The sequence below is a fragment of the Diplotaxodon limnothrissa genome, linkage group LG2, assembly GCF_057381915.1.
Source record: "Diplotaxodon limnothrissa isolate DT_005_m linkage group LG2, D_limnothrissa_male_GT1.1, whole genome shotgun sequence".
In the NCBI taxonomy this organism is placed as follows: domain Eukaryota; kingdom Metazoa; phylum Chordata; class Actinopteri; order Cichliformes; family Cichlidae; genus Diplotaxodon; species Diplotaxodon limnothrissa.
In genome coordinates, this window is record NC_140597.1 from 27,221,068 (window position 1) to 27,283,633 (window position 62,566).

General features: G+C 41.5%; 2 protein-coding genes across 4 annotated transcripts; both read right to left on the minus strand.

Moving 5' to 3' along the window:
• Window positions 1–7,185: 7,185 nt before the first annotated feature.
• Window positions 7,186–28,447, minus strand: tspan17 (tetraspanin 17). Its single transcript, XM_085361792.1, has 8 exons — window positions 27,843–28,447; window positions 18,565–18,615; window positions 15,515–15,661; window positions 14,638–14,808; window positions 14,027–14,152; window positions 13,766–13,813; window positions 12,105–12,221; window positions 7,186–11,870 (listed from the first exon to the last, which is right to left on the minus strand). The coding sequence occupies exons 1-8, from the start codon at window positions 27,927–27,929 to the stop codon at window positions 11,805–11,807; spliced, it is 813 nt and encodes a 270-aa protein (XP_085217918.1). The 5' UTR covers window positions 27,930–28,447; the 3' UTR covers window positions 7,186–11,804.
• Window positions 28,448–30,628: 2,181 nt separating this feature from the next.
• Window positions 30,629–42,466, minus strand: synpo (synaptopodin). 3 transcript variants are annotated; one of them, XM_085361801.1, is made up of 3 exons: window positions 41,454–42,466; window positions 35,355–37,423; window positions 30,629–33,475 (listed from the first exon to the last, which is right to left on the minus strand). In XM_085361801.1, exons 1-3 carry the CDS (start codon window positions 41,620–41,622, stop codon window positions 32,204–32,206), a joined length of 3,510 nt encoding a protein of 1,169 aa, XP_085217927.1. In that variant the 5' UTR covers window positions 41,623–42,466; the 3' UTR covers window positions 30,629–32,203. The 3 variants fall into 3 exon arrangements, 1 of the variants encoding a protein (XP_085217927.1); XR_014906485.1 differs by lacking the exons at window positions 30,629–33,475; window positions 41,454–42,466 and adding an exon at window positions 39,729–39,788 and having other exon boundaries at window positions 37,361–37,423; XR_014906484.1 differs by lacking the exons at window positions 30,629–33,475; window positions 41,454–42,466 and adding an exon at window positions 39,067–39,439 and having other exon boundaries at window positions 37,362–37,423.
• Between the last annotated feature and the right edge of the window lie 20,100 nt (window positions 42,467–62,566).

Here is a 62,566-nt window from a genome sequence, read left to right on the forward strand (position 1 = left end):
TGAGCGACCATCTTTGAACAGAGGCGGTGGTTTACGACTCCAACTGTCTGCCATCTATAATCCAGTTTTGAGATCCCTCCCCAGACGCCTTAACGCCCACTCACATCCTGGGCCATCTGACCTCAGGAATTCGCATGATAAGGTGGGGCCAGGTTTCACAATGAACTCACCCGAAACTCTGGCTGATTGGGACCCACACCCAGTTTCACACCTTGGCTCAGGGGATTAGAGGATCATCAGGGGGTCCTTTTGTCCCTCTGCGGGGGGATACTCCCACTAGGTTTAAATCTGGGACTCCCCACCATTTGACCTTAGAACTGAAGAAGCTTCTCGGATGAGAGGTGAAACATCTTAAAGCAACTTAAAGAAGTCCAGACGTTTTTCTTTGCAAGCTCCTTTGACTACGATGACCTGGATGACTGAGAACCTTCACAGACAAAGTACTGAATGCCAGTTTGATACATCAGCCTCTTTGCTAAGGCTGGTTCCTTTAGTTATTTTGAAACCAACAGATAGACTTTTTGGTGTGGTACTTGCTTTTTCTGAGTTAGATGAGCTCACTGATGACATCAATGTGTTGTCCTAAAACAAAGTCTGAGAGCCTGCCAGGACAGAAGGCACAGTTTGAACAAAATGCTAATGTTAGCATGCTAAACAGTGCTAGCATGCTAATGTCTACTAGGTAAGCAGTACTGTGTGGTATATTCAAAATACAGAGGTATTTCATAAAGACACTTACCAGCCACTTTATTAGGTACACCTGTTCAACTGTTTCACAATCACAAGACGCATCTAAGCATGAAGACATGGTCAAGAAGAGCTGCTAACGTTTGGACTTAGCATGAAAATGAGGAAGAAAGGTGCTTGAGGAACATGTGGCTGTTGGTGTCAGATGGGCTGGTCAGAGTATTTCGTAAGCTGCTGATCTGCTGCTGGGATTTTCCAAACAGCCATCTGTATGGTTCAAAGAGGATGCTATGAAAAAGAGAAAGTGTCCAGTGAATGGCAATTATCTGGGCAAAAATGCCTTGGTGACATCAGGGATTCTTTGAGTTGATAGGCAGGCAACGGTAACTTAAATAACCACTCGCTGTAAGCAAGGTATGCAGAAGAGCATATCTGAATACACAACACATCGAATCTTCTATCAGATGGGCTGCAGCAGCAGAAGACCAAACTGAGTGCCACTCCTCTCAGCTAAGAACAGGAAAAAAAGAGTCTCCAGTCCACACAGCCTCCCACAAATCAGACAACCTTTAGTTTGAAAAACGTTGCCTGGTCTGATGAGTCTCGATTTTTGCTGCAACGTTCAGATGGTAGGTCAGAATTTAGTGTAAACAACCTGAAAGCCTGGATCCACCCCGTTGTTGTATAAATTTATGGTGGGTATTTTATTAGCACACTTTGAGTCGCTTAGAATCAACTGAGCATGTTTACACTCCGCAGCCTGCCTAAGTATTGTTGGTTACGATATCCATGTCTTTCAGCCCGCAGTTTACCCATCTTCTGATGGCTGCTTCCAAGAGGATAACTCACTATGTCACAAATCTTAAATCATCTCAAACTGCTTTCATGGACATGACAGTGAGTTCACTGTACTCAAATGGCCTCTACATTCACCAGATCCCAATCCAATAGATCATTTTGGGATATGGTTAGACTTGGAGATTTTAAAGGCTGACAATAACCATAATGCCATTTTCTTGCTTTAATAAAAACAAAAAACAGTTTAACAGTAATAATGTTAGTAAGATACAACTTCAGTTAACAATTTGTATATTTTTGTACACAAAAGAAGATCTTAAAAAGACATGTTTTGTTTTTAACAAACAGTTTAAAAATCAATTAAGCTGACTGGCAGAAGATTAATTGCAGACTATTTTGTTAATCAATTTAAGTCACTCTGTTTGAAAGTATTTCCTGGCTGCAGCTTCACAAAATGATATTTCTCTTTTTCCTCTTATTTATTTAATAACTTTAATATATATATATAATTTTGATAATGTTAACAATTAACAGCGGGTAACTGTATTGCTTTTTTCAACATACTGTACCCACTAATGCTAGTTTATGTATTTACTATTTTTAATTTTAGTATTTTGAGTTCATTTTTGTAAAGTAAATGCAGAACATTTGCTTTTAACAGAGCATTTCTACAGCACAGTATTAATACTATTGCTTCATTAAAGGAGCTGAATGCTGGCAGTGGTAAAAATACATCGGCACAAGTGGTCTTTTTCATAGACACACACGCACATCCTGCTCTTCTTTTCGAGCACCTTGAAGCACTATCAATATATATAGCTCAGATAAATATTCTGGCTAAAAATGGGTGACATGCAATTAGCTCTTGTGGGATTCTGCCTTTAAAGTAGAGCCACTTGGGTGACTTATGGTTGGCCTGAGAAGCTCTCTCCTTCAACTTAACCCTACGGCACATTCCTCAGACTGAGGAGGCAGCAGCTAAAGAGCAATTCTGCGATTTTGCTGCTTGGGCCATTGTAATCCCTCTTGCCGTTACTTCAACTGGCCCCTGCTTCAATCTCAGTTTGTGTGGTAATAAGAGAAACATACTCATTCAATTACAACCAATCAGATCTGTTAGATCACAACAAAGGGCAGACATCATGACATCATTTGATGTCTGTGTTTGTCTCGACTAAGTGGAGGCCATTGCTGTATAATAATGCGGAGTTTCTGATTATAGGATAAAAGATAAAATAATGATGTTCATTTTCCTCACACGCACTAGATAAGAAAACAAATCAAAAGCAGCATGTTTCATTTAATCCCAAAAGAAAAAAAATAAAAGCTTTTACTTGAAAACTTCAAAGATTTTTTATTTAACTGCAGTATGTGTCAATGACTCCCTTGTCCCCCCTCCATGAAGATACCACATGAAAAAGCGAGAGTGCTGTCATGTGATGTCTGTTTCTCTAAGTTAGCTTACGCACATTTGACGTCACCGGCTATTTAATGGGCGCCTTTGACAGTTTGGTGGGGAAAGCTTTTTTCTATAGAACACATCAATGAAATCAAGTTCTGTCCATGCCAGAGGCAATATCATCTCTTTCTGCAGGCTGACATGATCCCTCCCCTTGTGGAGAACCGCAAGGAGGTTTCCCACTGCCTCGTAATGATATTGTTGTTCCTCGATGCTTGTTCAGATCAATCAGAGTGGATGCAGGGGGCTTAAACTTTTACACCTTTCACTGGAAAGTTATGCCTTTCATTCCCATGTGAACCATAGGAAGGAAATGCTGTGCTAGGCCAAGACTGTGAAACCTCTGTGTTTTTCATTCGTCTGTGCTAGGAGCTTAGTTGCTGCTCATGAGTTTTTGACTCATCCAATTTCAGATAGAAGAAATCCAGGCTGGGCTATAGGGTGTCACGCCTTCAGGAACAAGATGCTTTTGTTCTTGAGTGTCACATCGGGGCCATTCGGCTTCTTTAAGATGGTAAACAGAGGCCCCACCGTGCCATTTAATTAGCTAATTACTAACTGTGTGCATCCAATTTAGCTGCTTAACTGCATATTTAGACAACCTGAACACAAATGTATGTTGTTGTTGTTGATGATGTTTTTTAGGGGGCTATGGTGTGAGTCAGGCTGCAGTGAGGGAAATCTTACTGCACTGCACTTTATGAAATAACTCAGCACAACTTTTTGCAAGCCTAAACACAAACAACAAGAGTGTCTAATCAGATTTAACTGCCCTGTAGTTTTATGTAAATAAGATCCAACTGCAGTATTCAGCAACAGGTTATCATTACATATGTTTATGAATTCAGACAAAAACTTTTTTTAGATTTCAAGCTTCTCATGGATCTGAGCAGTGACCAGCTACTAAAAGCTACAGTGTGCCACCTACAGGTAAAGCTAATAGTTTTTAAAACTATTGTGCCACCTGAAGGCAATGAGTGGTACTGCTGCTGGTTTTAATAGCTACCGCTTTTATTCTCCTATAGTTCTAAAAAAGAAAGCAGCAAAAAAAAGTCAAACGTATACTTAGTAATACAGTTTTTTTTAAACTTTTTTAACTTTAACATAAAAAGCTAGATTTATAGAGAAAACAAAAAGAAGCCAAAAACAGAATAAAGTTTCCATTTTTCCCAGTGCTCAGCAGAATAACTGTACCAGCTACTTAAAAGTTATTTTGATAGTTTAACCCCATAACTTCCGTGCTACTCTTTAACCTTCCAGGGCCCACCCGTGGGCTATAATAGCTATAATGACTTTAATGACTAGAGTTATTACCCTTTTAGATGCAACACTGGCTGTGTTGAACTGACAAATCTTATATATGACCAACAAGTGGGTAACAATTAGTAATGAAAAAAGATTAAATTCCTAGCTAGCAGCTGGGGGGGAAAATGAAGCAAGAAGTAAAGTTATCTCTGCTGAGAATCTATATCTCCCACGGAGTGCCAGAGGGTTTAGAAAGTCTCAGAAACCTAGAAAACCACTTACTCGCCATGCTCCGTGCTGAGGTCTGCGGGACAAATGGTGGTACTCTTTTCATAAGAAAAAAGTGCTTCTGAGCATAAGAGCGCTGTTACCCATGCTGCAAACCCTAGCGGGGATGCACCCCAGTAAAAAGTGAGCTACCTTTACAATACAGAAAAAGGCAAGGCAAGTTTATTTATATAGCACAATTCACCAGCGAGGTCATTCAAAGTGCGTTACAGAGACACTAAAAAACAAAAGCAAATAAAAAGCATGATTTAAAATGGGAAAAAAGAAAGAAACAATAGATAAAATCAGTAGTTAAAATGTAAGTTTTGAAATTTAAGCTTAAAAGTAAAACAGTGTGGATTTGGTGCTTTATTCAAATGCAGCTGAGAACAGGTGAGTCTTCAACCTGGATTTAAATAAACAGTGTTTCAGCGGATCTGGGGCTTTCTGGGAGTTTGTTCCAGATATATGGAGCATAAAAGCTGAATGCAGCTTCTCCGTGTCTGGTTCTGGGAACTGATAAAAAACCGGATCCAGATGACCTGAGGGATGTGGAAGGTTCATACTGGGTCAGGAGGTCACTGATGTATTTTGGTCCTAAACCATTCAGAGCTTTCATTCAAAAGCTGCAGTTAACCCACTAACCCAAACCCTGCTTTGTTGTACAGCCCTCTGGAGAAGCTCTGTTCATGTTACGTGGATACAGAGATGTCCTCTCCCAAAAAGAGACCTTATAGGTCTGTCAGGCTGTTATCAGTTTAATGTATGTGTCTGAAGAAGTGTATGTACGATGGGTGTTGGTGCTGGCATCTTTAGATTTGGAATTGGCACTGTGCAAGAACATGAAATAGAGCTTTCTAAAAATGCTTCAGATGACCGGAAACTCCTATTATTCCTACAGCGTAACCTTCCATGCTTTTTAAGTCGTTGTGGTATGCATCAGCCCGACATGTAGCTAGATTTCTCGGGAGGTGCACGTCAGGTTAAGTAGGAGGTTGCGGTCCAGGGTTAAAATTGGGTTGCAGTTATGGCGTGAGTTACGACGTAGATCTGACTCAGCAGTATGATTCACATGTAGCATGAATCTCAGACCATGATCTTTTCCAGACTTCAAGCAGGCAGCTTTCAGTGAGTTGATGTGAGACCAAAAAAAAAGGGTGGGTTCAGATCAATACTACTAGTATTATAAAGCTGGTAGTCCTGGTCACTTTTCACACTGCAGCTTTGCTTTATTTCTATTATTGAAAAATCTGATTGTCATTTATTGTTTAACCTTTATTGTTGAGTTATTTTGCCAGAGACTAAATGCTCAATATCTGTTCATTTTATCACGGGAATTGAAGGAAAGGTTTGATGTAGTGAGCGCTGTTATTGGACAAGGGGGATAAGGATATAACAAGAGGCTTTACTTATGCAAGTTATTAAATCTATCCCTATTGTTCTGTTATCACGCCCATCCCGTACTTTTTCCACTGAACTTGGGGGGAAAATAATATCAAAACAAATTTAAAAGATTACAAGCATAACACTTGTGATTAATATTATTTAAGGTGAGAAGGTCAGGCGCTCTGCTTTCCTCTCAAAGATGAAAGGCAGTAACAATAGGGACTGCAGAAGCAGCAGAGTCTGATGTAGCCTTCCAGATGTGAGATACAATCTGGAGATTAAATCTTTAAACGTCTCTCATAAAGGAAATGGAGCATGCATCGAGCAGTGATCTCTCTGAACTGTGTCTTTTAAATGATATCAATTGGTCTGGTTTTCAGTGATGAACTACAGTATGGTATGAAAGCGAATTGTTGGTGCCTAAGATGCTTCCTGCGCCTATAAAAACACAAGGTCAGTCAAATCTATTGGACAGATGATGGTAGCAGCTGCTCTAAATCAAATCAGAAAAGAGGGAGCTGTACTGGCTGGTCTGTCCATGAAGCTGCATGCTTTTTTTTTTTTGGTAATAAGTTAAGACTTTCGGTGTATTCGTTTTCCCCCGTGGCCAGAAACGGTAACAAAGATGGAAAAGACCAGTGACATTTGTCTGTTAAGTTATTTGTTTACTGCCAGGGAAAGAACAGCAGTGCGTGCATAACTATGAAGTGTTTCATCTCTGAGATGCGTAAGAAAATGTCTCTGAAGTTCACGGATTAAACTAGTTGATTAATTTTTCTCTTTGATCTTGTTATCATAAGGCAGAGCTGCAACAGCAGGTCGACGGGATGGGTTTGTATAGATCTGAGCTGTTCTACAAAAGCTAATAACATCAAGAATACAATACAGAAACGCACAGCTTTTTGCACGGCGTTTTCTCTGACTTTCAGGATTAGCAGAGGAGGTCACAGCAGCACTGTGTCAGCATCTGAGCTCTGAATCACTATTTGTCTCCCTCTATTGGCTAAATTTATCCAAATATGATGAATTAAAAGGACTTTGTAAACATAGGAGACATTAACAACACCCCCAGAGTAAGTAAATGAGTAGGTTTAGCATTCATCTTTTGCCCTTTAGGTAGGCCTGCTTCCCCATAAACAATATTCTGTAACATTAGACTTCATGTACAAGTAGAAATAACTTAATCTCAAATACGGGTCAGGATTGCTGAAAGACCTATTACATAAAAAAAAAAGAAAAGAAAGAAAGAAAGAAAAAAAATGTTATTATTGCTACTTAGGCTTCATCATAAGGCCACGTATTCATGTACTGGCCATTCATTCCTTTTTCATGTGTCATTAATGATGAATAAGGATTTCGGACAAAAGAAATAAATACATAAGGCCCAGCGTTCATGATTATTTTCATAAACCACAAAGGAAAAAAAGAACACTTTTATCAATAATCCTTTAATATATGAAAGAGGCATGTATTAACAGAATATACAGTGTAAAAGACCAAGTCCCACAGTTTTCATTTACAACACTTCTTCACGAGGTTACCCCTCGGAGTAGGCAGATCGGAAAAATACGGCCGATTGTGGTATTATTCTGCTGTTATCCACAAAGCTTTAAACATAAAAAACAAACAAACAAAGAAAACAGAGGATCTTCAGAAATTTTTGTGGTGGTTTATATCAGACTGACAAACAAGTTGTCTTCATAAATGTCATCTCTGTAAAACCCGCCAAATCAACACAAATGCGTTTTCATACCAGCTCAAACCACAAATGTGTTCGATTTGGGAACGTCGGTACTAACACGTGTGGTATTGCTGTTCATATGCTAGCAAACGAGCCAGTTAAGCTGCATTCTGTGTGACATGAGCACGTGCACACGATGAGGTAAGACGTACAAATGTCTGATGTGCTGCTCATTTCTGTTAAACATGCTCGCAGGACATGTCATCCGACGCACTTGGCAGCCACTCTGAATTATACCTGTAAAGCAATTTTTAAAAGGCTCATTCAGATAATTCAATCAGTACAAATGAATAATCGATAATGGTTTATTCCAACCTGAACAGACAAGTTTGTGTATTTAAAGAAAAAGATCCACATATTCAGCTACACAGAGAAACCAGGACGATGTTAACTGGTTGTATCTGCTAATTAAAAAGGTTTTGTGATTGCATATAAATGTAGGTCTGCGCACACACACACACACACACACACACACACACACACACACACGGAGACTGAGGAAAAGGAATGCTCATCCGCTTTCATGCTCGCTACAACATATTTAAAAATGTAGAAATCTTCAAGAAAAGAACATTAAAACATCTCCGCATACTCTTGATTCACATTCCTTATCTCGATTCATGTTATGCATTGCACTGCATCAGGATAAAGGGAAGTTCAAACTGAATGTGGAGCAGTAGGTCCACGCTGATAACAGACTTGTACATTCATGGTATGTATAAGGCTCCTTCTCGGGAATGATTTAAGCACCCACAGGGGGGAAGCAGAGAAAATTAAGAAGGTGTTTCTTGATGCAAGGCCATTATGATAAAGGACAAAGCGTAATTAGCATCGTTCTCTCCCTCCTGCTTTACCCTGCATTACAGGAATACAAAAGCAGAATTAGCCAAAGCCGTTAAAAACAAACATACTCGAGCAAGTTCACCTCTGTGGAGTCTGCATATTTAAATCCTGCCAGGCGGCTACTGCGAATTATTATGGCATCATTATCCTTATTACCAAGGTGACTGTCTTGGCACATCCATTCAAGCATGATGTTGGCTGCAGAGCGGTTTTTATTTAAGAGCTGCAGAACTGTAGTCCAGGAGAATTGACACTCATGGCCTCCGCCTGCGTTCAGCCAGATCCTCAGCATAACTCAAACGGCTGCAGCTCTTCACTTCATCAAACATAACACAGGATCTCATCCTATGCAAATGCACTCTTCTGTTATTTCTCTTTGGTCTTTGGAGGGAACGGTGTGTTAAAGACCCTGAGCAAAGACTTTCCAATTAAGATTTTTAGAAGAGAGAAAAAAAACCCAAAAAAAAAACATGAAAATGCTTCACAGATTTGTTAAACTTTCTCATTTGTTAATTAGTGGCACACATTCGTTTCAACCCACAGATGTATGGAGGGAAGAGAAAAAAGAAAACAACAAAACACACACACACACACACACACACACACACACACACACACACACACACACACACGTTTCATCCAGATTCATCTAACAGACTGAACAGTAAGTGAAATCAAAGAAGCCCACACACAAAGCATGACAAACAACTTTCGCGGCACGTCACGAAAATATAACTCCAGGTGAGAATTAACTGCAAGTACATCCTGTAAAACGACTCCATATTTATTCTAAATGAAATCTGTTTTTGGAGATTACTGGAAGCTGTTACTCACTGATTAGACCTAAAGTGCTGATATAAAAGAGCCTCTCCTATACACACGCATCTACCTGAACCGGGGAGAAGTCATTAAGGCTCTGTTGCTCTTGTGCAGATGCATTGTTCTCCGCTGGCGATATTTCTACTTGTGCATTCGCGGCGCCTAAACTCAAATGACTCCCACTTTGTTGTGTGTTCCTCTTTTGTCAAAAGAGCCCGATGTTTAAAAATACATCAGAATGGTAGAGGCTCTGAAACAGGTGCACTATGATCAGGTAGATTTTTGATTTTTCTTCTTCTTTTTTCTTCTTTTTTTTTTCAAAAGGGAGGGGGCGTGGGTGAAAAGCAACATGTGACATGTGCACACGACAGACGATCTTAAGGTGGCGTCGCTGAAAGAACTCCTATGTATATGTATTCTGCAGACCGACTCTGAGAGAGAAGCAGGGAAAGTTTTCCTGCACTGTTCACAGAATATTAATGCTACTCATCTTTCAGCTAGTCTGCATTGCAATTCCAAACATGTTTTCTCATTTTTGAGAGTGTGTGTGTATATATCTAAAGTGTGTATATATGGACCTGTGTGTGCAGTCAAGTAAATCCGTTCCTAATCTAGCTTGTGCAATGTATCCGAATGACATTGTGACAGCCAGAAACAGCTGTTGTGGTTAAATGCTTTGAATAATATACAGAATTACTGAGTGAAGCCAGTTATAGCAGAACTGAACTCACTCCAAGAGTGTTCTGAATGACTGAATAAATGGGGGGGGGACCCCATAATAATTAAAAAGGCGGTGACGTATAATGTGTAAACTTTAACATGAAAAACAATGTGACTATTTCCTCAGATGGAAACCGTAGCGGCCAGACCGTTTTCTACAAATGCCGCCACGTGAGATAGATTGTTAGCTCGACTATTGTAATACACCATCAATAATCTAGTCAAAGTTAAAAGCAGCATTCATGTTATATTGAGACTGTCGCTAATATTAAAATGGTACGGCGTGTATTTGCTATTCTATTTAAAAAAAAAAAAAACAATCCAAAAGGAAAAAAAAAAGACAACACTGAATTAAAAGATAAAAGCGTTACTGTAACATTGTTTAACTGTCATTTGATTTCTAGGTTCAACTGGCACTTCCCACATGGAGGGACAATGAATTCACATTTTGGCCGTGGAAATGCCATTTGTTATCGTTTGGCATTCCTAATAACAACAGAATTGTGGCCAGACAAAACCTTGGCAGTTAGCTAATGATATTATTTGGTCTCCATTAGGACCGCTAACATTCACAATACGAAGCTAATTTGCAGCTGACTGATGAGCTGGAAGTAAAACAGGTGCCTGTAAAGCTTAACAATGAACCCGAGAACAGATTTATCTATAAATGACAGGAAATGAATGAAGAATTAAAAGAACATCTTTAACAACAGACATATGTTCTTTTGCAAAGACAAAAATATAAGACAAATATGGTACACAGAAGTCAAGTAAAAAGAAAAAAGAAGATAAAAAGGCCCCAAACTAGCAATCCCATGTGCTTGAGGGATGCTCGGAGATAAACAACAACCTCTATCATTAAACCCTCTTTCTCTGTATAGCACACACTTACAATCCTTACTATTTCATGTCATACAATACACTCAAACAGATGATGCAATCACCATAGGGCGAATGGGGTAACTTTTGGCGTTGATCTAAATTCAACAGACACGGATGGAAAAATAAGATATGCTTTTAACTGGCGGAAGGAAACACATTTTTAGCCAGGCCCTGAGGTATAAGGGAAGGGGGCGGTCGAGGTGCACAAGTTCCATGTACAGAACAGGAAGGACACAAAACTGGAAATTAATGGCACTTTTTACATTTGAACTTGAACAGAAAACTCTTGAAGTGACTTAAATTTGCAGATATGACCGACCAGTGTTCAGTTCAGTCTCTCTTTTGTTTGTTTTTTTAGTGGTCATAAAAAAGGTCACAAAGGAGAAAAATGACACGCAGACGAATCCATGCGGCCAGCCAGTCATCGTCCTCTGGAGGAGAAGGAAGTGTGGGTGTGGGTGCGAGCTGACTTTAAGGGAAGATCTTCAGCCCCCTTGCGGAGCAGGACAAAGGCTCTGTGACAACATGTTGCTTGAGTTTTTTTTTCTTTTTTTTGGAAAAAAGACGTTTTTCCTCATTTTGTTTTGTTTTTTTGCTGTTGTTGTCTTTTATCCATGGCTTCTGATCTCCGAGTTTTCTGGTGTCCTTGTGCAACTGCGTGCCTTAAATAAATTTCTCGAAAGAAAAAAAATAATAGAGGGGGAAAAAAAGTAGGCAGGACTCTCTTCTGTATATTTGGGTTAAAATCCCAGCTGAGTGGTAAACAAAGTTCTGACTGTTTGGTTTGTCTGTGAAATATATTTTCTTTTTCGAGCGTCACTCACACACATATCAGTGTGTGAGAGCATGTGTGTGTGTGTTGCTTAGCTCAGTGGCAAAAGTTGCCGGCTGTCCGCCTCAGCCGGACGGTGTGCTATGCGAGTTTGGTGCTGGGGCCGCCCCACCTCAATTCTCCTGTCACCAGTTGGCTTTGACAGCTCTGATGTCACTCACGAGGTTTTGAGCAAGGCAGATACCAAAAATCTAGAAGAAAATAAAAACATTTTTTAAAAAGGCCACACAGGATTTTAAGTCACCGGATTAAGGCAAAAAACAAACAAACAAAAAAACCAAACTACAGTTACATGTTCTCAACACTAGATGGAAGCGAAGACATAAAATCAAAAAACTAGAACTATTGTTAGTTTTAATTAAAGGCCTCATTTGCAATACAGCAGGTTTCTTAGTGTGAGAAATCTCCAAACAACAGCTCATTACCTGTAAAAGTGCAATTCCAACAAAGACGCCGGCTACAATAATCAGGTTGTCTTGAAGCCACTTCTCAAACTGTCCCACGCAGCCCTTCGTATAGATAAACTTCTGCCGGTCCAACTCCTTTTTCACAAACATGAGCATAATTCAAGTGCATTAAAGTTTTGAGCGAGAAAACGTGTTTAATTTACAGCATATTGAATGATCTGCTCTCTGAGAGGAAGCTGGCATTGCTCATTATTTAAACAAAAACTGGTACTCTGCCCTATGACTAATGCTGGACACAAACACAAGATAGTGTTTTGCCCACTGACTCCATCACAGTTGATGAGGGCGTGAAGACCTCACGATAAGCTGAGTCACAGCCTAAGATTGCAACATGTCAGTGTTCTCAATTACGCTGACTATCAATGCAGTGTATTCTTTTCCACCAAGGACACTGGTGGACTGAACAGACAAAAGCTGTTTCCTGTTGCCTGACAGATGGCCATTTCTGCTTTTGGATCCAGCTGATGATGTACGTGCTTTACTCAGACACGAACATTTTTACAAAAAAAACAAAAACAGGTTTAATTAACGCTGCAACGAAACTAAAAAGGGGATAAGAATCGGTACCGCTGTACAATTCATTCTTTGTTATCCTTCAGACAAGTCAACCAGGAAAATCTTTTGTTCTCTCCCAGAACTTGAAATCTAGTTTTAGACCAATGAGGTAGAGAGAGCCACTTTGCAGCCAAAAAAAATAGCAGGAAATGCAATGTTGTTATAGCTGTGGACTTCCTCTAAAGCTATTTCAGCCCTTTGCCTTTGTTGTGCTCCTGTCCTTGCCATACTTCCTGCTCTTCCTCTTTCCCACCCTGCTCCCCGCTCAGGTGCTGCACAGGAACTCTCTGCACATCCCTGATAGTTTCAGCAAAATGTCAATGGCCAGGGCGTTAGCGCACAGAAAATGAATTCATAGCAACTCAATGGCAGGTGGTTCACTGTACTGCAGCTCGCCTAGCAACAGCAATCTTTCTGACTGCAGTGCAGTGAGTTGTAACCACCACACCCACACACACACACACACAGAGGAAAAGGGAACGGACTGGCATAACCCACTGAGTCGCCAATTACAGAGTGTAGTAAGGCTGCTCTTGAGGCTATAACTGGAGCCTAATTATCCCTGTTAGAAGAACAATCTGTTATTAAGGCAAGAAGCATACAGACTAGTCTGTGTAAGCTACTTAACCCACTATGTTCTCTATATCTAACACCAGCCATCTGGTTTTACCTATAGTAGTTTTAAAGAGAGAATGCAGAGAATGCCATAAAATCTCACATTTAATTGGTTTTCCTTTGCATTTCAAACACAAATTTACTTTTTGATCGACTGACAATCAAGTCCAATACAAATGAACCCAACTGTCACTCTGCGTTCGACAACTTAGACCGTTTCAGTCAAACGGGTTTGCAGGCTGTCAGTCAATTCGCCCTCGGGAGTATTTCTCTCCAGCAGCATTGCATCATTTTAACCAAGATTTCTTTCTTCCTGCAGAACTCCACATTTGCAGCTGACTCTATCGCATGAGAACTGGTTAAGCGTTGCAATTTGTTGGGACTCTAAATTACAGATTTCCTTGATTTCCTTGTCTAAAGAGATCTACAGAAATAGAAGAGATACCAACCATTTGCTGCCGAACATCATAACCACACTGTGTGTTGATGACATCCTCCTGCAAAAAAACCAAACCAAATGGAGATTAAAATGGGATCCTCGACCACATTCATCCGTTACAATTTTACCTAAGGTCAGAAGGTTTGAAATAATGACTCTTTGCATGAGAGAAACTTCTTATGTTGACACACATGATGCATGGCTACAGAGTATTACACGAAACAAAAAGCTGATTATGGACAGTTGTTTGTGCTGCTGAAACGCGACTCACTGCAGGGTCTTTGATGCAGCATGAAAAGGGAACGCCACAGCGCTCCCTACTGGGATTCCTGTCAGTGCAGTTGAAGTAGATGTTCATGTTCCAGTCGTCAGGCCCGTGCGCTCCACAGCATGACCACTGGGACAAACAACAACAACAAGCAGAGATTAAACAGCTAACTCTAGTAAACACACAGATGTACCTTCTTTGATCTTGCCATCTGAGCCCTTAACAGGCTGGCTCAGGTCAGCCTAGGTTGTTAGCTTACTATGGCAGGTAATGACTACAAACAGTGAGATTCAAGTATGAACACAAAAGCCAATCTAATCGCCTTTAGGGTGCCTCATGACAGAACCTAGCGTTTACACACAGGAGCAAATGATCTCAACTGCTTCCTCCACATAATTGGATAGCCATTTGACCGAAATACAATCACATTAATCAGAAAAACCACTCCACATTTGCAGCAGCAGAGTCTCTTCATTCTTACCATAACAAGGCTGACTCATCATTTTCTGAGCTCACATGTATAGCCGCATTTCTAAGAAAGGGAGTAACTTCTTCCAGCAAAGAGACATGAACGATTTTAAGATAAGAGATACCATCGGTGGGGGTGAACTCACATATTCCTGGGCAAAGTCGATGAGATTCTGCAAGTCGATGTCATCGCGGTATGCCTTGACATTATTGTTGATGAAAAAGTTAAGCTGGTCTTTGATCCAGTCCTTAAAGACGAAGGCAAGGATCCCTGCAGTCAGCTCCAGGAAGAAGATCAAACCCAGGAACACAGAAAACTGAAAAGTACAAGTAAACACATGCAAACAGAAAACAATACACCTGTCACTTCAAGCAGGGAACAAGGAACACCAAAGAAAATCCTGTGCCTTTCCCTGCTTCTGCTTAAAAATGAGTGTAAGAACAACTTTAATGTAATGTTCCTGTGCAGGTCAGTTTGTAGGGCCTGTCCTGATTTGCTAAGTGAGAGTGTGGCAATAAAAACTGCACTCCCACAGGTCCTATTGAATAATCCCTTTACAGTAAATGTAGGAGAAGATGCTGATGATAAATGCACAAAAGCCGCATTAGCTCCTCACGCTGATGCCTGATTTACTGCTGCTAATGGACATCTGCTGGAGTTAATAGCTACTCAGAATCGCAGGCAGCAACAAGGCGAGTTTGTCTCTGTCAGTCACAGGTTTTTATCAATAAAGCTGAACCCAAATAAATCCTGGTGGTGTTGTGGCTGAAGAAAGAACTGCCTAACACGCATACAAAAAAAAATAGGCTTCAGTGGATCAGTATACCTTTCTGATCATTAAACAGGATTTGGTTTACTGATGAGGTATGATGTGCCACACCATCATTCATAGCATTTGGCTCAGACGAGTCAAAGTGACACCTGCTACACAGATACCTTCAGCCCTGGTGTGAAGTGCAGATCTAAGGGGTGTGAAATAATTAAAACAGTGTCTGTGCACATAAAGCCTAGAGGTGGCTTACAAATTTAAGCAGTAAGGTGTTCTCTCTGAGCGCTCCGATACATCCAGCAAAGCCCAGAATGAACATGACCCCTCCGACAACGATGAAGAGCCATACAGGGTCAAAGCCCCCTAAATCTGTGATGGATGACAGATTGGACAGCACGCCCTGAGGGGGAAGACAAAAGAGTGGTTAAAATTCAGACCATAATATTTCCAAAATCAATCCTTACCATCCCCATGACAAGGTCTCAGTAAAAATTCTCCTTTTACAAAAACACAGTTAACCTTGAGAAGAGCCTGTGATGTCAAAGAGAAAAAGTGAGATTTAACTAATGTCACAGCCTGCTGGGCCCCGTTCACAGATGCAGACTTCTAGCAGGGAAATTTAATAAACTGAAATACTGTTATTCCATTACATTCTTATATATCAATGTGATGTTTTCAAAATAAAATAAAGAACCTCGCTGAGGTTTTGTTATCAGTTTAAATGCAACATGCACTCACTCTATGGCATTTTTGTGACAAAATTATAAAACAAGTAACTTCTCACAAGAGGCAAACTTCAAAGCCTCCTGAAAATACAGAGACATTTGCCCTTCCACTCTCCTCTCTGAAAGCCACAGTGTGACCACCATCTTATTTTGTCAGCCTCTGCGTTCTTAGAATTATTTACAACAAGACAGACTTCACATGTAATCATTCCCAATTCTTAACTATATTGTATATTGCAACTTTGATGCAATAAATTTGATCTTAGGCTGAATTTTCCAAAATTTTCAATTAAATGATTAGTGTCTAATCTTTATGATAGTTTCATTTTAATGGAGGTAGATAGAATATTATCCAAAATTCGAGAAAAAACACATTACATAAAGTTTGCATTACATATGAAATTATTCATGTCATTGAGCGAAACAAGTATTTCATCCTCTGCAAACCAGCCAGAATTCTGGCTCCCACGAGTGTGTGTTGGCACAGAGCCAATCAATCAATCAGTCAAGGATAGTCCTGATCTCAGCCTATTAAGCGTAAAAAGCGTACAAAGCACACCTGCCAAGCCTCTCCACCACCAAGGGCGAGACCAAAGAGCTGTCAAAGTCTGTCAGGGACAAAGTGTAGACCTGCACAAGGCTGGAATGGGCTACGACACCATCACCAAGAAACTTGGTGAGAATGTAACAACTGTTGGTGCGATTATTCCGAAATGAAAGAAATAGAAAATGAACATAAATCACCCTCAGTCTGGGGCTCAGTGCAATGAGAAAAATCTTACCACTGTGCTTGCCAACTGAGGTTTCTCCACCAAGTACTATGTCATGTTTTGCTTGGAGATCAAATACCTATCTCACTCAAAGCCTTGCAAATCAATTTATAACTGTAAATGTGGGTTTTTTCCCCTACATTTTTGGTTTATATTCTGGCTGTCTTTATTAAAATCGATCGTGGCTCAAGAGTTGGGTGTTCGTCTTGTAATCGGAAGGTTGCCGGTTCAAGCCCAGTCTCGGTAGCTGTGTCCTTGGGCAAGACACTTCACCTACCGCCTACTGGTGTTGGCCAGAGGGGCCGATGGCGCGATATGGCAGCCTCGCCTCTGTCAGTCTGCCCCAGGGCTGCTGTGGCTACAACTGTAGCTTGCCTTCACCAGTGTATGAATGTGAGAGTGAACGAATAGTGGTATTGTAAAGCGCTTTGAGGGGTCCGGAAAAGCGCTATATAAATGCAATCCATTATTATTATTATTATTAAAATGAAAAATAGAGACAGTTTATTTCTTTGGAAGTGAGCAAACATCACACAAATCCAGCAGGAAATGAAATTAGTATTTCTTCCGCAGTAACAGTGGGCGTCGTTATTGTTTCTGGATAGCACACTAAAGAAGGTACTTTGCGAAAGCTCCATAAAAACGAGTTCAAGCTTGTTTTATTAACACATTTTTGTACAACCCTGATCCCTGCTATATTTTTCAGTTATTTTGAAAAAGGAAACCACTATGCGTATCCACTCTCAGTCTGACATCCTGTTTGCTTGTCATATATTGTAGTGAACATGCCCAACACTTGCAGCTAAAGTCGAGACAGCTCTCGTACTGAGTTAATCTCCCTCTGCATTGAGCAAGGACAAAACTGTAGGATGAAGGCAATGCTGGATGCTCATGTTTTTATGGCACTGCTGCAGAATAAACTGCACGCATTTAAATTTTAGCAGGAGGCCCTGAAACAATAATGTAGTCTGGCTGTGCACAGCAGGCTTGAAACTAATCATCTTAGTCACTGAGACCCAAACTCACCATTACGACTTTCCAGCAACCACTATTCATCATTCACCCTAATCCCTTTAAATTATTCACGCTGCTCCACAAAGGTACTCCAGCGCAGGCCGATTTGCACAGAGTTCATGACCAGACGTTACTAATCAGTACATGGTTCCACGCTTGTGCAGCGATTTCTTGCTAATTAATGAACAAATTGACTGGTAACTCCTCTGAAAGAAGTTTTGAACGTAGCCATGACTCACTGCACATGAGAGGTTAATGGCAACACCTGATCTTTGTAGCCTGTCCAGCGTTGACAATAAACAGCGAACCAGTTTCTGCGCAAATATACGATCCAATTTATCGTGCAACAGGCTTTCATACGAGACGAAGCACAAGGCATTCAAATCCTGGTAGCTGTAAGTCAAATGAGTGTGTCATTTGGACCCTATGGCTCCTTATTTGCAGCCACAGCCATTTAAAGCTCCAATCACCGGAAAAACAATTTAACCATTAGCTCGATATTGGTTCAACAAAACTTAGTTACACATCACACTGGAGCTGCAGCAGTGAGCATAATTCATATCCTGAGACGTGTTTACCAGGAACATTATGAGGTTATATGCCTTTAAGTGCTACAAAGTGTTACAGGAATAGAGCTTCTATTTTCCACGCCACTCTTCTCAAAAGCTCTGTTTACATCCAAACTCCATCCGATGAATTATACTTCCAGCTTATTACAGCTAGGATATCTGGAAGAATTTTAGCTATGTGGTAACCCGTAGCCAGCGTGTTTGTGTGCATGTGTTTATACATACCTTCTCCGCCCATGCCCACAAGCCTATACCCAAGAATGCAGCTCCTAGTAACTGTAAAACAAAGCACAGAGATGCGGCAGTGAGACGGGAGGCAACTGATACAAACTGAAGCAGTTTATTACAGATGATACGGTTGTTATTGTAGCAAGACCGGGAATGGTTTGGGAGTGGTGTGGATTACACTGGTGTCCCCCTGGCAACATATGTAAACAGCAGAACTGCTTGAGTTTTACTGTGGTAATTAAAAATCTAGTTCATCTTTTGTCATCCACTGCATCCTTTCTAACAATATTCACATAAGAACAAAGGGATCTCTCATTTTTAATTATCAGTGCACTTAAAAAAAACAGAGAGAATCACATAGGAAAGAGACCAATAAAAGAAAAACTGATTTTAGGAGCTTTTAAATAAAGTGAATTCTTCAAAGATTAAATCACAGAGATATTACACTGAGCTGCTGTAAGGGTTAAAGAAAATCCGTCCAATATTAGTCAATATTAGGACGAGTTTAAGGCTCACTGCTTCAACTTGACTGAAAGCCAAGTGGCTGTGTTACTAGCCCACGGTGTCTAAAGATGTAAAAATGACACAAAAACAACAGAATAGCAACAGGATGAGAAAAATCACCGGTTTCTGGTGTTTACACGTAGAAATGTTACTGTCTAATCAGCTGCTTAGCTGCTACAAAATGGCATTCATAAGAGTTTTAGGATGTCGATGGAGAGAGCTGGGGGCAAACTCTAATGGTAATGCCTGAAATATAATAGCTTCATTGAAATTGTGTTAAATCATTTGTTGGGAAGCTGATTAAATCGCGAGAAGCAGGTAAACTAATGGCAGCCCATTAGCACACACCTAACAAGATCAACGTGACAGTCTTGCAAACAACAACAGCAGTCAGCAGTTGGATTGGGGGGGCTGCCTTGACCTGGTAGTTATATAAGCGTCTGTAGCGAAGGGTGTGGTAGATTCAACTGGAAAGTGACAAGCAGGAAGAGTCAGTGTATGCAGGCAGACATCAGAAGAGATTAGACTGACAGAGTGGGAGTATTACAGCACTTAGCCTTTGACTTCAAGTTTTTCATGCAGATTAAAGAAGCTGAAAACCGTGACAAAGGAAACCACTTGCGTCTTGCGGCATGAAATGCACAGCAACACAATGCATCAGAGTCGCCAGACAACATGGATAACTACTAGTTCACTTATTCAAAATAAGGACATTTGTACAAGGCTGCTTTCATTTTTCTATATTTGAATGTTAATAACCAATTTGGGGCACTGAACTACTTAAGCAGCTTTGTCAAGCTTGGCTTCAACCCTAAAATGGAATCTATGGAAGCTTTCATTCATTTTGCTTCTCTACTTCAATGCTGATCAATATTTTTAGGCAAAAAAGAAGACATTTTAGCATCAATACAACAGTTTTATTATCCGAGTCTGAACAGCATATAGGACCAGAGCAGAAAAAGGCAAGCATATGACTCAGGTGTGCAAAAATTCCAATCAGTTTCACATCATTGTTTTGCAAAGTGCAACCTTAGCACGCTTTGACGCACTGATGAAAGAAACTGAAAAGCTTGGAGGCAAAGCAATTCAATAGACTGGACATTTTGGAGCCTGCTCTCAGTTTCCACCTCTAGTGACTACACCCAGAAGAAGCCTTGCTCATAAGTGCTCTGTTTTCCAGTTCTTTTCCATGGTTCAGGAGTTTATTTTAAAAAAAATAACCTTTTCTTGGATATGATAATGGTTCCTGTAGGTCCCTACACTACACCGCTTTACCACAGTTGTACACCAACACAAAAAGAGCAGTACACAATCTATCCAGGAATCTCATCAGTAGTAGCTTGTTTGCCTGTCCTCCCAACAGAATAGTGAACTTGTAGTCAGCCTCAAAAGCCAGGGCAGGAAAAGGAAAAGAAAAAACCCCCAAAAAAAACCATACTGTTTTTGCCAATTTTCAATGAACCCATCGCCATGTTTTTAGAAATCTAAATAAAGTTAGGAGTCAGAAAATTTACCTAATCTTTGGCACGCAGCTTTAAACCACACCAAAATCATTGTAATTCAATTATGCAGTAAGAAACAAGCTGAATGGTAAGCTGTGGCATTTTTCCAGTTCTGCTAATGGAAACATTTTTATCTGAGAGGGTCAAGCGGGACATGCTCAGTCCAGCTACTGCTTTCGCAATATTCCGCTTAATCAGGAAGAGTTCATGCCAGTAAACACACAAAACCAGATATTTTCACGGAAATGCATTTAGTTGGCTCATCAGACCTTGGAAACCACAACACATTCTGAGTAACAGTGAAAAACATTACTTGTTTACAAGAGAACTCCATATCACTTTTAGGCTGCATTTGGTAACAGTACCAGTACCCAGAGTTACACACCACAAACATTTATCTACACACAGAGAGGTACACCACACAGGCTTTTAAAATAACTAAATGTCCAAAACCCGATACAGACACCAACATTTTTCGCCCCTTTCAATCGAAGTGTTTGTTGTTATTTCACTAGGGATGTCACTCTGCCTCCTCACTGGATAATATCAAATAACTTGCCAAGCATCCTGGTATTATTTTGGTGAGCATAGTATTAAAATTTTCAATCTTGCATCTTTAAGCTCATCCAGTCTTTTTGATTTCACCTAAGAAATCTAACAAACCAACCCCATCAGTCGATACCAAGGAAGCCTTTAGTACATAATCAAAACATCTCCCATCTAGATTCTGCAAGTCATTTTTAACCTCCTAGGACCTGGCGTTCACATACGTGGACAATCACATTTTGGGTTGTCTGGACCTAAAAACACTAAATTTTTCTCTACAAGGGCCTGATATCCACTTACGAGGACATTCTACTGCCACTGTTTTATCAAAATTTAAAACGAATGTCCTTATATGTGGATCTTATACTTGTCAGAAACAAAAATCAGGTAAAAAAAATAAAATAAAATCTGTCAATTCTTTGTTTTTACATTCATGAGGTCCTAATATGCCCAAATATCAAAGAGATATTAAAAATGCATGCCATGGAAGAGCTCGGGTTTTAGGAGGTTAAACGCACCCCACTCGTTCTTGCAGTCCTCTGCAACCAGCCTAGCTTCTGCTCGTCTAGGCAGTAGAAGCTAGGCATTTAAGAAAAACTAACAGGTGATCACATTCATCCTTATTCTTGCTTCGCTGCATTGTCTTCAACTGGATTTTAAAATTCCGTTGAAGACTATTTTAAATGTTTAGTGACATACAAAGCCTTGCTGAGACCTTATTCCATCAGTCAACTTCTCTGACCATATTTTGATTTATTTATTTGACATGTTTTTTAATTCATTACATCACTGAAATGTGAAAGAAAAGAAAAAAACTGATGTGGCAAATACATGATGCAAAATCTGTTCCACTACCAAAACGTCTGGCTACGACTGTGTATGTGTGTGTATTAGGGCTGCCACGATTAGTCGACTATTAAAATCGTCGACGACTAATTTAATAGTCGACGCGTCGTTTGAAGCTTTGTAAGATCCCAAAAGATGCAGGAACACCATGCAGACACCACAAAAGTATTTTGTGATGTCTGGATGGTGTTTGGTTATAGAACCAATTTTATTATTATTTTTATTTCCGTTCAAGAAATAAATCATTGTTTCCCACATCAGGTTGTATTTCCTCCTGCCACAGCTTGAAGTGGCACTGAAGACAGTGTTAAAGAGACATCTATGCCTGGTACTAATTTATTCTTGGGGGCGCGGGGGGGGGGGGGGGGGGGGGGGGGGGTGTCTGTGAACTGTTATTTTATACTTTATAAAGTTAATGTAAGTTTCAGACGGGATGGATTCCTGAAATTTCTAATTTCTACTGAATGTGTTGTTTTGTTTGTTTTTTAATCTATTGCAGAGATTTGACAGGACAGATCAACTAAACAGTATTGTGAAATATTTACCGTGATAACTGGCAGTATGTGTTTGTGCTCTGTGCTTTTTGGAACCTTATCTGTAAATCAAACTTCCCTTTAAAGACCAGTACATTTTAGACTGAACTTACTGAAAGAATACACAACACAAAAAGAACAAACTGTCTTTGTATAGTGCTTGCGTAACATCCTTATTTTGACTAACTTTTCTCACAACCTGAATCTAATTCAGGTGAGCTTGTGGCAATAGAATTAGATATGTGAGACAAATCTCTAAATACCACTCTCTGTGGCAAAACGTCCTTCACCTTATTAAGAAACTCCTTAAGCAAGACAGCTGGCTTTGGGACTTTGTTGATCAGGTGCTTTGATGAAGGAAACCTGCTACCTTTTCCCCAGTAAAGGTTTTAACAGAGAGGACAGGAACAGCGCTGCAGTTCTGGACGGTAGAAACATGTTTTCTTTCACTCAACCTGAGCTCACCATCTGCTGTTGTTGTGTTATCAGTGTTTTTGTTTAAAGTCTGTTTTTAGTCGCAAATGTGGGTTAAACCCTTGCGTCTGTCTGTCCATGGTGACAGTAGTGTGCTACAGAGCCGTGTGCTAAATGAAACGCCGACGCAAAGAATTTCTGTCGAAAACTTTTCTTTTACAATCGAATTATTTGAAATACTCAATAAATCGTTACAGCACTAATCTCTTTGTACAACACAACAATGTACGAGTCACCACCTTTGGTTTTTTAACAATATGTTATTAAAACACTCAGGATCTGTTCATTTAAATCTCACCCGCATGGATAATGCATTTCTTTTGCTTTGATTAATTTGATCATTCTGTCAAACCTATGTATTTTACCAGAAACTAATTAAATAAAGTCTGAATCTAGATGTCTCTTTATTTGCATTATTATTCAAATCAAGGTTCCTTCGGTGTCAAGTGCTGCTTGTAAAATATGTCCTTCCCAGAGCGAGGGTTTTCTCTCCATGTGGACTAAGAGATTATCAACACTTGAAAAGATGCCTCCCTAAGCCAGCTGATCCCATTAACCTCTACTAACTGTCACACAAATCAAGCTCCCCACTCCTGCACACGCATGCACACATACACACACAGGATATAGTGTGAATCCCCTTTCCATGACTCCCTAAAAAAATGAATATTTAATGAGGGGGATAGTGTGACACCGTGATTCTCAATCTCAGCAGCAATGTCAACAGGGTGAGCAAATTGTTAAGCTCCTTACATTCCACAACATATATCTTTACTACTAATACTTTCATTTTGCATCACATGGCTACAAAATATATATACTATTTTTGCAGTTTAATTCTTTACATCAAAACTTAATTCGAACGTCCAAAGAAAATAAACATTAAAGATTCAACACCAGATTCTGAGACAGAATGAATGAATAGAAAAAAGGAAGAAATATCACTAAGCGCACTCTGACACCATGTGTTGGTAGAAGTAGAAAATAGGAAATGTAGCACAAACGACAAAACAGGAGGACGGCAGAAAATGGAAACAGACATTTAAAAAAAATATGATAGCATTTCACAGAAAACAAACCTAAATGTAGACTATGCAAAGCGGCGCTTTCCTTTCACGAACGTACCCCGAGCTGTGATGTCAACTCTGAACGGGTCAATTTTAGAGAGTTAAGTTTATGTTAATAATGTTTATGTTAGATGACCTCTCAGAAACTCCTCAGGATGATACTTGCTAAAGAAACACCATTTCAGTTTTGTTAGCTAATGAGTGAAATGTGATAGTAACCCATTAAACAGGAGTAGCTACACTGTCTCCTAGTCTTTTATTTTTTCCTCACTCTAATATTAGCATTTATTCTACTAAACCTCTTCCACCTTACATTAGGTAGTTATTCTTTGGGTTATAAAGTTTCATTTGCATTGAACACTACACTGTCTGAGAAACTTTGATATACAACTACAGTGATTGGTAACTGTCTTTTCTAATTTTGTTTTGTTCTGTTTTACTAGTATTAAGCACAGGCGTATAGATGAGTTGGTTTTAAAAGGGGGCTCTTGCACCTCTCAAATGGCTGAAGTCATGACAGAGAGGATGTCTAGTTATCAGCAGCTGGGAACATCATCTCAAAGACAAGAGCAAGCCTCATTCCAGAGCACATCCACTGCAATCATGAAGTCATAAACTGAATCATCTGTAAACTTTGCAAACTTATTATTTTGGACTGGAAAAGAAAATCTTTTTGATTTCTTTTAAATATTTATTTGAGTTTGTGGGCAGAAGCCATTTTTAGTTTTCTATTAGCACGTCTTTTGTTTAAATACTGCTGGCACTTTTATTTCGTATTACATAACATTTTTATTTTTTTCATTTTTATTCTGACGGTCCTGTTGAGTAGTGTTAAGAACAGTGTTGGTCAAGTTACTTGGGGAAGTAATCAGTAACTAATTACTGATTACTTCCCCAAAAAAGTAATCCCGTTACTTTACTGATTATTCATTTTCAAAAGTAATTAATTACTTAGTTACTTTTTAAAAACACGATTTACAACCTGAAGAGGTGATAAAGCGATAGATCTTTCAGCCCAATTCTACTTTTTCTACATAATCCATCATACAAAATGTAATCAAATGGAAAATTATCTTTTTTTTAACTTGTTTTATCAGTTTTAATCTTTTAACTTTATGCATCAAGCAGAAATTTAATTATATGCAACATTCTCTGACTGGAATAAATTAGTTTAACATTTAAACCTATTTTCTGCACATTCCAGCACATAAAATAAAATATTTTTTGTGTTTACACTCAGTCTTTCAAATAGATGCAAGTAAAACACAGCAGAAAATAAATAAAGTCAAAGACTCAGCGGTCCTTTTGCTCTATTTTCACCTGTAAAGCAGGAGTAGAGTAGGCGGAGGTTTACGCTGGTGCAGGTGTGCTGCGGTCAGTTGAAGAATCCGCGAGTTTCTCTGTGAATTTCCCATTACGTCGTTGCGCACTCGGTGCTTGTTTAGGGGTTTTGTTCGCTGTAAAAAGAAGTTTTCTTCCCACGCACAACGGACACTAATGTAATTGCAAAGCTGTCTGACAAATTTATTTACATATTGTGTTCAGTGATTAAGGCTACATATCAATTCAAAATGATCAATAAGAGATAAAGGCAGAAGTGGCATAATATATCATATAACTGATCAGCTGCCATGTCGCCATTTTAAGGTAGAGTCACTGAAACGGCCTGATATGAGAAATGCTGAAAATAAGGTAGCTTATCAACATTTATTCCTTCATTTCATAAATACTGAGAAAATCTGACTGTCCTCTGTGCCAAAGGTAAGGCAATAAAAAGTCTTGCTCTCCTTAAATGCTATCAGTAATGCAATCAACATTGCAATAACTAGACAAGTTTATCCATGACTAAGTCACAGAGCATGTCTCCGAATAGCGTCACACCTGGTTGTTTACAGGTATGCTCCAGAGCTGTAATCATGCAGCTTGCCTTTTGGTGCCAAATTTGAAAAGACAGAGCTGTAGCTGGCTAATAACACTCTCCCTTGCATTCAACCAACTCAGCAACTTGGTTACAGCTTAACAAGCTCTTAATTACAGCGTGCAGAGCTCCCAAACATTTCAGCAGCTCAGGCAGAAAACGTGATTAATTAATTGGATGTGGGGAATGTGTCTATTCTAAGGATGAGAGAAGGTGTGTTGTTCTTGGGTGAGAATGCCTGGCTGTCAACAGCAAGCCTGGGTACTGCGAAACCTCACACCAAAAGCAAGTATTGTTCCATTTTGTTCACAATATTTATGGCCTTACAAGCATTTTGTCTCAATTTAGGCAGCCCTTTCAAGCCTGACAAGATCACTAGAGGGAAGACAAATGGGTTGATTTGTGGAGTATAAACCCCATCTCTTTCTATTTCAGCAATGCACTGGCTTGTCTGTCAAATCCAGTTCTGCAGCACACAGACAAGAGTAGAACATCTTCTAGTGATTATTAACGGAAACAGCCAGCGAGCTGGAACTTGTTCCACTGTTTTACAGAGAATTCAGACACATGACTGTTAGCTTGGCCTAACTGTCAAACACTGCAAAAGAACACAATGAGTCAGATACAATGCTGAAAGCCCATGACTCAATATTTCCTTGTTGATTGCTCATTCAGATGAAACTACAATAAACTCTGTATTTATGTCGATAATAGTAGCCTCTGTATCTACAAATATCATGTTCATGGAAATATGTGGCAGGTATGGTGCACTCATATTTGTTTTTGAAGGAAAAGTGTTGCGGAATGAGGAAGCGATAAGGAAAGTTTGAGCAATGCCAGAAAAGGCAGATATACATGAAGTCCGTGTTCCTTGTGAGTCTGATAGAGCAACCGTATGATGGGAGAAAACACAGACTTACAAGCCCCCCTCCCAGCCTTTGTTCTCACCATTACTCTTTGTGCATTTGTGGGTGTGTGAGCGAAGACAAACAATGCTGTCCCGCACAGTCTGGGTGCTATAGTATAGAGTGAAAGAAAGCATGGAAAGGGGAGGGTTGGGTGGTATTCAGACTGTATGGCCTTTTCCTTTAAACTGTGTGTGGGAAGACCTCCTGGGGCAGACAGACACGCCATTCCTTCACCCACAGACATTATATTATACCAGCCCACAGAGGCGATGCAGATGAGTGAGGAGGGAGGTGTGGGCAAGACTGAACAGAGAAACTTTTCAGAGACGGGATAAAGATGGAGGGAGGGGTATTGTAAAGTAGACGTGCAACCACTTGCCACTGCCCCATCAGTTCTGGTGAGAATTATGCTATTGCTCAGCTCAACTAGGAGCAGAAACTATTATGAAAGAAAATTGCTCCTTTATTTTTCTTTACTAAACTTTACATTTAAATTGAGAAGTTACATTTATAAGTAATCTGTCTCTGATGGCCAAAAGTTTCTAAATGGAAAACTGTAAAGTTTACAAGTAATAAGCAGAGGCACGCAAAAAAAAAAAAAAAAAAAAAATCTAAATCCTAAATAAATGGAGTGTGTAGCTGACATTTTAGGGCATGAACACTGTCCTACATTAAACAAATAATTTCCTCCTCATTTACAACAATCTACTTCTGTGCATGACAACACACTTAAACATCAACAACACCGCATAGATGGATGGGGAAAAAACGTGACTTTCATTAAAATCAAGTGACTCAGGAAAAAACAAACAAAAAAATATATACTAGATGGAGCTCAGCGATCAACTTCCATTGGCCAACTGCAACGGTGCTAACGTTCCCGACGTTTACACGAATGTGCACTTCAAGTTATCACTAGTTACGTGAAATTTCTAATAAAAACAAAAGGAATGAGTAACAACATTGTGTTTACTTACCCAGAATACAATGTTGAATCCAAATAAAACGTATTTCACACAGCAGCTGACTTCGGCTCCTTTAAAATGACGGTGTTTTCTACTCATTCTTCCACGGAAAGTGGTGGCTAACTGACGAGCTAGGCAACTACTATGACTGATAATCAACCAAAGCTACAGTTCTTAAACAACTGAATACAAGGTTAGCTGGCTCCATCAGCTAAGCAAACCCCGCGTTAAGTCTTCCGGGTTGGTTAAAACTCAGACATATGTGGCTAAACTGTCTTTAACTCGCTTTGACTATTAGCTTGCTAGGCCAGCTAGCTCGCAACTTCTATAGTTAGCATTGGCTGCTAACAACAACAAATCCAGGAGCACTTCAACTAAGGCACACAGATGCGGCTCTGCAGCTCCGTCGACATTCAAGTTGCCTGGTGTTTACGTCGCTTCGCTTGCCGGATGATCGAGATGGCGGTACTTCAGCTACACTTCCCTAATGTTATCTGTGTCGCTGCATCGCCGCTTGTGAGTCTTCATCCTTGTTGTTTTGTGCTGTAAAACAAGCCCCTGCTGTCAAACGGGAAAACCACTGCGCTGGCTTTCGCCCTTTTCACTTCAAGAGCGGCCTCTTGTGTCTCAGCCTAGCTTGACCACACAGAGAATAAGCACTGTATGTACGAGGTTGCTTCATTAAAAGCTGCAATAGGAAGTGGCCAGGTTTATAGTGTGAGTTCAAATTGAAGGAGTGCACAGTAATTAAAAAAAACAAAAAACTGGACAGGACAGTATGAGTAATGATATTAACAATCATGTATAATGATTAATAATTAGCTAGATTCTAGCTCATTATTTACACCTTTGCCTACACCTGCCACGACGCATTAAAATATCTGCAGTGAGAAAGGTCGATTAAGAATGACACTCTAATAAACTGGGGTACTCAAGCGCAATTCATAATTTCAGCCATAATGTTCTGGCATGACAGGCTGAGTAATTTCACTCCTTTAAGTAAGTCAGTGAAGGAGAATTATAGATAACTGCAGAATATTGTGAAAATGTTGTGAAACGTGATCAAATGAAAAAGGAAGTGAACAATCTGTTCTGAACAACTTTGCCTCATTTGAACTTCTGTCTGGAGTCCTACAGATGGCAGTCTATGATCCTGCGATAAATGCATTTCCTTTTCACCTCTGGGTGCTCCACTCTGGGGCATGCCAACCTTCTAACTATTGCCAGAAATGTGTATTATGTTGTACTGACAGTAAACACAGCATAAAACTGTAAAACCAAACAGTATTAGCCTGCATTAGCTATTAGCTACATGTAATATTTTCATCCGGTACTCTACTTTTTCTCAATATGGCATAAACCCGCACCTAATAACAAGACAAAGACAAATTATGAAATTACAAATACACTGTCCACGTTGTCATATAATTTTAAAGGAGCAGCTGTTAAAGGGCCTTAATGTTGTAGTGATACATTTAATAGTACATTTATTGGCTGATAAAGTTTTATTGATTATAGAATAAAAACACTAACTTAACATTGTAAATGCGGATATGTTACTACTTATCTTCCGTGACCAGCTTCACATTTTATTTAGATACATCATAGCTAGGGAAATGTTATGCCACTGATGAACAATGGCTGTAAGGTCAGTTTCTTGATCATTAATATGTAAATTGTCATTGATCAATGACCATTGATCAATGTACCATTCACAGAGAGTTGGGAAATGGCTGCAATCATGAAAGATGTACCCTTAGGCCCCTTTCTTGATCTAGCTCTTTCCCTTTTCACATAAATGGAATCCTTGACTACCCGTTCAAACCAGCGTTCCTTCCTGTCCAGGATGTGAGCATTCTCTTCATTGAAAAAGTTGGCACTGGCCCGTAGGTGTGAATAGACTGCAGAGTCCTGGCCTGACGACGTAGCTCTTCTGTGTAGTGCCATCCGCTTAGCCAGAGGTTTTTTGATTTCCCCGATGTAAAAATCGTGGCAATCCTCCTGGATCTTAACAGCGTACACTATGTTACTCTGTGCCGGGGGACCGGATTCTTGGGGTGGACCAATTTTGAGGCAGTGTGTTTCGGGATTTAAAAGCGACAGAGGGGGGGTGTTGAGAAAAAATGCATCTCAACTGTTCTGACACATAAGGGATCACTAAATTTAAAGGATGCCGAGAGCATCCTTTAAATTTGCTCAAGGCCTTCTTGATGTGATGTTTTTCTGCTTCCCTGGCTGCTGTACCTGTGGGGATGGTGTTCGTCATGTGTTGTAGCGTCCTGATGTCACCCAGTTTGTGTTCCAGTGGTTGATGATGCGTAGGTTTACAGTACACATCAACTTTTAAATATCCCCATTACTCATGGAAATCTCACAGTCTTTAGACTCAAGTTCACATCAAGTTTGCCAGTTCTGTAAACTTGTTGTGTTGGTCCACCGAGTTTATGTGATCAGTGAATTGTGTTATGTCCTGAGATTTGATTTTCACCCAGGTGTCATCCACATACCTGAACCAATGACTTGGTGGTGTTCCAGGGTAGAATAACGGGCCCTCTTTTTTCAATTATATTCCTCATTAGGGTGATGGTTTTATAAAAGACAATAGCAAAGACAAACTGAAAATATTTAATCTAGTGTGGCATTTTTTTTATTCTGCATAAAATCATTCAAAGATCATACAGTTATGCAGCATGGGTTATAAAATGCAGGCATGCAATCAGCCCCCCCCCCCCCAAAGCACTCCAAAAAAAACCTGCTTTCAAATTCAAAACTATAACAATTCTTGTTAAAGTCTGAGAACTTCTGCAGTCCACCTAGTGGTGACCCAGGTTGAACTCAAGCCGTGACAGTGATAGGCCTAATCCTGCTGAAGGAGCCGGGTCACTGTGTAGCAGGAGTCCCCGTCACTCAAAAGACAAACAGGGTAAATATTTAGAAATGTGCTGATGCTTTTGGCCTGAGTGTCAGGGAATGAAGGAATGATCTGTTGTGCTAGCAAACGACTTGAGAAGGTGGTGTAATATGGCTCCACACTTGAAACATAACATCGTTCTGGCAGCAGTTATGTTTGCGGCTAAGTGCCACCATCATCATGTCAGCATATTGCATTCTCCAGCTGTGGGCTTTTATTTTTTTACAGTATAGAAGTGTTTGAAGGTAACATTTTGAGTGACACTTCTCAAAGCAATCAAGTTTTTGAACAACCCCTTCTTAGCTGATGAAATGGAATGAAAAGAAGTGCAAATCAAGTATGAAGAGAAACAATAAAAATGAACGAGAACATACATTTGATTTTTTATATGCATTTCAAATACATACTGGTCCTCCAATCATCTTCTGACAATCACTTTACAACGTACAACATTCTTCAAAATCTTTTCTCCCTCCTCTCCATAAAAGCACACACTTGTGTGACATCCACTTTTACTTCTGAACTCCTCTCGAACAGGCTCTCAGTGAAATATATAAATTTTAATCCATTCCTTGTCTCAAACCTTAATCAACCGTTTTTCTGTCGACAACAGCAAAAGAAACAAAAAATACAACAATTTTGACATCTTTCTTGGAACTCGGAAACAGTGTTTGATTGAACAGTTGTATCAATGCCCTGTCTTACCTCCACATAAGTCTCTGTATTTAACATTCCCTTTTTTTCTGTCATTCTTCGTCAGTCTGTCTATAAAGCTTACATTCATTTCAGCAAATCAGAGCAACATCTATACGCTTTGCTAAACTCATTATTGCACTGTGATATTTATGCATTTTACTTACTTTGCAGTGGTTACAGCTGGTAATAAATGAGTGTGTGCTACCTAAATACTGCTGTGTTTTTGTACTATGAGAATGCCTCATCCAAAGCAGTTTAAACTCACTTGAGGGGTATATTTACATGTTACTCATTTTCTTCAACATTTTTAGGTCTCAACCCCAATTTTCTACTTGCATCATAACAATAGTTCATTAATGATGTTTAAAACTGATACTTTTTCTTCAAACGCTTTTCAAACACAGTATCGACAGTGAAGATTCTGTATGTTTGTTGTGAAAGTATAATATGTATTGAAAAATCTTTGGTTATTTTGAGTCTTTTGCACTTTTTTTGGCATGTAAGAAGCATACAAGCCACAGCAACTGTGTTGTGTAAAAAGCTTGTTCTTGTCAGGCCATACTACGAATGTGAGCCATATGAAATACTATAAACTACCTCGATACAACATATACCATTATAGGATTTGCAATCAAAGTTACTTATGTAGTACTTATCTAACATTAGTCTGATGAAATGTCTCTAGAAACTCAGTTACTTGGTGATCTACTTCCACAAAACTCTATGAAATCAGAAACTGTGCTTTTGCCGACACTCAATAACGCCCTCACAGGTCAGTGGAGATGGTACTTCGTTTCACCCTCAGGCTGCCGCCCCAGCCGCGGGGACAAGTGTTGTAGGAGTGGAGGCCGGGCGAGCGGAGGCCTGAGTCTTCGGATTCAACAGATGCGTCGGAGTCGGTCAGGGAGCGAGTGTTGTAGAGACGCACAGGAGAACAGATTCTCTGAGTTGGAGTTGGGGGAGGGCTGGTGAAAGTAGGGGACTGTGCCCCCAGTGACCGTGACTGGAAGAGGTTGACGGGTGGTTTCTGACCGTCGTAGCTCAGTGATGAGATGGGAAGACTGTGACCACTTAGTGCACCAGGAGAAGGGCTGTTTTTACGTTTGGCTGCATTGATGATATTTTTGGCCAGCAGGCGATGGTTGGCTTTAGAGTCCAAGTTGTTAACTGTGGGAGACATGCAGCGACTGTCTTTGGTCAAGGAAACAGGAGAGGTGACGGAGGATGTGTAAAGAGGTTTAGTGGTAGAGAGAGAGAAACTGGTTTGAAAGTGTGAAGGAGACTGAGAACGTGAGCCCCATGGAGGAGACACAGGAGATGTGACTGTAGATGGCTGGGATGGTCTGGATGTGGAAACTAAGAAGCTAGAGGACTGGACCTTTTGGCTTACTAATGGTGATTGGCATCTTGATCCCCAAGGAGGGGTGGATACATTTGTTTTGGAAGGTCTGGACGTAGGAACTGAGGAGCTAGTGTAAGGCTGGGTATTCACCACTGGGGATTGGCATCTAGATCCCCAGGGAGGTGTGTGTGGTGAAGTCGCTGTAGATGATTGGGGAGGTTTAGATGAAGAAAATGAGAAACCAGTGGAGGGCTTGTTGTTCTGGGTCGTTGGGGATTGGCACCTTACACCCCAAGGAGGAGAAAGGGGAGAAGGAGATGTAGAAGTTTGGGAAGCAGGAATTGGGGAAATGATAGCGGACTGGCTGACCACTGGGGACTGACATCTTGAACCCCAAGGAGGAGAGCGTGGAAAGGTGGCTGTAGATGTTTGTGAGGGTCTGGATGTGGAAGTGGAGGTAACTGTAGAAAACAGGATATTCTGAGTGCTCATAGGCGATTGGCATCTTGAATTATTACGAAACGATACAGGGGACGTGACTGAACGGATGGAGCTTGTGAGGGGTGGTGGGCTTGTTTGGAGGCTAGAAGTCCAGCTTCCAGTAGCTGGGCCGCCCGGGTTGCCTGTGAGGTTACGTGTCCTGGTTGGTGTAGATGTCTCACTGGGAACTTCAGCAGGAGTGGACTCCTTTGGTGTCTGTTGGATCAGGACAAGTGTTTCTTTAATCTCTTAGAAATATGTATTCAAAAACACAGTATATTAAATACACAAAAAGTTAGGCTATAGTATTGTTAAGCATGTGGATAAGTAAATGAATCTAAAAGGTTTTTAATTAAACTGTGTCAGGATGTGTTGCTCGGAGAGTCTGTTCAGATGAAACTTCACACAATACACCCAGAAGATCAACTAGGTAAACTTAATAAGTGAACCTGTGATGATAAAACTGTGCCCAGCCTGTGCCTCAGCAGCATTCAGGTTATGTTTGTGCACTCCCTCCATCTGTATGTGTTTATCCAGCCTCCCCTGGCTACCAGCCCACACAGGCCCTGTCTTAAGTGTCTCTCTCGGGTTACTGTCATCTGGCTTTCACGTAGAGGATAACCTTTGCAGAGATATGTAGTTACCTGACAGAAGCAAGGCTCGCATCCATCTCATGTCTATTCTAATTAGGGAATACTCCCACTCAGTATGATATTATGATGAAACTAACCTGCTAGGATCACCTTCCCGAGAAGTTATGGTCTCATAAGACGAATGTTAATGGTCATATTTCAAATGTTCGAGGCTACTTTGAAAGAAAATAAGGCCTAGGTCAGGAGTCATAGCATTTGTCTAAATTTCTGACCCCCTCAAGGCCAGCCAGGGCAGAGTTCAGGCCTTAACATGAACACGCATAACTCAAATTGTTATGGGGGAAAAAAACATCTTGTAATGGAAATCTTCAGTTTTTTTCCCCAGAACTTTAAATGTCACACGCTGTGTAACAAAACAGATCTGCCCCCCCCTGCCGCAAGCTATCTGTGTACTTCAAGGAGGTATAAATTTTATTAGTGTGTTTCCAGTGATTGCTTAAAAGGCAAAAGAGTGAAAGTGACAAACAATTAACATTGGAAAAAGCCAGTGAAGTCAGGAAATGAGGAAAAAAAAGTCAGAATGGAATCCGTGTAGAGGGTTAGCATAAAGCTTTAATCAGAGGAAGAAAAGGTTCAGTCGTACATAAAACAATTGGATAGAACAGACGGAAAAGAGCAGCGAATCAAGGTTTGTGAAATGAAACAGACACAGTCCCTGTGCTCTGAAACAACAGCGTTTGATGACGGAATTACTGCTTCAAGTCATGAAAAACAAAAATATGTATATAGCAGGCAGATTTGAAACACCAAAGAATTCAGGCACACACCATATAGTTAAGTAGAGCATGCTGAAAAGCAGAGTAAATTAGCATGAAGGCATAACGATAGAAAAGTAGTTCTCTTGCTGCAACTTTCATGTCAGTGAACAGCATTAAATTGCAAATCGTAGATCATAAAGCAGATGCTAGACCATCTGTTAAAGTGCTTTGTGAAGCAGCATCACCCGAGTGCCCAGTGGAAAAAAGTGTGAGGCTGTTTCTCATCATATTTTAAAATGTGCTGAAAATGGACGTTCTTGAGTGCTGATGTGCTTCGCGGCTTTGGGAATGGCAGTTGATTTTCATTACGCTGAGGCACATTTTACATTTTCGAAGGATAATTACCAGTCTTTGGGTTTTTTTACTGACAAAAAAGACAAATAATATGCACTGAACAGAAGATAAGACACAGATAGCCATGGCTAAAACTGTTAATCTGTCAGTAGTTTGATGAAGATGTTACATAGTGTCTAAGAGACACATAAATTCTCTATAATGTGTGGAATTATAGTAATAAGAAGCACAAGAAAAAGAAGAAGGCACACGTTAAACAGGCAGTGTAATGAATCGTAAGTTTTAGCCCTATCAAAATCACTTCTGCAATCATGTGTTTAGTATCTAAAAAAAACCAAACATTTTCTTTCAACACATTTTCTAAAAACGGTACAAAGAGGGTCTCCACACCTGCGGTGCAATCCCTGCCTTTTTGGCAGAAAATGTGGGCCTTGGTGCCTGTACTGATGACCGGGGAGAGGACACCCTGTCTGGAGAAAAAGCAGACATCGGAGAGCTGATCCTCGGATGACCAGATGTCGGATTTGAAGGATAATCTGGTCCTCCTGTAGGGCTGAGAGGTATTTGATGAGACATGCACTGGGCACTGAAGTTAAAGGGAGGATTGTTAGGGAGTGAAGTCTGTCTGGAGAAAGTTGGAGTGGCGAGCTGGTTCCTGGCCTGTGGTGCTCCTTTGGGTAGGGTACTGATGGGGTCCTTGACTGGGTTAATGATGAAGAGAGAAGAGTTAAGCTGGTATGGCCGGTGCCTCGACAGATCCATCTCTATCTTGGAGCAACCATTTTCCAAAGGCGGCGGCTCTGGAACTGGTTCTGGTGGTGGAGGTTTTTTCATTGGTTTCTGCTTGACTGCTTGTTGCGCCTTGAGATTTTGTGAAAGTTGAGCACACATGTCAGAGTTTTTAGCAATAGCTTTGACCCTACCAGGCATGTTTGATGGGTAAACCCAAGATGGTGGCAGAGACATTGTAGGAGAAGGAGATCTAATTTGGCCTGCGTTCTGATTCTCAACCACATATTTTTCCATCCTGGACTGACGCTTAGCAAACAGCTGAGCACCTTTTCCGGACACATTTGTAAGCGACTGCTCCGGTTGGTGCTCTGCCCTCGGTCGGGTCCTTGAGCTCTTGAGACAAGAGGCCCATTCTGGAGCTCTTGCTCCCTCTGTCCTGTCCTCTTCCTTGGCGAGGAAGTTGGAGGCTTCTGCACCCAGAGCCAGTAACTCTTCTTCAGATCCTGGCTCAGGGACAGATTTGTGTCCATGCTTCTTTCTTTCATCCGCCCCTTGCACTAGAGAAAGTAGCTCGGGGTTTGGAGCGACCACCGGTTTCTCTTTGAATGTGAACATTGACTTTTTATTTGCCCTCCTGGCAGCACCCTCCTCAAGTATTCCTGTTTTGATTGGTGTTGTCATCTCCCTCTCCCCTGATGGCTTAGGAACAAAAGTGGAGGGTTTCGGGGCTGTGGGGGGGCCATAATGGGGCAATTGTGAATACTGGGAAGCAGAGAAATGGGATGGTGGAGGAGAAGAAGGAGATATGACAGGAGACATTGGAGGTGGACTGGAGTAGTAAGTCTGTGGGGGCTGGTTTTTAAAAGCAGGTAGAGGTGGTGTGGGATATGACGGAGGCGGAGGGGGAGGTGAGGCCACCACAGGCTGGGGGACAGTAAAAGCAGGGAGAGGAGGTGTCGAGTAGGAAGGAGGAGGGGGGATGTCCATGACAGGCCTGACGGTCTCCGGAGACTGCACCGTGGGCGGAGAAAAGAAAGGTCTGGCAGTTCTATTGATGAAGGAGCTTGCCTGCTTAGATGTGGGCACAGACACCTTCTCAGGACCAGAGGCGCCATGACAGCCATTAGGAAGCTTTCCAGCAGGATCTGGCCCTGTTTGCCTCCCATTTATCTCTGCTTCTCCTTCAGCATGTACTGACACTATCACATCAGTGGTTTTACTCCCTGGCGGAGTCTCACGCTCGGCCTCATCCTCTAGATCCTCGTGAAATTGATGTCGTGCCTCTTCCTCTTGCTCCTCCTTGACAGGGAGGAAGTGTCTCTCTTGTACAACACGGTCATCAGTGTCTTCTTCTTTGTGGAAATCCTTAGCCGGCTCATCCATGATATCGCCCACTGAGCGTACTCTTGCAGGTGTCGAGAAGACCGACTTGTCAGCGGTCGTGTTCTTTAAGTTTAGGTCTCTGTCCTTTTCCTCACTGCTCCTCTCTGCCCATGTCAGTTTGTTGGATGGGGGGTTTGTTTTCACATTCTCAGCTCTGTCCTCCTCTGACCTTTCTCCACAGCTCTCAAGTGTGAAGGCGTTGACTCTCTGCTTACGCCGATTAAAGAGCTGAACACCCCTGGACTTGGAGTTGGAAGGGACGGTGAGCTGAGCAGCAATGATCTGACTCTTGACGCGAGCCTCCTTTAGCTCCTTCTCTGACAAACTGGCACTCCTGGTCAGATCTAAAGTGAAACACACAGGAGAAAACACAAGAAAGGAAGTTCAGCTAAAAGAAAAAGACAGAGGAGTTTTGCCTTCTTGTCTATATTAAATAATAAAAGGAGTAAGACCTCTGTAGACTTGGCAACGTGCTGCTATTCAGAGACAACTCCCTAGCATGTAATTAAAGTTTGCCAAACTGTTTTCATGTACAAATAGAAAGAACCAGAAAGGGCGATTTTTAACAAGTGTGGGATAGAAATATTCTCTTTAAAACCCACATAACTGTTTTGGCACCATGTGGTTTTGATTGCTTTTTTTTTTCCTTTTTTTTTTTTATTATTTCAGAGTACTTTTGATTTCAACCAATCTAGCAAGGGGAAAAAAGACCTTGTGGACATTTGACTCAGCAGACCAGAGCTGTAGGCAATGAGCCAGGAGACGTAGGCGGAGAAGCATTTGAAATAAACATGTCAACAGCTGCTTTACTAAAGTTAATAAAAATTAAAACAAACAACAACAAAAAAAGATCAAGGTCAATGTCGAAAGCTGCAAAATAGGGAAATTACAGCGAGTCGGTGTCTTACCTTGATTTCATAGGTTTGCTGATTACTGGAATTATAAAATAAATGATAGTTTGTTTTCTGAGCTTGAGAGCTCCCTTTTAGGCGGCAGAGCTATTTCCTTCTGCAGTAGTCCCTCCCTGAGCATTCCTCCACCACTGAGAAAACTCCCTGCCTGTGCTTCCAGCATGTCTTTGGTTTCTCTCTGTACTTAATTTGTGCAGAAATGCAGCTCAAACCCTTAATAGACCATTTTTACAATCTAAAACTAGCCCAGAAAAATCAAATTTTTTCACTGCCTTCTATAAACATACTATACAATTAAGTGTTCCCATTTAAAGTATAGTGAACACATCACTCTTCAAAGTCCACGAGAGGAAAATCAAAGCTGCATCTTTTGCCTTTTTTAGCTCCATAAAAACCTGCAGTCAGAGTCTCTTTGTCGTTATGGTGACACATCTGGTAGATTATTCACTGAAAGCATGTTACTCTGATGGAAGATATTTAAAATCCCTGCAGGACGTTTCTCAGACAGCTAGCTCAGCCATGACTGTTTTTTTTTTTTTCATTTATTAAGGTGATGAATCCAGACAGCTACATTATTTGATGTAATCATGTGCCAATCATAATAATTACGCATAAATCAGTCACTTGTAAAGCTGTCCTATAGAACTGAGTCGGCATGCAGTTTTCCCTGGCACAGAGTGTAAAGCCAACACGATCATTCCCCCCAGTAAAAAGGAATAATATGCATCTGTCACTGATTTGACAGACTAAATCTGGCCCTCAGTAATTGAATCAGCTCCTTGTGAGGTATCCTAGAGCTTTTTTTACTTAAACTTAGCTAAAGTTCAAGAGCATACGTGTGCCATCCACTCTTTATTATTTTTTTCATGAACCATGCACCCTGGACCTGCTGTAATAACAAGCAGCGTGTTAACAAAGTTATCCTCTGTGATGATAACAATGATGACGGCGGTTATGTCTGCAAAAAAAAATGGATAAGTATAGACTATATTAAATCATGCACCTGACACCAACATGATCTATCCCCCATATTAGATATTTGTTCCAGTATAACAAGGATAAACACATTACCACACCTTAGACAAGCAGTCCTCTCCTCTACTGGCATGAGCATAAATCACCTTCTTTTATAGACTGCTACACAGAAATGAGCCTACCTATCTCACAGGTACTTTATGTAGACTCGCTGCCTTTTATCATTGTCGTCACTGTAAGCAGTAGCACCACCAGGGGTCCCAGTGACCATTTTTATGAGCTATTTGCTGTTTATAATTCACGCTACCTGAATATACCAGAGCAGAGAGGCTTGAAATGAAGTGTCCTCGCTATAAACATCTACCTTGAGTGGGAGCCAGCTCTGTTATCAAGTAACATTTCAGGAGCAAATCCCAAGCGGTACCTTTTATTTAATTCGAATTTTGATTTTAATTAGCGTTAAATTCTCAAGTTTTTAAGCTAATCTTATGGAAAATTCCAACAACAAAATAAGCTGCAGTTATTTTGCATAAAATGTATATTTTAATCAACAACAAATACATAAAATGCTCAGGTTAGGCTCAAAAGTACAGATTGCATGATTACACACAAATCTCAGTGATCTTTACCTTTTTAGTTATAAGGAGAAATAACTTTAAGCTTATGAGCCAGCGTCTTCTACAGAAACACTGCCAATAGTAAGTCATATTTCTTCATAAAACAGACAAGCACAAGCTGCTTCAACGTGTTAACATATTCTCACATTTCTTGAGTTTTCTGAAAGCCTGCTTCTCTTGCTGGATCCACTCTAGTGTCTAATCCCTTACCTTTTTCAAGTGAAAACTCAGGGCTCCGCTGTTTTGTAGTACTTCCACAAGAGTTTTCAATTTAACTGCGCTTGATAGCTTCACACCCCCTTTCTGGAGCGAGGTGGGATCGGATTTCTTTTTCCCTGCAGTCCAGCACACAGACAGACAGGCAGGCAGGCAGGGGAGGAAAGGAAGGGAAGAAGGGGGGAAAGGCGGGGAGGGCGTGTAGCTGGAGGCTGTGCTGTCTGTCACTCAGCCTCCAGTGTTGTTTTACTTTTTCAGATCTGTGCCATCGCACTTCCACTTCCACATCCACTTCCCTAATTATATATATGTATTTGTATAAAAAAAACTGGGACGTGACTGCTTGACAAATCTGGGTCTTTCATTTTAGAAAGCTTTACAGAGGCTGCACTTTATTTTGAAAGTTCAGGAGATGGGTGCAATCAGCGATAAGTAGTCAGCAGCTTATCTCTGTCTAATGTCCTCTGTCCTTGCTGCCCTCAGTGCACGTCTCACACTCCAACTAAGTGTCTGCCCTCTTTGAACCCTAAGGCCTCCAACCTGCAGGAGTGGGATAGGAATTTCCTGTCCAACATTAGAGTCAAAACTCAGCGCTCAACAGCGATGCAAGAGCCCCTACATCATATTGCCTACCCTTCTTTACTCCTCCACCTCCAACTTTCTCTACCTCTGCCCTCTGCCCCATCACCTCATCCCAGCACGGGTGAGATCAGACAGGAAAGCTCCCCCCGCCCTCACGGCAGCGGGATTTAAGTCAGGGAGGCCAACCCTGCTTTTGTGTATCAAAGGTCAGATTACCCTGTCGGATGTTATCTTTCTCCGGGTGATGGCTGTGGGGTAGGCATGGATGACAGCACCAGCCCCTGCGGGTGATGCGTGAAGCGGTATGGAAAGACGAGGATTAACAGAGGTCCTGAGATCCTACCAGACTGAATGTGACCTAAACTCTCAGCAGATTCCCCTGGGAGGAATAAAGAAATCCAGTTCAGAGGTGGAAACCATGCTCTCCTGCTCATAGCGTTACTGTTTCATGTGTTAGGAAAGATCCCACCGGAGCAGTTGTCCACTTTCTCCGCCGCCTTTTTGTTGTTCTAGTGATCTCTGTTTCATTTGAGGAAACTAGTGAGTAATGAGTGATAGGAAGGGTATTGGAAGCCCACAGGCTATAGATCCATATCAGGAACAATTATTTGAAGGCTGGAAACCTTTCTTAATGCACAATGCCTTTTTACTCACTTTGAATAGTGCATCTGAAAAACTTGTCACCACCAGTAGTCATGTTTTCTGTGTCTTTTCATGGATTCAACATTTCTATTTTAAAACAGGTTTTTTGAAGTTAAGTTGGCAACTGTAGAGGTAAAAAGCAGAGGGGCATTTCCAAACAACGTCTCCCACAAGTTAGCCTGTTATTGCTGTGGCCAGGTTGTATATTAAGACAGTCCTTTAGCAGTGAGGCATGCTTGCATTGGCACAGCTGCTACGAGAACCTGTATTTTTATGACACGGAAACAGATGTCTCAGAGACCAGTTCATTGTGTCAAGTTGCTCTGATGAGTCCAGACTCAGAAACAAACCACTGAATGTGCATTTAGAGTTACATTTTCTTGTAAGAAGTCCAAATAAGGAGAGAAAATAGCAAATAAACAAGCACTTACTTGTTTTCCGGCTCATGTGTTCTTTGTTGAATCCTGTCTTCTCCCATGACGCATTGTAGTCTGTCCCACGGGTCTGCACGTCTTGAGTTAACTGGAGAGGTTTTCTCAAGCCCTCCGGGCTCCAGCTCACCCCTCTCCTGATAGACGTATGTCCCTTCTCCATCTCCATCGCCGTCTGTCGCAGCAGGAACAAGCCCTCAACGCGGGAGGGAGAAACGCTAGTGCTTTGTCCCGCTCGGCTCAGCCTCCTCTCCCGATAGGATGAAGCAACTGGTGAAAGATGAAGTTTTACTCCTTACTGGCAAACAGTGAATTAGCTGAAAGAAAACACCCACGCAGAAGATGAGTGAAAGGTAGTAGCTCAGTTTTCCCAGTTTCTGTTTCCGGTCACGGCTCCCCTTTCAGCAATAATTCTTCCAAATGTTGTCCTGCAGACAGCCGAAATTTGACGGAAGAAGCGTGTTCTTTCTTTGGTCTTCATGAAGTATTATCCTGCATCTAATGGGACCTCCCAGGAGGGTCAGCTTCGATGAGCATTGGATGAGCTCCCATGGATAAATGCCACGAAAATTGCACAAGATTGTTGTGCTGTGTTAAAATTCTGGCACGAAGGGCTGAGAAAGAGTCCAAGCTTCTCTAATCACATCTCACTAATACTCCTTTTTTTTTTCTTTCCCAGATGTTGCTCTTCCTTCTCTTCTATTTTAGTCACAAAAACAAGTTTTTCGCCTGCACCCCAATCTTCAACTCGCAGATGACTTTTCTTTTGGAGAAAAGGGATCTGCCCTTTATCTCACAGATCATAACTCTTGAGTGGCTCGCAGGGAAGCTGTGTATATGAGCGGCTTCCTGCTTTTGGGTGCGTGTGAGGAATAGCATTTCATACTGGAAAGGTCACTGCAGAGGCTGGTTTGTATTCAGTGTTCAAAAGCATTCAATTAGGGCTGCTTTCACCTGGTGTCCCGTGTTATTTCTCAGGCATTAAAGCCAGACACGGTCTCTGAAAGTAAAATGATCGATTTCATTCTTCTGCTTTTGAGGAAAGCCATATGTGAGAATGAAGATTCCTATTTCATGCGGCGGATGGTCTGACTTCCACTGAAACACATCAATGGGCTGCAGCTAAGACTTCAACAGTTCCACCAGTTTGGCTGATTGTTGGATTACAGATCGCTGCTCTGCTCTGTGTTCGCTGTATGCCCAGAAGCGCCTGCAAGAAAAAGGAGAATATGCAGTTATGTCAAAGGTCAAATCTATTTTAGGTCAAATAAAAACTGTATGATGCATCTAACCAGTGTTGTCTTTTTTAAATAATTTCACTGCTTCGTACACGATTTCAGGAAGGCCATCTGATATTTAAAGACTTTTTAATGACGTGGTCTGAAGAACATCATTTACCTAACTCTTCTGATGAAAGTTTAGTTAGTTTACTCTCAAAAATAAAAGCATCAAACTCAACTTATCTCAGTTTGTAAGACGGCAGGAGTCAGAGATAAAGATCAGGCTTCTCACTTTGAAGTGCAGTCACACTAATGGTGCAAAGTCGGAAACGAGAGGCGCCTTTTAAAAAAACAAAAGAGTCTGATAAACTCTGTTGTCTCCCACGAAGGGAGGAAGGCTGCAGTCCATTCAGGTTTGAGTGTTTGGGATCTACTGTGTATTAAACCTGTCAGACACAACTTATCCCTGCCTCAGGGTCTGCGATGCGATAGAGCACACTGAGAAAGTGAATGTGGACTTAAGCTTTCCATTCAGCGTGAAGTAAAGAGAGAAACAAAGACATGAATATCTTGCAGTGACATTAAGTGGGCACACATCCTCCTTCACTCTGACCCTGTAGAGTATTTCTTTAGCTCAGCAGTGTCATGTTCCTCCTTCAAAGCCAACAGGAGCCACTGGCAACATTTGTAACGGTAAACCACTGTTTGCACATCTCCTTGTCCTTGATCGGACTTGCCTCACCTCGAAGCTGATTGGGGTTTCATTTTTGCTTGTGAGTCACTGCTCATGAGTGGGAGGCTTGTTCAAAAACTACACACACACACACATTTCACACTTATTATTTTTAAATGCCTTTTCTGAGATTCCTGAGAAGCAAAGCAATGCTGCTTTCTCGAGGTGTCTAAGCACCGTAAACTTGTTTGGATCGTTTGAAGGCTGTGTTTTTGTTTCGTAAAATAACAACTGAGTCATGAAAATTCATAGCAGGGCTGCACATTAGTCCCTGGACACAATCAGCCCAAACAAAACCCTGCCCCACCTCCCTGCTGTAAAAAAAAAACAACCCAGCAACAATCCTAGCTTACTGGCATGATCGTGTCAAGTGACATGAAGGCTGGTATTGTTTAGACACTCTGACAATCGCTCTTTGATTCCTCCAGATGTGCGATCTGTGCTTGGATCACTCAGAAAGCGACACTGTCTCTTCAGATTAGCTTTCACCGTGTCACTTTCCTGCAGTGGTTTTCTGATATTTTTCTTCACTCGCAGTTGTCTTTGTTTCCTGTCTCCACAGAGAACATAGGTGAACACGTGTGGAGGACATGTCCCAACACCCCTGGTTTAAACATGGGTTGATTGCCAACTTTGATCCAGTCTGCAAATATTTATTAAGTGACAGACAAGGAACAGATGTAAGAACTCTACATGAGCAGAGGCTCTGGCTCAGGAAACAAAACACCAGCATATGGACTTTTGAAATCTGCATCTGTCCCAATCCTTTCTTTATCTCTTTTTCTTTCTACTTTTTATTCATCGCGGCTTGTTAATACGCAGCTTGACGTTGTATTTCTCCCAAACAAACCTGTGATATCTATCCCACTCTGGCGATTATGTGCTTGCCATACGTAATAGTCTGATATCTCTTCCACCACCACCACCACCACCACCTGGTCTCCAATTACCTTAAAGTTCAAAAAGTATTTCGCAGTGCCCACCTGTCCCGCTTGGCTTCCACCCCTGCACAATATTCCTATGCCACCCATCTGCCTCCGTGATCAGGAATCAGGGATCTAATTTACAGTTTGGCCCTGCAGGCTGCTTTAATGTGTAATCACAGAGTTCCTGTCCATCGCCAGCTCATGATGGATTCATACCAGACAGCAAATCTATCCCTCTGCCCTCTGCGGCGTGTCTCACATAGTGACAGCGCACAAAAGAAATTGCTTTTGGCACCCTTACAAAACCTTAATCACTCATTTGTCCCTCATGGCTGTTGTCTTGTGTGTTTATTACGCATCTGCATCAGTAGTCAGCTTGTAGAATGCGTGTCATCCACCTAATAGCTCACAAAGCGCGTGTAGTTTCACCCCAGTAACGGCATCTGCACATCATCAGTTGCTCGGGGCGCACATGAGCGGATGTCAGGTGAGCGCGCATTCCACCTACTCTGTGACTTGAAGTGTATCATTTACCCAGCTTATAATGAGGCATCGGGTCAGAGCATTGACTTGAACTGCAAGCCTTTATGACTGAATCCCTGAGGGGAAGATCTGCCGTGTGTCTGCTATCGTCTGTCTTTTGCTGGGATGTTTTACAGTTAGCAAAAAAAAATAAATAAATAATTTAACAGTAAAGGCTAAAGGCTTTAGCGGGGCCTCTGTCTCTCTCAGTCACTCTCTCTTGCTTAAACAAAGAGCTATTCAAGGGCCCTCGCAGCACTACAAAATAATTTGGGCTAGTGCTCCAAAATGGGCATTCCTGCTTCATAATTCCTCAAGAGGCTGTGATAGTTAACATGCCGCAGCTTGTGCAAGCTGATGACAGACATCTAAAACATTGCAAAGAGTCGTCCCCAATGAAACGAACAAATGTCTCTCTCTGTTTGCCATTGCCGAGAGTGCGATCATAAATCATGCAGTGGGAAGACCTTGTAATAAAGCGTCTGCTTCGCGCGCAGCTCATCCTGCTCTCGTTGTCACAGGTGGGGAACTTCAAGAGGTGAAAATAAATACTTGAAGTAGGTGTGTGTCATCCAGTGCCAAGAGGGAGGCACCTCCTTGAAACAATCAGTCATAATCTGAAAAACTGTTAGACATCAAAGGCAGCGGGCACAAACACTTTTTAAAAATGTAAAGTTGCAAGCAGGAAACTACTGGCTTTCTGTTCGCACTGAGACATTTGACAAAGTAGGTTTCTGCTGTTTCAAAGCATCTCCCATTACAGCAAAAATAAAGGAGGTGTAGTTTGCTAATCTGTGTAACACACTGTAACATATAGCAGAACAAAGCCTCCTGTTGCTCCCCCGTAAAGCAGTTAATGGGCCTCACCTGTTGTGTTAACAGGAAGCAATTACTTATATATGCGTAAGTCAATACAGTCTCCAGTCAGGACTTTAATTGGATACACCCTCTAATGTTACACAGTGAAGTTCAAGTCTATAACATGGCCACAGAGCGGGCTCCACACAGTCAGGACAATAGGCTTGGATATCAGTGACCACAGTGCTAATGTAGCCAGCCAACACCCCCACCCCAACAACCCCTGCAAGCCTACAGCCTTCGCCAAGGGAAAAAGCAGCAGCCACAGATGTTTGTCATCTACTCAAACAAAGACTTTCAGAGTTTCCCTCCTCTTCTGCCCCAGTTCGTCGCATTCCCCGGACTCTCTCTCCTCTTTCCCCAAGCAAAGATAGTGTCTTCTTACCCCATAAAGATAAACTTAATAGGCTGCAAGTGACAAAGTTTGGTGCAAGCGAAGATAAAATTCCATGATTCATTAAAGCAACCCCCCCACACCCCCTCCCTTTTCTTCTTCTTTTTTGTTGGTTAGGTTTGCTGCTCACCTGTGCTCCGGTGCGTCTGGCTGTTTGAGGCGGCGAGGGTGTGTACTGGCCCTTTTCAGTTCCTACGAGTGTGCGAGCACACCTCCCCTTTTTACCTCTTCTCTCCCACTCCCTCTCTCTCTCTCTCGCTCAGTCGAAGCAGACGAAGGATGGGGTGGGGTGGGGTGGGGGGGGGTCAGTTGGAACACAGAAGGCTCTTTGTCTGGGATTTTTTCATATGGTTTCCTTCAAGCTTGCATACTGAACGAGCACATTATGCCATAATATATTTTCATATTCAACGCAGGGATGTTGAGGGACCAGTAGGCCCCCGCTCTGTTCTCTCCCCACTTCTTTGTTTCATTCTTGACCCATTTCCAAACCGTGCACACCCGGGCAGAAAAAAAAATCCAAAGAAAGAGTGAAAAGTATGCAGGAAAAATGCCAGGCTGGGTTTTCCTCTAAACTCCAAGAATTTCTCGATGCACTTCTTACATGTCTCCAAATATTAAAAGTCAAGGGAACAGATTTCTGTTTGAGATATGCAAACATAAAGACTCCACAGAGCTTCTTACCTCAGACGTCAAGATTCCTCACAATAGTAACTTTACATTCATATTTGATGTACAGCACACGACATTTGGCCTTTTCCTCTGGGATGTTAATCTTAAGATTATGGACGTGCACTCCATATCGCCAAAGATTTACATACTCGAAGGATCCCTCAAGTACCATAAAATGTCAGTAACATCTGGTAAGTGTCTGAGCCTTAAAATGATTAGATCTGTAGATTTATAGAAGAACGCTATAAAGCTGCGTGAACGCGTTTCACCTTCTACTTCAAAATCCTTTGTGCAGAGACCTGAAAGCCTTCAGCGAGATGAGGACTGACTGCGGGCACTGGATTTTTGGATACACAATGGAGCCTGCTTGGCTAGGTCATATGCTTGAAAAATGGATCTTGAACTGCTGCCAGGCTTTAGGAATAACATCTTAATCACCTTTCAGCCACAGGACAAGCTAACCTTATTTAATGGTGCACTTATTCTGATTGTGGTTCACCACTCTTTCAAAGAGCAGGTCACCCAAAGTTTAGCAAAAGGCACGTCTCTACATCTCAAATCGGGCTTGTGATCATGGGCGTGTTTTTCAAATGCACAGATTCAGCATCTTTTGTAATCCCGAAGGTGTGGTTTGCTGGTGATTTTGGTGCGACATGTCTGGACTTTCAGCACTTCTCGTCACCTGCTGGATTGTCCTGTCAGTCCATCTCCTCGAGGCTGGGAAACGCCTTTCCTTCTGCTCCCAACCTCTATTCTTTTATATCTTTTCCCTCTCTTTCCCTCACATATCTATCAGCCCTGGATTTTCCAACTTCATGCAACTTATTCCTATTTTTACCCTTCGGTCTCCCTTTCTGCATCACCATGCTCTCTCCCTTTTGACCCTCTCCTGACATGTTTATGTGTCTCGGACCCCATGCAGCTGGGAGAGGAGCCATTAGCCGTCGTGTCTATCTGTCTTTCCTCTCCCTTTCTGCCTCTCCAGCCGCCTGCTCGGTTCTGCTCTTGTGGCATGACTCTCTGAAGGGCAGCTGTCTATGTGGGAGACCAGGGAGCTGAGGGGGAAATCTTAGCTCGCATTCCTTCAGAAGAGGGGCACTTGCTGCAAACGGACCGTTGTGGAATTTCCAAAGTGATCTGGTTTATATTCCCTCTCAAGCTGGATTCATCTCCAGAAGTTATTAGAGAGGGGCACGCTCTGGCCTTAACTGATTAAAATCATACATCTTTGCTTTCTTCCCCACCGTACCAGCTCTCAGTACATGTAATGAGATACAGCTACGAGGCCATGCACAGACACGGCTTTACTATAAACAAAGACAAAAACACTGGGACAATTCGCCATGCTTTTGAATATTTTGAAGTGCTCCTAACATCTCATTCGAGACGCCATTTCCGGATTAAAACGGGTTGATTGCTGCTCTTAAAGGATACGGTATGTATGTAGCACTAACTCGGTTGAGGCTCACGCATGTTTCAGCTCTGCCTCTGTTTATTTTCAGTGAATGGGACATCTGTATTTCTCATTAACTACCTCAGAGGGTAATTGCGGCCTGAAGCAGAGATGAGTAAGCCCTGGTAGAATCAGGGTGTGTCTGCTTGTGGTCTGATGATGTTTATATGTCTGAGGCGTATAAACAAGACAGTCCAAAAGCCTAATTACTCCACAGTGTCAGTACATAGTAGTGCCTAATAGGCTACACTCATTTCGCATTTGAAGTGCATGCAGGTTTTGGATGCCAGCCTGGCGCCTGTAACACATTTAAACACACACAAAGTTTCCAAATCCAATATATACACTAAATATACTACATGGCACAAGTCCCACTACAGCAGTTAGTGGCCTAAATTGCTTCCACAGACTGGCCAGGGAATCTAAGTTGCCAGCGGACCCCAGAGTAGAGCAGGGCGATATGGCCAAAAATATTTATCACGATATATATTTGAAAATTTGCGATAACGATATAACCGACGATATAATTGATGCGAGACAAAATACAACTCCACAACATTACTAGCGCAAAAAGACAACCTTCCATTTATTTTCACTTAAACAAGAAGCTGGTTTTTATGTACATTAAAGCTTTATAAAAATGTAACAGTGCAAATGCAAATTCCTTGCTGAAAGTTTAACCAAAAGGCATTTCCAGTAGAAATGGGCTGACATATCCTGAGCATAACCATGTATAATATCCACTGAAGTTAAAAAGAGGTGCTTTGCAACATTAAACTGCAGTGTGCAGTACGTATTTTTCGGACCATAAGGTGCACGGGATTATAAGGCACATTAAGCGAAACAAAGCAGTCAGATAAATCAAACTTTATTAAACTCATTCTTCTTGCTTCCTCCACTTCTGTACCATTGATTCATTAATGTTGAATTCTCTGGCAGCGGCTCTATTCCCATGTTGTTGCAGTATATTAATGACTAACCTCGTATTGTGGATGGATTATCTCAGTTGTTCTCCTGACTGAAGTTTGGTCCGTTTACAGCATCCTGCCATGCGATTGCATTTGTCTCTAACCATGAAGAACCTTCACGTTAACTTTTATAAGTGGAAAAGTGTTAGTGTTCGTCCTCCAGCTTCACTGTTTATGTTATGCTAACATAGCTGTGTCGCTAGCGATCACGTAGCACATCATTATATACCAGCTAGCCCAACTTCAGTAACCCTACAAACGTCACTGCTGTTTAGTTTCCTGTCTTCATTTATGTTGGAAGTGATAGCAGAGCTGTACGTTTGATTTTTTTCAGAAATCTCTCTGTCAGAACATGCTATATCATGCTTAGGTAACTAGCGAAACTAGCGAGCTAACTTCCGCTAGCTTCCTGCTAACTTCTAACTCCGTTAAATGTAATAACTTTTGTTTTCATGGATGCCTGGAAGTTAAACTTTATAGTTACACCTGGTAAAGCAGCAATGCTGATCGTTTTATTAAAGATGAAAGAATTTAGACAGTTTTTAACTCTAAGTGACGCTGCAGTGTTGTTTGACCTGAAGGATACGGGGTTTAGGACCCAGATTACTCCCAGATTTAAGAGCATCTTAGTCCGACAAATATGACAATAACAACGGCCGCTTGCATGTTCTGCAAAAAAATGTGCTTTGTTGTGTATCTGACGGACAAACACCAAACCAGTTCCACATCACTGAAGTTGCACCATTTTTACAAACCAATTCTGGTTCATCTGTTTCACTCAACAATCGGCCATGTGCGTATGAAAACAAAGGCACTGCGCATGCGCGTTTTACTCCCATTCTATCGCGATATTTCATTTTCCTATCGTTGCCTAACATTATACCGGTATTACCGTGAACGGTATAATATGGCCCAGCCCTACCCCAGAGTACTATTTTGTTGTTGCTTTGTTGCTGTGTATGAGTGCATGCTCATTTATAAACTGTATGTGTGAGCAGACTTGGGCCCAGAGCACCATAAGCATATGGTGGGAGCCCCGGTGCACCAATGCACAGACTGAACCCAAACCACAATCAGCTGGCTCAGTCTGTCTGTCTGTCTGGGCAAAGTCGAAATCGCAAAGAGCCAAGAGCCAAGATTCACACATAACAAAAAGTAAATCAGCTATATGCCCACGCTGTTACCTTCTTTAATGCAGCTCAAGAATGTGGGAATCAGAAATAATAATTGCAGATGAGTCTGCGACGCTTGCTCTGGAAATAGAGGTTTCTTCACTGCCAGCACTCGTGCTTTTGATTTGTGATGTTTTAATGCAGTAAGTTTCTGGTGTTAAACAGTTTTGAAATTGCACTCATCAGTGTTCACATGGCTGCAGCAGCCAAAGCAAACAAACAGCGGATGTTGCAAAAAAGAAAAGGAGTTTGGTTTGATTTAGTCTGAGTTTATTAGTGGAAGAACATACAGACCTTCTGATCCCCTCTCTCCATTTATGGACAACACACCAGGCCATGCGCGTCGCATTTTATAAGCTAAATGATTATCATGCTGAGTGAAGTGAGTCTGTATCACAGGTCAATGACTGAGTAGCGCTGTGCAGTTAGAAAGCTACAGGATATTTTTTGATTCACAGGAATGTCATGCAGCGCTGTTAATCTTAATTCACTATATCAGGATGTCAAAGGTTAAAGAATGAGAGGAAATGTGTGGGATCTCAAGAGGTTCACACCCCTCATACGCATGCTGCAACCCGTCACTCGGCTGCGGTCGCACTTTCTTTCTTTCACACGCTGCATCTTGCAATCAATCTGTCATGGTCTACGGTGGGTGGCTGGAGTTTCCATTAGGCTCCTGAACTGACCTGGGATCCGCCCCTGGGCAGGGCCAACTCCAGCTCCTGCACACCTGGAGCCTATTGCAGGCTATCAAGCCAGAGGGATTTAAACCACACATCGATGTTCACTCACTGCCAGTTCGTCATCAACCCATGTTGGTAACAGGTCTTGTGTTTCAAGTTCTCGCTGTAATTCATCTTACTAACTAAGACTCTTTTGTGCTACAGTCGCTGTACCCACCCTGGCTCACTCCACCTCTGGACTCGGAATACCTAGTGATCATTTTGGAAATCCCTCTGTGCCTCACCTGCCTGCCCTCCTGCCATCACACTCCATCTGGAGCCCCGGATCTCAGGTCAGCCTTTCCACGCCACTCAGCCTCCCCTGGATCTTCATCATCCCCCTCTCAAACACTCCAGGTCCCTAACTGCAAAGTAAGAATTGCTGCTCTTATACTGGCCACTTCTGAGCTGCCTTCACTACCTGCCTAACTTCTATATCCTCTCCCCTCAGTGTGACTGTTCCCCACTCAGCTCCGTTCCACTTCTCAGGCCTCGTTCCCTCGCCCTAGCCACGTTCCCCTGGGCACGCCACACCAAGGCTCCACGTCTCGTCATTTTCTGTCTTTGCCACGTTTCCCTTTTTTTTTTCCCCTTGCACTTAACTGTAATAAACTATTAAATCATCTACCGTCTCCGTTCTGGGTTCCTGCACCTGGGTCCTATTCAGTACCGGCCATCCGTCGCCGTGACACAATCAGGGTTTAAACACACTAAATAAACATTCATCAACATTGTGCAGCGCTTCAACCATTAAACAAGCATACACGAAAGCTTACAGATCGATTGATGTGACATCCTGTCGTGTCTGATTCTGTTTGGTTCAGCCTGTTTCCATCTAAATGCCTTTCTGCTTAGTTGCCGGGCCTCTCTGCAGATAGGGTAGGAACAAGGCAGGAATTATTCTCCCAACAGAGAGGCTCGCTCTTTGTTTGGATCAACGCTCCAGAGAACGTAATCAAAATTTACGAGAGGACAAAAACAAAATGCCTAATGCTGATCTGCTTCACTGACGTGCAACTTAAGGGCTTAATCTGTGTCACACAGTGCAAGGTCCTAATAAAATATTTATTCGTCCTCCCCAGTGCAAATGATATTAGCGTGTAAGCCGAAAATATGAGCCAAGGTTGTTGTGAAAGAATAAAGTAGTAAAAAAAAGTTGGATGTGTTTGTATGTGTGTGTGTCCAACAGCTGTGCAATGGCTTGTTAAATATTTAAGCAGCCAATCACATCGAAGCATCTCAGTGGATTTATGCATGTATCATGGTCAAGACGGGCGGCTAAAGTTCAAAACTGAACAACACAACAAGGGAAAGAAAGGTGATTTAAGTGACTTTGCTTGTTGGTGCTAGACAGGTCAGACACATACTTCACAAACTGCGGATCTACTGGGATTTTCCCACACGACCATTTTTAGGATTTACAGAGAATCGTCTGAAAAAAGAGAAACTATTCCGTGAGCAGCAGTTAAGTGCTTTGTTGATGCTAGAGGTCAGAGTCGGGTGGTCAGACTGCTGAGTTAATAGAAAGCCACAGTAACTCAAATAGCCACTCATTACAACCAAAGTAGGCAGAAGAGCACGCAACATATTGAACCTTGCAGCAGATGGACCACAGCAGCAGAAGACCACATTGGGTGCCACTCTTCCCAGCTAAAGACAGGAAACTGAGGAACACCATTGGCTGGTCTGATGAGTCTCAATTTTCTGTTGCTGCATTTGGATTTGGACCATCTTACCTTGTAGCAACAGTTCAATCTGGTGGTGTTTTATTGTTAGGGATAATGCTGCAGAGCATCTTTGGGATGTGGTGGAAGAGGACATTCGCATTATGTGGAACCCTTAGCAACTGTGATAATATCATGCCAGGTTTAAGGCAGTTTTGAAGACAAGAGGGGGTCCAACCCAGTAGTAGTGAGGTGTAACTAATGAAGTGGCCAGTTACTGTGTGACTAATAGCTGTTATAGGGTGTACTTAGCAACAGGATAAAAAACAGACTCCTGCAAAGATGAATTTAGTTCACCCAGCAGTATTTTCTTCACTGAGCAGTAATAGCAAAGGAAATGCTCTGACTAAAGCGCGCATCTTCCTGTAGTGAAAGAAAAGCTCTTTAATTCAGGGTAAATGGGTAAATACATGCAGGTTGGCTTTAAATCCATTTAGTTATAATTACACTGTTTACTAAATTATGATTCACTCATCTTTAAATGAAAGCAGCTCAGTTTGTGATGCTACAGAGGCTTCCTCCGTTCATTACTGATTACTTCTGACTGAACAGCATTTCAGATGTTTCCTAGCTGCTGCTTTGCACATTACGGCAGCGTGAGAAAACTAAAACAGTTCTTTAGCTTAAACGGTGCACGTCAGACGAGTAAAACACAAGATGGAACTACTTACTGCAAACTTGGGAAGGACTTTTCATATAAACGTAGTGAAGGATTTATGAAGAGTAGAAGAGAGCCATTCCTGGATTTGTCATTTATGGTGACACCAGCAGCAAGCTGTCATCGCACTGCCTAAGTGTTTCACACTGATGTCGATTTAAACTAAAAAACCGTCACAGAGCAACTTCCAGTCTAATTTCTGCCTCGATTTGACCTCATTTTGAACAATTAACACTTTGAGATTATGAGTAAGTGCTCAGATCGATGGCACTGCTCATGCCTTTGCCACATTTATTTCAGACCAAACATACTGAGGTGACTAGTAATAATATTCATCTCCATCAGACGTCTCTCCCGGGGTGCATTTGTGCAGCTACAGCACCTTGTACCTCCCTCTGCTTGCATCGTGTCTGGAAGTAATTAAACTCATACCTTCATTCCTCCTGCCATCTGTGCTCTACATGTCTTTCTCACTTTTTTTACTCTGTGAATTGAGAGACTATGTCGAATCATTTTCCATTCTGTGGGTTCATATTTATTCCCAGCACACTATAGGCTTTGTTGGTTCAGACTTTTCTTTGCCCTTTTTTAACTTTCTCAGTGGAAAATAACCCACTAGAGAAGGTTCAGTTCTCTCACCTGGGAATAGCTTACTGTAACAAGATTTTCAGAGTTAACATACAAGTATAGGCAGCTGCAAAAACACTCATGTGAAATGGCTGTAATAATATGATCCAAATGAGAGGCATAACCTAGAATGACTTCATTCATAATGCAAAGTCAGTTTACAGGACTCATTCACGGAGAAGTGTGATCAAAGGGCAAAAGCTGAAGCTCTGTGTCATTTAAGCTGCCAGGCTTTGACTGAAGGTTTGCCAGACCGGTAAGTCGGGCTGTAATAGGTGTTCCTGCTGTTCACATTTATGCAGAGTCTCCACAGTGTGCTTTCTTCATCACTGTCACTCCGCAGGTTTAATGGTCTCTCACCGGCCTGTGGTAGATCCCATTTCTCTGAATCGAGCGAAGACACTGGCAAGGACATTTTTTTTCCATTAAAGAGAAAGTGCTAAAAGGGTCCGAGGAGGCGGCTGATAGACGGGTCATGGTGAAACTGCTTCACAGGAGGGTGGAGGTGGTTATTTATCTTCTTCAGCCAGGCTCGGGTGACCACAGGAGATAGCCGTGGCTGACAAGAACCCCTCGGAGCTCTGACAGTCGGGACAAACAGAAGCACCGACAGCTGGCCCAACAGCCTGAAAAAATAACCCAGGGACTGATAATGGGCAGCATTTCCCATTTCGCCAGCTTCTCCCTTCCTTTCTGAACAATGATGAATAAAAGTTTTCTTCTTACTCAAGTATTAACAAGAGAAGGAAAGGTGCAGGGATCTAGTATGTGATAGCCAGCATAATTAAACATGGTGCACATCATCCATGAAAAGTGGGGCATTTTGACAGGTATTTACGATGAAGACTCTTGTGTCATGGAACTTACCCACAAGCTGTGGGAACCCCCTCAGTGACTGGTCCATTTCACCACAATGACTTATTCAATCATGGTTTGCACCAGTAAAAGAGATTCTGAAAAATCCCCCAGGTCAAAATCCAGAAAGTCTTAGGAAAGAATTTCCTCTGTGCTGCAGGCAACTTGATCACACTTGTATGTAAAGGAAAGCTCTGACACACTCACCACACTCACACACAAAGTAAAGCAGGGTGAACATCAATCTGAAACCAGGGATGAGATTCCCAGTTTTTATGGGACTGCTAGAAACGTACTGAATCCTGAAGGTGCTGCTGAGCCAGATGACAGACCAAAGCATTGACCGTCACTTTTAGGGTTTGGATTGTGTGTGCGTGGATGGACTCTTTTATAATGTTGATTTTTATGGGTCAGCATGAGGCTAATGTTTCTCACAGTGCTTTCCACAGAAACATGGAACAGGTCTAATTGTACAGACTGTAGCAATCACTAAGCAAGTGGGAGCCAGTTATAACAAAGTGATTTATTAATTATGTATCAAGAGAAAATTTGTATGGATTTGCATCATGAATGTAAGTAAACTGGTTCCACTGAGCTTGGTTTAACCTAAAGGCAGACTTTCCTGCCTGTGGGGCAGGGGCATGTATTGTAATTACAGTGATTATAGCGGTTTGTAACTGTTGGCTCATGGTCTATTATTTCATTTCAGATCATCTGTTTGGTAAATCTGATTTATTAGATGGCTAATCAGCTTTATGTGCCTTAGTATTTTGGGAGGGGATATTACTGTCGACTCATGTCGAGGGGGATCAGCTTCTGTGGTGCTCAGTATCCTCTGGACTTCTGTCAATGCCAGTCACAGCTCACTGGTTGTGTAAGCATTGCAAAGTATCATTGGCTCTTAAAGATACAGTTCTTTTATTAGACTGAGCTTTTTTTGGAGATAATAAATTGTATATATTAGCAGACCGACGTTACATAAGCATCTATACGCAGGGAGATTATAGCACAGAAAGAGAGTAAACTAGAGTTGGTATTTCAGTGCTAACTCTATAAATCAATAGCGATAACGTTGCCATGTTTGCTCTTTTTTAAAAAAAAAAAAGGAAGCATAAATGTCACTTAGAAAATTTAGACTGAAAAGAGCGAAATTATTGTCGATCATCCGTCATTTCTTTCCTTCGCACATATACCCACGACATTTTGTTTCACGTGTGTCTATTTTACTGTTGGACACAAATTTAATCTTGATGTATCCACAGTTTCACTGATTTGATAAACCCAGCCGTTTATCAGATTACCTGACAATGACATCGTGGAGCCTCGAACAGGTCTTAGAAGAAAAGAGTATCCAGCTGAATGGTCTTTTTTTTACAGCCGATATTTGTTATAGAGTGGGTAATCTTTCACAAGCATTCGGGTTAAGGACTCAAAGGCAGATGTAACAACAACAACAAAAGCCAAAAACCTAAACTTTATTAGGTCAGCTGCTTAAGCCCCATAATACAAAAACCCACTGAGAGAAAACAAACCAAAAATCCCACGGATTAACACAGAGCTCACCGGCGAGAAGCACAGAGAGGAATAACGAAGACATTTTAACAAAGAACAAGGGAGAGGACTATATATACTCTAAGGGTAATTAGAGGAAATAGCAAGGGAACAAGACGGAGGTGAACAGAATTAGGCACAGACATGATGTCGGATAAAACTCACAGAAGAGACAGAAGTTAACAAAGTAAAAGAGGAAAGAAGAAATTTTATGAAAACACAGGAGAAATGCAGGGACATGAATAATTTGACAGAGGGGAAGACACAAGGAAGAGATAGAGGGAATACTGAAGAAGTAAATAAACTCAGAAAGTCAGAAAGTATTATCATAAACTTTAATAAAAACAGGAACAGGAACTAAGAGCTAATAGCTCGAGGTAATAAAGAAAAGCATCAAAATCCACATGTAAACGTAAACAAACTTACCACTAAATAGAGAACGCTAAAGCAGAATCTAAAAAGTCCAAAAAACCCCGGGGCCATGGCACAAACACCGCTGATGACAACAGCGAAGCTTCTCTTCTATTTGGGAGCGAGCCTTAATTAATATAATTACTAACACCTGTGTTTACCTGTTGTTTCATAGCTAAACTAAAGGTGTGTTATCTTCAACTTATTCAACTGACGGTCACGTGGGGCTGGAACCTATCATTTGTTTTTCCATCTAGTCTCTCAGTGTTGTGGTCCCATTCACCCAGACGGTAATCAAGTGTATAATGCAACTTCTAATGGTGTGGCAATGGGATTAGAAGTGTGGCCCAACATCAGCACCGTGACAAATTAATATTTTTTTTATGTGCCACTGGTGGAAACAGTGTAAACACAGCATCTTTCAAACTGTTCTGGTTTGTAATGAGAATCCCATTCTCATTCACGATGACAGATTTTTAGTCTTGTTTGTTTTTCTTCTTCTTCTTCTTCTCAAAGGCCGCTTTTTCTTTCTTTCTTTTTTTTTTGGTTCTTCACCATCGACTGTGACTCTGTAAATGATGCATAGCTCTTAAAATCGCTTTCTTGGAAAACTAAATACCAGACAGGACCAAATAACATTCTTTAATACCACAGGTGGGTGATTCAGTCTGAGAAAGCATGATGCAGATGTGTCTCTGATGCTGGCCGCCGTGATTTAGATGACTGGAGCTTCACTCTGCACCCTGTAGGTGTGCGCGAACATATGAACTTGCTAGCACACGCACGCCATTACCAAAGCTTTTAAATGATTCTCAGGTGTATGGGTGCTGCCCCGTGCTGAAAGCAGCCGTGGCCCTAAATGTCTGCAGAGGACTCTGGAGCTCTGGAGCGCTGACATCATCCTCACTTCCCATAAATACCAGATCCTACGCATGCCTTTCCACTCGACCCCACGACGGGCACTTAGCGAGGCAGGGCAATGTGGAATCAATACCCACATTTTTCACACAGCATGCAGAGGAAGTATTCTTTCCTATTTTTAAGAAAACTCGTTTGTTATTGCTAATAAGAGGTTGCACCCTAAGACATCCAAGTTGTTTAGAACTGCTTGTGGACACCAGTTAGTGAGTTTTATCCCATCTGTGCAGCACATGGCTTTGAGAACAAAAAAAAAACCAATTTACAAAACGTGTTTTTCCACCTGATACTGTTTGTAATGGAAAACACATATATGCCTCGGGTAAACCTCTCATCCACTGCTGTTAGCAGCCACCCACCTGGATGATACCACCGTGGCCCTTCCGTGCTTAGACATTCAGCGTGGGCTAAATAAAAACAGACTCCAGAGGCTCTTTTTTTTTTTTTTTTTGAACCATCCTGCACAACATTGGTTTAAGCTTTTGCACCATTCACAAGGAGAAATACAGTTTATGCATGCTCTTGTGTGAAACCCACAGCCTGCAGCCTTCTTGATTATTACTCTAGTCACAACCAGGCATTCCAGACGGCAGCAATGACTGTGTTGTAAATAGACAAAACAAGCTTTGACAGGCTTCCTACATCGTCTCCATTTTTGCAATGGTTTCTTTCACTTTTTTGTCTTTATTTTGACTTCTTTCTTGTGTTTTTTTTTCTCGATTCTTGCTGTACTAGTAATCACAAAACCACAGATATTCTCTGTGGGCTGAGCCAGCTTGGTTAGGAAAACGGAGTGCAGTGGAAATGTCCGTTTATAATGGAGGCTCGAGCGGTTGGAGGAACCCAAGAACTTAGCGCTACTTTCCCATGAGCTGTTTGCGCATGACCTAGGGTTATTTTATGCTAATGTAAGTTTAAGTCACAGCTGCCAGAACTCTGTCTGCCTGTGAGAGTTATCTGTGAGAGTTCGAGCTGCAGAAACAGTAAAAGTCGCCACAGAAGAGAGGGACCCCACATACTGGCAGATGAATGACAAAATAGATATACTTTACGGTCAAGAGGATGTTTCACATGCCGCATAGTTTGTGTGTTTCTGTCACTGCCTGCCTGATTTACATATGCATTAGTCTCAAAAGGGGCTTGTTTTTTTTATCTCTGTGTGTGTGGCTGACTTTGATTGTGCACACTCACAAGCGTGCATGAATGCTGCACAATGCGTGCCTCTCTATGAGTGAGCATGTTTAGTCTACAGGCAGAGGAAAAGGGGCTCGTGGTTTGACAAAGACGAATAGCTGGGTTTGTTCCTCCGCTGTGAACTGAACCTGTATCAGCACATGACATCACCTCTTCAGTTTTCACTGGCTGGCAGTTAGCGTGCTCCGTGCATGCGCACAGCCCTGCTATACCGCCCGCAAAGAGCAGGATGCACAACTGGAAAAGGAGAGAGGAGAGGACAGAGCGAGGCCCGGCGCAGTGCCCGATTAGATAGACGGTATGCCATTGTCACAGCATACAGCGAGCTACTCTGGGGTATTACCAAAGTGTCAGCGACATGTGCAACATCAGCGCGAAATTATGCTGAGCAGCAGTGACGGTTTCTTTTGTGGAGAGAAAATCATTACATTGAAAATACACACAAGTTAATGGCAAACACATGCTGTGAATGTAAAATGCAGTCCATGCCAGTACTAGTTCTTACTCCCGCTTATTGCTTCTTAGATGCAGCGACTCAATTCGAAAGTTCAAAATCTGCAGTGGCTGAAAACAACGTCACAGAGAGCCAAAGCAATAAAGTTGTGGGTATTTCTGGCCAAAAATGAACCTCCTAATCATTATTGATGGTATTTTTGAAAGTTTAATAAATATAATAGCGTTTGCTGTGCAGAAAATAGCCACATGTGCACAGTCACAAAAAAGCTACCTCTTCAGTTATTATTATATTTCCAAACTAACTTTATGTAACCTGAATAGCATTTCAAAGTCATTTAGTCAGAAACATGGAAACAACTAAATGGACTGGTTCTTGTGCTTTTCTACTCCACTTTCTAGTGCTTTCTATCAAACATACATACAGTGAATGCACTGGGAGCAACTCAGGGATCAGTGTCTTGACCTGTGCCACAGTCACCGCTTAAACTAGAGTTCCTCAAAAGGCTGATGAAGCTGGACACTCTGGTGACAGTGGCAGAGAAAAGGACATTAAAGAACCTGATGGACATTATGAACAATGCTGGGCAACCTCTGCACATGGTTGTAAACAATCAGAGGAGTCTGTTCAGCAACAGGTTGCTTCTTGAAAAAGTCAAAAACCAACAGACTTAAAAACTCCTTTGTCCCACACGCCATTAGACTGTTTAACTCCTCACTGGAAGGGAGGGGGAGGAGAAACAGGGGGACAAGGAAGGGCGCGAACAACTGAGCTGTAGTGCTTCTTTACACTGTGCAATATTTGTAATATTTGTTTTGGTGTTTTTTTTTTTTGGGGGGGGGGGGGGTCTTATATCCGACTGTGCAATAATCACTGTGCAATATATGCACTCAAATGTGCAATCCTATTTATCCATAGTGTATATTCTGTATTTATATATGTGTATATGTGTATATATGGTGTATTTATGCTTATGTCCTTACTCTCATTCCCCTTATTGTATCTGTAACATGCAACTTCTTTCAGTGCTGTGCTACTGGAAACTGAATTTCCCGGAGGAACCCACCCGAGGGATTAATAAAGTTTCATCTAATCTCTAATCTAATCTAAGGCTTCAAAAGTGGGATGATTCAATGTTAAAATCTCCCATTTTAGAGTTGGTGGCAGGCGAGTACGTCATTGCTTGTACCATCCAGCTGTCGCACAGGCTTTAAAATTAGCCGGAGTCACTAAAGTTGACCTTTCAACCATGATTGCTTTGTTGGAGCATTTTTGAGAACTTTCAAAAGAAGAAAAAGTCTGTGCTAATGTTTTTTTAGGAGGGGTTGGTAACTAAATTCAAGCATATTACTTTAACAGTACTTAACACTGATTAGTTGGTATCTGTGTTGGCATAATCCAACCACACAGTCTATGGGTGTAGCTTGCTATCCAAGCTTTCTAAAAGATTACCTGAGAACTTAGTACTCCACCCTCTCATCCAAATATGAAAACTTCTAGCCTCAAAATTTCAAAGAGACAAAATACCGATGGTCAAAATCCTCATTTGGAGATTAAGTATGGGAATTTCAGGAGCGAGACCATGACTCTAAACACGCTCATTCCGCTTCTCATCTATATAGGTTCCCCCAGTTCTGTAAGCTGTTCATTCTTGTTTACATGCCCCACCCTCCCTCACCTTTTCAATTCTTTAACTTCTTCACTTCTGTGTAGTACATGGGGATCTGCCAGGCCCAGGAGCTGCCGCCAGTCCCCTTTGAGGCCTTCCCCCCAAAAAAAATTCATGTCCAAGCCATTCACCTTTACCACTTAAACACTGTCAAACCTAAAATGAGGACATGGGCCCAGCTTGTGAATTAAGATTATGAACACAAACCGGTGTATAATGCCGTGGGAGCTTCATCTGTGTTTTAAAAACAGTCTTTGATTCAACTACTGTGGCAAAGTGGAAATGGCTAGTGTGAAGGATTTAGGGGGCTATATTAGCAGTCTAATCATTTAGATGGTATTGGGCCAGATTTAGTGACGCAGTGCCCCGGCATAAATTGGATCCTGGCCTAACAAAAGTTGCGTTGATATTTACCGAGAGCACATTGACAAGTTTGGTGTGAACGCAGAGACTTTTGACCTTGTTGTGTTTATGGAAAATCCTTTCTCAAAGTGAGAGAATATTCAAATCAAGCGCCACATCTGTGAGTGCTATTTGGGGATTATGCTCACACGTTACTTTGCCCTGTTTAGTTAATCTGGCCCTTTGTGTCTTATTAGTGAAGAATCACTGATATCCTGTATCCTGTTTTTGTTTTTCTAAGCTTAGATTGAGCTTGTCCTATCTCAACAGGATCCAGGTCCTTATCCATGGAGCCGAGCTGAGTAATAATCTTATTACACTAGGCCAAGAAAAGAGTACGAGTTTTTCTAATTAAAAACTGTACTGCTACTGAGACTGTGTATAATAAATGGGTGTAGCACCATCACCCATTGGTTAGTGAAGTCCTACGATGAAGCCTCGTACTAAGCATTTTGGACCTCGTCATGTTGTTGTTTTGAAACCAGACATGAGAGGCGAGTGCTGTGAAACTGAGCAATGCTGCATAATGATTTGTCAGCCACAAAGTTGGCCTGCCTTTAAAGAACGATTACAGAAATCTGCCATAAAATCTATTTTTTTTAACTCTAACGGGGATCATATTTAAAAATAAATAAACATTAAGTCATATTCAGTAAGCCATGAAACAATCAACTGGGACCACAAACTCACCAGCTGTTTATTTTCAGTCATAGATCAAGTGAGCTATGTTGTTTGGCAGCTAAAGGGACCGCCCTTTGGCCGCTGGCCATTTGAAAGAATTCAGTTTTAGGCTTCACTTTTCAGACCCCAAATCTGCCTCCACCTTTTAAATACAGTCCATGTAAAAAGGTCACTCAGTCCTCTTAGTGCGAAGATCGTGCATCCTGTGCCTCCTTCCTGTCGTGTTTGGGTCAAATCTGACCAATTTACAAATTTAAAAACTCATAAATATTGTGTTTTACATCCGATTCCCTCAAGGCCTTATGGCATCCTCCACACTATGTACTTGA

What these genes read in the sequence shown, in the direction of transcription:
- synpo (XM_085361801.1), bottom strand. Translation starts at nt 41,622, where the DNA reads ATGGAGATGGAGAAGGGACATACGTCTATCAGGAGAGGGGTGAGCTGG. An exon ending in ACACATGAGCCGGAAAACAA is followed by an intron (nt 37,424 to 41,453) that starts GTAAGTGCTTGT and finishes GTTTCACTTTAG; the next exon opens with ATCTGACCAGGAGTGCCAGT. An exon ending in AGGCAGGGATTGCACCGCAG is followed by an intron (nt 33,476 to 35,354) that starts GTGTGGAGACCC and finishes CTGATCCAACAG; the next exon opens with ACACCAAAGGAGTCCACTCC.
- tspan17 (XM_085361792.1), bottom strand. Translation starts at nt 27,929, where the DNA reads ATGAGTAGAAAACACCGTCATTTTAAAGGAGCCGAAGTCAGCTGCTGT. An exon ending in TCGACTTTGCCCAGGAATAT is followed by an intron (nt 14,153 to 14,637) that starts GTGAGTTCACCC and finishes TGTTTGTCCCAG; the next exon opens with TGGTCATGCTGTGGAGCGCA. An exon ending in TTGGAATTGCACTTTTACAG is followed by an intron (nt 11,871 to 12,104) that starts GTAATGAGCTGT and finishes ATTTTCTTCTAG; the next exon opens with ATTTTTGGTATCTGCCTTGC.